This window comes from Ixodes scapularis, unplaced genomic scaffold (assembly GCF_016920785.2).
Source record: "Ixodes scapularis isolate PalLabHiFi unplaced genomic scaffold, ASM1692078v2 PGA_scaffold4__175_contigs__length_147842914, whole genome shotgun sequence".
NCBI classification, from domain to species: domain Eukaryota; kingdom Metazoa; phylum Arthropoda; class Arachnida; order Ixodida; family Ixodidae; genus Ixodes; species Ixodes scapularis.
In genome coordinates, this window is record NW_024609879.1 from 47,674,229 (window position 1) to 47,726,498 (window position 52,270).

The 52,270-nt window shown below is 47.5% G+C and overlaps 1 long non-coding RNA gene and 2 pseudogenes across 1 annotated transcript; 1 reads left to right on the forward strand and 2 right to left on the reverse strand.

The window, feature by feature from the left end:
* Positions 1–8,256: 8,256 nt before the first annotated feature.
* LOC115332650 lies at positions 8,257–9,692 on the reverse strand (annotated as a pseudogene).
* A 15,872-nt stretch (positions 9,693–25,564) lies between these two features.
* Positions 25,565–31,516, reverse strand: LOC115330133. The gene is made up of 3 exons (XR_005715611.3): positions 31,437–31,516; positions 25,789–25,938; positions 25,565–25,609 (listed from the first exon to the last, which is right to left on the reverse strand). It is a non-coding gene; the product is annotated as an uncharacterized LOC115330133 (long non-coding RNA).
* A 7,869-nt stretch (positions 31,517–39,385) lies between these two features.
* On the forward strand, positions 39,386–41,650 carry LOC115312997 (annotated as a pseudogene).
* The last annotated feature ends 10,620 nt before the right edge of the window (positions 41,651–52,270 follow it).

A 52,270-nucleotide genomic window follows, 5' to 3' on the forward strand; every position in this document is an offset into this window, starting at 1 on the left:
CAACCGAACATGATGCAGCAGAAAGCACAGATGGACGGCACGCACGGCACAGACGAACGACGCAGGGACGAGCAGAGGCCATGCAGAATTATGCAGAGGCTACGGCGTGCAGGCAGGCAGGCCATGGCAGGCGCCATTCATCACGTGGTTTTTGTGACGTATTTGATTTAAACTATTTAGTCGTTTTAAGTACTTTAACAAATTTTAAAGCACTGCCATTTAAAAAATAAATACTTTTCACAGAAAGAGTTCTAATTAATTTTAACCAAATTGCAGAAAAGCGCCACGTAGCGGAGGGTATTAAACGCACTATCTGGGCCGCGAATCAGCTTCTGTGTCCTCTCTTGACGTTTACTATATTACTCTATACTAAACTGACTCGGAGACAAAGCCAGGCGCGGGCGCGGAGAACGCCCGCTCGCAGCGCCCGCTTATAGCGGACGCGCCTGTCCCTAACACGTGACATGACTGGAGGAGGGGAGGGAAGGGTGGGTGGGTAGGGGGGGGGGGGGGGGTTCGGCGGAGAACTTTCTCGGGCTCTCGCATGTCACGTGTTAGAAATAAGCGCGTCCGCTTTAAGGGCGGTTCAAACAGACCCGGAACCCGGGAGCCGGAACCCGTACTGACGTAATCACTTCCGGCTCCCGTATACGGGAGCTGAAGTCACGGTTTGATTTAAACGGCGCGCCCGGCGCGCGGCACGGGCCCCCGTATATACGGGAGCTGACGTCACGGCGGCTCCCCAGGCAACCAATCAGCGGCTGTCGCCAAGCCGGGTCGTGGCCCGGGCGGGCGCGCGGCAAGCGCGACCGGCGCGGCACTCGCTTTGTTTCGTGATGGCGTCGTCTCGGCAGGATCCCGGCTACGAAGCTCGAATTGCCTCACTTATGAACCTTTGTGTAGTGAGGTGCGTCACAAATGCAAGAACTATCAACTGGCGTCGGCTGACTACTTTCGCGGCTGCGTGTGAGCAGTACCTACGGAACGTGAAGAAAAAGAAGAAGGGAAAGGCCGTCCGCGAGCTCCTGAAGCCTCGAAAAACGCTCGCATGCCACCATCGTGAGACATGTTCGGAGACCCCGACGGCCGGGAATTCTTCGACTGCTTCCGAATGTCACGAGCCAGGTAGGGTGTGCTGCTTGTTATTTTGGATTATTTTCATGTTATATATCAAGTGGCGTTCCACATGGGCCCGCGCGTCGCTCGCAGGAATACTCACCTGGAGCGTGCGCTCCCGCAGTGAAAGCACGTTTATATAATTTTTAACGCGGCAGGATCACGAGAGCAGCTTTCGTAAAAGTCACACGCTTGTCAAATTTTACTGCGTTTGTGCTATAAAAGAATAGCAATGGCATGCACATGTGCAGCTCCTACGACACACTCTTTCGCTCCACTAAATCTGGTCACGGTGTTGTGCTCCTTTGAGTGCATGTATGACGGAAGCCCGTTGTGCTTCTTTGTCCTTTGTGCTAGCTAGGATTTGTGCTTACAAGCTGCTTATGAGTGTATTCTGCACGAAAGCTCGCGCTGCAGAACCCAGGGATCTTGGTTTCAATCCCCACCCCTGCCCGTTTCGATCTGGATGAGCATCGTACCAGCAGACGTTCGTGTTTCACTACTACGTGACGGGTGTTAAAGACCCCAGGTTAGCGGTCGTACAGAACTGCCTAAAAACTGGTCTACAGCGCGTACCAGTGTCGTTGACCTTTTCAAGTGTCGGATGTAGCTCGCACGCACAATGGTTGCAGCTAGGCACGTAGCCAGGATTTTGTTTCGGGGGGGGGGGGGGGGGGGGGGAGATTTTGTCGGTCGCAGAGTCCCCGAGGCTGGTAAAACATTGTGTATTTATAAAAAAAAAAAGAAAATGAACAAATGAGTTGCTTCATTATAATTGTAGTGAACAAGCATGCCCTAAAAGCTGGAAGCTTAGCACATTTGCTTATTAACAACATCCCACTGCCTTTCCGGTCTCTTTGCAGCCAGCAAGCCAACCACTGCCTGCCTCTACAAACGGCCACTCATATTTGCATTGAAGATGCCGTTTCATCGGGTTGCAACCACCTCCCGTGTCTTCGAAACCGTGTCAATAAATTATTAAAAGCAGTATCGAGTTCTTTCACTTGTCCCGGTCCTTGTGGTCGCTACGATACCTGTCGTAGATCCAGGGATACCGCTGAACTAGCTGAACTAATCCATAGCCTTTCTCGGGAACGTCAAACGCAGCGGCACTCTTCTTTGCAGTTTGAGCGAGCTGCTTTCCTCGCGTCGGAGACGGGCGGGAAGTTCATCGCCGGAGCTATCCTTGCAAGCAAGCACGGAGCGACTGAGGCATTCGCACGCGGAACCACGTGAACGCCGGTGGCAAGAAGGGCGGAGGAGGGAAGCGCGCCGCGCTGATTGGCCGCGGAGAAAATACGGTAACCTACGTCACGACCCGGGCAGGAGATAGTTGAAAAAATTTCAACTTTTGAATCCGGGAGCCGGATGCCGTAAATACGTCACCACCCGTACGGAGGGAGCGCTGACGTCACTACGGGTTCCGAAGCCCGGGTTCGCCGTCCGGGTCTGTTTGAACCGGGCTTTAAGCCCAGACCGCATGGAGCGTTTTTGCTCGCGATTCAGGCGCGTCGTCGTCAAATTTACGTCATTTCCTGCGCGCGGCCGCGCGTTTTCGCGGGGGCGTTGGTTTCTAGCCGACCTAGAACAAGACGCGCGCGCCGAGGCGTCGAAGCGGCTCTTACCCAATGAGGGTCGGTCGAACTATCACGTGATCCTGCGCAGAATGCTGTTTCTTATTCAGCACATTTCAAAGTGTTCAAAAGCACTTTTTTTTCCATATAAAAATTGGAAAGGTGTTCCCTTTGACACACAAACCCGTTTTATTTACTTATTTGTTCATCTAATTCTCATTTTGTAGTATTTGCGTCAACATTTACATCGCGTGTTGAGAATGCTGTTATCTGGCAACGCCGATAACGCGCGGCCGGCGATGCTTGGCTTTGCCTGCATGCGGGCGCCCCCGCGTCAGCTTCCGCGCGAGCGTTCATAGCGCGTCGCGTTTTCGCGTGTAGAAAAACGCGCCATGCGGTCTGCGCTTTACGCGGGCGCTGTGAGCGGGCGTTCACCGCGAGCGGGCTTTGTCTCTGAGTCAGTTTATAGCATCTTCGATCACCTCGCACTGGAGCCGCCCCGAAACCAGCACGGTGCGCAGTGCCCCTCGGTGATGGAGCACGAAGTCGGTGCAACATCGAAGACAAACTGCACCGCGCCTGTGTCGGCGGTAGCGCCACCATGCGTCACCTGGATTTTGGCGCGCATTGCAATTGAGCAGACGCTTTTCTCTTTTTGACAGCTGTCAGCGGGCTTGGCCTTTCTTTTTGTTTGCGTGATCTTTTTGCTGTGGTAAAAGATGAACACGGTTGAGGTTTTTGTGAATGCTGCCAGACATCGCGTGACGTTATCCAAGGCAGACCTCGACGTTCTGATGGCCGGCGAGTTGTTTTTTAAAAAAAAAAAATAAGAGTTGGCGTGCAGTTTTGCTTGATACATTCTGAGGCTTACTAAGACAGCTGACTTATGTCCTTTTATGCATCACTGACGAGGGATCAGATTATTTCATTTAAAGTTTTGTATCAAACAGATTCGTCGAGGTTGCAAGCCTGGGCATCCTCGTTTGCCGGCGGCGCAGGACCTTCGACGGTCGGCGACGCAGGACCTTCGACGGTCGGCGACGCAGGACCTTCGACGATCGGCGGCGCAGGACCTTCGACGATCGGCGGCGCAGGACCTTCGACGATCGTCGGTGCAGGACCTTCGACGATCGGCGGCGCAGTACAACCTTCGACGGCCATCAGCGGTGCGTATTTGTCTATGATTTTTTTTTTATGTGCATACTCTAAGTTTCCAGAGCAAGGGCATACAAACCTGCCGTCCAACTTTTCACTCAGCAACAGGACAAGCGCCTTCTGTGTTGCTCCATGAACGGATACATCCCTTGTGAGCCAAATGCATCGCTGGCCTGAAGGGACCGCACGACTACGAGTTTGTACAGGGGGACGAAGGTAGTAAATTTTGTGTATAAAATTTCCAAAGAATGAGCTTACCAGTGTGTGAATTAGCTACCTATGGGGGCCGTCTTCAAGTGAAAGACAGGTGATACAAGAGCCAAGAGATGGCAGCAGTCTGACATATGTTGGCAAGGTGATTGGACTTCATATCTTATTTTCACGCTGGTGATTTAATTAGTTATTTTAAATTTCGATGCACTAAATGCACTATTTTTGGCCACCTCTGTACAAAATATTAGCGTGATGCATTAAGAAACCAATTTATGCAGTTCCTTCAAAGGGACAAATATTTAGTTGACTCGCACGGTAGGTTCAATTGAGATTTTCAGAGGATGTTGTAGTGTGCTATTAACAATCTCAAGAAGTTCATGGTGTGTGCTGCTGCGACGAGATGGCACCACTTGTCCGGCAGTGGCATATCTGCCCGTGTGAACGGCAGTGCTGGTCCCCGTGGATCTGAATGTCTGTATGCTGGTCACGAGGAAAGAAGTCTTCATCGAAACTCCGAGCTGGCTTGACGTCTTTCCGTTCACCGGGATTCGCACATGGATCCCGGGACACCGGCATCTCGCGTCCCACAATGTAAGCCTTTCAGCATTTTTACAAGCCTTTTGAGGCACTCTTTATCGTCGCTTTTCCTGTCTTTTTCTACGCATTCATAGTGGCCATCCACGACCCTTACAGATGTCATCCTCAAAAGCTCCAAACAATTTTTCAGGTCAACCTGATTTATGTGGGCAGCTGCACCTTTAGTCATATTTCGAATGGTCAACGGCTACGGTTCTTCACTGATCAAGCCGTTCACATTTTTCAACCACGAAGCAAGGACAAGTTACATTGGAAATTCGCTACACCCCAAATCCAGCAACCTACAAGTTTCCGGACGGTCAAACGTGCAATGCCTCCAAGTTAACAATGACATCCACTCTTTCAGAACAACACAATACAAATTCCTACTGGGATGACGATGGTGATCCTCTGGGAATCCTGTTCAATGTGGTCATGTGTACCTGCTTATTTCACAAGTTACCCAGTTCCAGCTGGGCACCTGCTGTGCCAAGTCCATTTCAGGTGACAGTGCTTGCCTGAGCTCCTGATCCAAACTTCTGCTGTCCGAGGGTCCCAACGTTCATGATCCTGTCCAGCCTTTTTCACCGGTGACTACGAGTGCCCTCATTGTGTCTTGTCCAGGCATGCCTTCGTCAGTGCCTCCTCTTCCAGGCAGCACAGGTGTGAGTGATGGTGATAATAATGTGCATGTCAATCAGCAACTTCTGAGCCGACCACATTGCAAGGCCGGCCAGTTCATCAAAAAAGAAACTTCCGACACCTCTCAAGAACTATGTACTCTCCTGCCACAAGACATCACCTTTTATTTATGAGTCTATTGATCATATTTAATTTTAGCTGAATGTTTTTGATTTCCAGTACCGGAGTGTTCAGTGTTTTCTTTTTCTTCTCCAAGCCAAATGCTTATACGACATGACATGTGCATTTCCTATATGGATATCAACTCACTCTTTCGTTAGGATGGACAAGGGTGTGTGCTTTGCCTGGTGTGGTGACATCATTCCATTTTTGTTGCAATGAATTTGTTAATTTTTTGCTCTGAAGCATGTGAAAGTGTGTTCCAGATAAGCTTTTAGTATTGACTGTGCTATGGCAGCATTTTATTCCCATCTATTTCTTTGCACTTTCCTGACGATGCAGCTGTTGGCATCAGGTACTACACAGAGTGGTATCACCCTTCGTAAAATGCACGTGAAAGCGTTCTAAGATGAACTGATGTGGCAGTGCAACTAGCACCATATCATAATCTGCACACAGTACATAGTGCATAGGATGGTGAAGAAAGCGAAACAACTCAGGCAAGCTGATGAACGACATCCATAGCAAAACCGAGACAAGCTGTGTTTAGCACTTTGTTTTTCTGTCTTTTTTTTATTATTCCTGTCTCAGGTTTACTATGGAGGCCATCAAAGGGTACAGCAGTTGCTGCAATTCCCTTGACTGCTCAACCTGTTTGGAGCCTCCTGGGCTGGGTTATATCCATAACAAACACCTACAACTTGGGTTGTGAATTTACACAGTGTATTTTTTATATGCTTACACTTTCTCTGGTGACCTGGTAGTTTCGTTTTGTTATTGAAGGGGGAAAAGTTATATTGTGTCTTGAATTGCTTCCCAAAAGGCAATTGAAAAGGATTTCAATTGCCTTTTGGGAAGCAATGACTTTGTGCTGGAGATTAAAGGAATAGTGCTGCTACTTAACCACTTGCAGTGATTTTCAAGATTTGTGTATAGTGAGATTTTAACCTGCCACATTCTTCCTTCTAGCTGTTATTGTATAAGGGAGGGACACTGTTGTATTTGTAAATAATAATTTTATTCACTAATATCATTACTTCGATTATGCCATTTGTATGTGTATGTTCCGTGTTTGTTTCATTTCACGCTTGGCATCACAATTGAACTGGTACATATTAAACTTTCTAAGGCAACCACCTTAGACCCATTGTTCATCAGTACCAGTGAGTCTTGTCTCATTCTTCACAATGGGTTCCACCTCGGAGCTGCCAAACCTTCATCGGCATCAAAGAAGCACCGTCTCTTCTGTCGGGGCTAGTCTAGGTCCTACTCCTGCTCCAGACTAGGGTCACAGCACGCTCGTTCGATTTACTTGCACCTCCTGCGCCGGTGCCGAAAGTCTAGGGTAGCGTACTTCCGGGTGTAGCTTAATACACATACCGGAAGTACACTGCCCTACACTTTTCTGTACCGGTGCAGGAGGTGCAAGTAAATTGAACGAGCCTTGTGATGACCGTCCTTCATAAGAGACAAGGGATTGTACTGCTTCGGGACGCATGAAGTGTATCAGTCAACACAAGCATATACATTAGCACAGCCCTATAATTTGTAGTGCAATGCGGGTTGTCGAGAGTCCTTGGGATTTGCCAGGATGTTCTATATTCTATTTCAGCATGAGCTGACAAATGGAGAAAGTTAGAACCTCATGAGCCAGTTGGGGCAACAAAGCAAAGTATGTCAAGAGCTCGGTTAACACTGTCGGTATACATTGTCATGTGCTTCCCTCAAACACTCCAATGGGCTCACTGGGACCCTACTGTTTGCCAAGTTATGCTGAAACAGCAGCCCCCAGACTCCCTACTCCCTTTTTAAAATTAAAATACACCATGGACAACTTAAATAATGCAAACGGCTTTTCTGTTGCAATAAATTTTAAACTTATTTTATATTAAATAAGATTTAGCTACTATTATTAGTTCTAAATATTTCAGTGTGTTGATCTAAGCTTATTGTTTGCTTCCAGAGTGTGAAGAGACAACAGGTAACCGGTTTTCTCAAGGAAAGGACTGCATCCTGCCTGATGGTGCTCCAACCCAGAGTGAATGGAGTGAAGGAGAAACCAGGCTGCTTCTTGATAAATATCAAAGTTATCTGAGCCGAGTGGGGCCCATGAAAACCTTTAAAAACAAAAAAAGCCATGTGGGGAGCCATCTCGGAGGATATTGCTAATGACCTCGGCTCCCACAAAACAGCAGATCAATGTCAGAACCGCTTTAAAACTATAAAGAAACGCCGGACGGAACGGAAACAACACAACGCCTCATCAGGTGCAAATCCCGTTTCTGTTCCCTAAGATGAGGAATTTCAAAAAATCAAGTCCATTGACGACAGCGTAGAACCGGAGCTTCTTAGAGGACCTGGGCGAGTCGAGTTTAAGTCCTCGGCCACTCCACGCAGTTTGGATAGCTCTAAGCCAGAATATGCCAAAGAAACACCGCCCATGAAGAAGCAGAAGGTGAACTCTGTGTGCGAAATGATGTGGAAGATACACATGCACAGAGAAGAGCAGCGAGAACGTCGCCACAAAGAGAAGTTGGAGGTTTTGCGCAGTCTTCTCGCGCCTGAAAAGGATCTTGAAGCCTAATGGTAGACGTGTAGATGTAAGGATTATCAGCCAAGACGTGCTTTTATATGGACAGACTTCCATTACGTTTTTTTTGTATTTATAAATATTAAATTTAATGGAGTTATTTTTCTAGTTGGTTTCTGAGGCTGTAGAAACTATGTATGCTATTGCTTTGCAGAACACAGGATCAGGTCAAATGCATAATTACTTTATTATGTTATTTCCTTACAACAGAGTGCACAAAAAGGTTGGCAGGTGCCGCACACTTTCCTACAACATAGTGGTGCACAGGAACGTTGACAAGTTACTGGACTGTGCGAAGGTAGCATGCAATTTTTTTTCTCTTTTCTTCACCCAGTTGTTTTAGTAGCTTCTCCCTTTTGAGGTTTTCTTTAGCCCAAGCGTCGCCCGGGCCTGGCTTGCGACCCTTGCTTGCATTTTTTACTTCTTCCTCATCTATATCTGTGTCTCCTGCGTCGATACACAAATTGTGCAAGACGCAACACGCAAGAATAAACTGTGTGGCCTTGTTGACACTCCAGAACTCAAGATATAAAAGCTGCCTGAAGCGTCCCTTCAGTAGCCCAAAGGCATTTTCTATACGGACACGTGTCTGGCTCAGCTTTAAGTTGTAGTTCACCTCGTCCGGCACGAGTTTGCCGTAGTTCCTAAATGGAGTTAGGAGGTACTCTCTTATGGGGTACGCTGCATCTCCTAGTATATGATACTTGTCACCCTCACAGAGTTGTGGCAAGTCATCCAAGACAAAGGACCGCCTGAATGCTTGTGCGTCGTGTGTTTTCCCCGTGTGCCCGAGAAAGACATCTAGGAACTTTCGATCAGAATCGCAAATTGCTTGCATGCTGTAGGACTTCTTATCGTGTCTGTTCGTATACGTGGATGGAATTTTATGTGCAGGGCATCTGGTGTCCACATAGGTGCCATCCACAGAGCCCAAAACACGAGGGAAGCCTGAAATCTGAAGTTAATTTGTGACCAGTACTTTTTCAAACAGGTGCAAAACTAACTTTACCTTTTCGAATTTCGCACTAGCCGCAACCTTAGCTTGTGCAGATATGGGAAAATGAATGACGTCGGTACTGATGCTTTCCAAGAAGCTTGCCACCCGCTCGACGATGTCATGAAGAGTGCTTTCTGCCATGCCAAATATCACTGCGACGGCTCCCTCACTTAGTTTGTTTCCAGCAAACCTGAAAAAAAAAACTACTTTTCCTGTCATATTCAAAGCTCAGATTGAGAGTAATCTTCCGACCTAACTTACTCACCAAAGGAAGGAAAGTACATGTTCTTCAGCAGTCTTCCGGGGGTAGGGTCCATGGCCACGAGGATAGAACTCCGACTTCTCATAGTCAGCTATCACTTTGTAGCACACGTCTCGGGCTACCCGGAAATGCTTTCGGAACTGAAAACAACAACAACAACAAAATATATCTTGCCCATTATCACTGGTTTAAGAAAGAGTACCACCAGATAATAGCCGTACCTCGGTGTTATCGAAGCGCCTCACAACGCTCTCCACCAAGTTCATGACTTTCGGGCGCTCTTTGCCACCGCAGCAATCACCGGTAATCGCGGCGATGGTAAAAAAACTCGTCGTCCTCGCTGTCCGAAGAGCTAAGGAACTCATCGAGTGCCGCTGCGAGGAGTGCTCGTTTTCGTAAGGTCGCCATCTCGACAAACTGCACGTCTGCTACTCCCGCCACCTTCTCGATTCCCGCTCCAGGCCGCAATGCCTGATGGGACTGCACCCCGGCGCACCGTCGATTTTTTTGGTGCACGTTGGGGCAACGAAAAGCCGCACCGGGAGGGTGCGCACCGTTGATCGAGGACGTCCGATGTGCACCGGTGCACTTGGTCCAAGACGACGGGGCGCTACTCAGTGCACCGGTGCGCACCGGTGCGGATGATCGAGGATGCTATTAGTTTCTTCGCTCTCGCCGGGCGGTCAGTCGGTGCTTGACCCATTGCACTTTGGCTCGGTATCTGGATGCGCTTGGACAACTCGGATACCGCTTGCCCGCCGGAACTTCCGGATGCACTCCAACACTGGATACTGTGCTTGTGCGTGCTATGTGTGTGTGTTCTGTGCACCGTGTTTGGTGACGACGCGCACCTTGCATTCATTGTCTGTGCAGTCAGCGGCAGCGCGCAGCGCTTCGAGAGTTTCGGTTCTTCTCCGCTCCCGTCGGACTGCCGGCCGGTGGCGATGTTCGCGCTGCGGGCGCACGGATACTGACGCGCCCATCGTTGCCCTGGATGGATACCCACTGACCTCGGCTTTGAATCTTTATATAGTGTGAAGCTGCCGACCCATTGCAGTTTGGCTCGGCATTGGGATGCGCTGGTGTGCTTGGTGACAATACTTGGACAACTCAGATATCGCTTGCCCGCCGGAACTTCCCGATGCACTCAACACTGGTTACTGTGCTTGTGCATGCTGTGTTCCGTGCACTGTGTTCAATGACGACGCCTGGAAGACCGTTTGTGCTGCCATAATTACCGCTGCGCTCACCACTCGACTCTACAAAAGTCTTTCGTGCGATGTCCTTAGCCGTTACAAGCGGGAGATCGTTGCGATTTCAGACCCAGTCCGCCTGGGTCTGAAATCGCGACGATCTCTCGGTTGCAACCGCTAAGGGCATAACACGAAATTCTTTTGTAGAGTCCAGTGGTGAGCGCAGCGGGAATTCCGGTGGTGCGACGGTCCTGAGTTTAAAACTGGGGATGGAACTGCGCGGTTCCAGGCTGGATACAAACTGGTACCCCAATTTTGGGTCTAGGCGGAACCGGCATTTTTCATTGCGACCTGAATCTGACATTTTCGTACGGGACCTCAACTGCCTGAATGGTGCGGCGAAGAGGCGAAGGAAAAAAGAGACTATATATGTCACAAGCTTTGTTCAATCATGCTCATAATTTCCAAAAATACAGCCATCCGTAAAAGATACCGTCATATGAGTTACGTTCTAGGGTTTGCAGCATCCCACCTAGTGCTCCTACCTCGTTTCGTGCTCTCCAAATCTCAGCTCGGCATCCCTTTGGTACTAGAAAGGTTGTTTGTCCGCCTTGTTGATTTTACTTTCTTGCGACCTTGTTCGGGAATTTCGTCACAACTGGCCTCGGAGTAGCGCTGCTGAATCCTACGAACAACCGTTCTAGTACAGCAAACGTGTTTGCTGCCCTTGTTGAATAATTTATGTTAAATAGCCAATAAGCTGCCATGATGGCAGCAATGCCCTCCTCTGCATTTTTCACCGACAGTAACCGCTGCCGATCTACGGTGAGGTACAAGAAGACGGCCCCCTCGGCGTCATTTCCGGAGTAAACGATGCACGGCGTTGCCGGGATGTCTTGCTTCTGTGTTGGCAAACAAAATCAGTGCAATGTAATGCAGGAACCATGTGTGATAGTCTGCTCTAAATCATCACAGTTAACATATCACTATCTACCAGCGAGCTGGTCCAGTGTTATTTGCTATAGTTACTTGACCTATGTGAAATATGTAATGCACCCCCCCCCCCCCCCCCTGCAGGCCTGAGTATACTTGTACAGAATGCAACTTAAACAAGTGGCAGTAAATCATGCTTTCTCAGCACTGAAAAATATACCAAGATCATCAGTGCAACAGGGGCACTTGCATTATCTCTGCAATCAGTGAAGTTTCGACAATGCTAGCCAGAAGTCTGGTTCCACATGGAGACGTAAACGTTGCTTTGGCTTGCTCATTGCAAAAGAAGCCAGAATCAGTCAACAGGAGCCCAGATTTTCTTTGTGTGATCTACTGGGCCCGTTTGCTCGAAGCGCTAACCGCGGCCAAAGTTAGCCGCAGTACCTAGGAGAGGGATTTTAAAATTATGTGACTGGCTCGGTAGGGATGCGAGGAAACATGGCGGTGCCCCGGCGAGTGAGCGCCGTTTGTTTTGGAAGAAATATGTCGTGGTAGCTGCAATATCGGGCGCGTTAGTCAGCAACGAAGGGTACAGGAGGCGTTCGATTTACCTTACCTCACTTATAGTGCAAAGCATGAGCAATGAATGACCTCGCCAAATTTTTCAGAATCTTTCGATTCTCGCCATTCTTAAGCCTAAATGAACGCGATAATTGTCGGCATGGCAACGTCTTTGGAAAGTGGATTGCCTTGACTCAATCGGTCGGGTATTGATAGCCCACAAAAGCAGACAGCGTCCCAATATACCTTTTTCTAAATTTCCCAAGCACCGAGGTGCATACTATGAGTGTAGCTACACGCGCTGCACGTGCTGGTGTCTGCAGTAGTAACTGTTCTAAAGCAAAAAGTCTAAAACAAATTTTGCCTTGCACGCGGGTTATGATTATTTACTTCACATCTTTTATAAAAGGAAGGCCAGAAAGTGCGGACCGTAGAATTACACTTCCAGCGTTCTCCTCGATGCTTGGGTAATTTATGGTGAATTCCGCTTGCAGATCTCGAGCTCTCCAAAAGCGCTCCATTTGGAGCGCGCATATTCCGCTCGCAGATCTGGCTCGAGTTGGTTATCTTCAGGCAGACTTGTACGTAACGCGTTACAAGTAATTGAGTACTTGTAATCAATTACAGTTAAGTGTAATTTTGTAACGCTTCAATTACATTTGTCAAGCTGTAACGCTCGGAGTAATTCAATTACTTTTTTTCTGTAATCAATTACAAAATCAATTACACAATTACCAATTACATTTTTCATTCCACAATTTTTTTTCTCACAAAAATCAACATAGTCACTCAGCCATGGAGCAAAAATGATTGACATTTTTTTAACATCTAAAAAAAAAAAAAACTAGGATTAGTCGGCAAATCCTTTTCTCTTTTGCGCCACGCTCTTCTACAAGCGCGCCACCAGCCTTGGCTGGGGAGTTCTGGATCTCGTTGCAGAGTGCTGATAAAGTCGACGGGAAGCGGGAACTCGCTATTGTCTTTTTAGTGGGCTTTGTTCCTTAGGTCGACGCGTCAGCTACACGACAAGGTCCGGGTCTGAAAACAAAAAAGGGAACAATAACCAAACAAAATTGTGTACGCAATATTTTACTGTGTATTTCTGTCATGGCAATAAGAAGTAACGTGAAAGTAACTTGAAAAGTAATCAATTACTTTGCAGTAATTGTTCAATTACTTCTGGGAGGTAGTAATCAGTAACGGTAATCGGTTACTTTTTTGACTGTAGTAATTGTAATTGTAATCAGTTACTTTTTTTCAGTAACGTGTACAAGTCTGTCTTCAGCTCGTAGATCTCTGGCAGCGCCCGCTCCACGCAGTGCCCCAAACCCCGCCGAACTTGCTCTGCGGGATTTCACAGATCTCTCCGGAAGTTGACAGGGCTGCTCACGTGACTTCCATCTAAATCAGCATTGCGCATGCGCGGCGCGGTTAGAGAGGTCGGCGGGCCGGTCGGGTCACAGTCGGATCGTCGAGTTGGATCTGTTCGGGCGCGTCGACGTCGGTTGTTTACGCGGGATTGTGACGGCTCGAACGCTTCTACCTCGCGTACATCAGGGATACAAAGCCGGGACTGTGGAGCGTGGTAAATCCTAAGCGCTGACATCTGTGATCGTGAGAGGAAGAACAAGAAAAAGAACGACAGAAAAGCCGGAGGCAGACGCAAGGTTAAGCCTGTTCAGTCTGCAGCCAATGATTGTTTACCTTTTTACACTGCATTCCGCCGGCGTTTTTTCGAGAAACAATGCAAGAAGTGATTAGGCGATGACCGTGTGAGTGATGGTTGGTTACCTCTGTGTTTATTAAAGTCGTACCAGAAATCTGAACTCCACCCCTGGCAATCGCTGTCCGTGCCCGCCGCTTCGAGGCGGCCCAAAGGTATGTGACGGTGCCAAATGCGGACGTCTTCGTTATTTGTGATATGGGAGCCATGGCACGTATCATTTTGCCCGGCGTGTGTCGCGTGTTATTTCTGCAGCCAAGCAGTGGCAGTCGCGACAGGTCGTCGGAAAGAGCAGTCGGCTGAGGCGTTGGTGTGCTTGTCAAGTTCGAGCAGCGGCCATTTTGAACGGCGGAGGGGGAAGCGATGGGGAGGGGTGTGGGGGAGGTCGCTCCAAAAATGCAAGTTTATCTTCCCCTCGTCGATTCGGAGCGGGCCCCACGGAGCGGAATTTTGCCTCCCTCGCGGATTTTGGAAAGCGCTCCGGATCTACGAGTGGAATTCACTATTAGAAAAAGTTCTACTGGGACGCTGTCTGCTTTTGTGTGCTATCAATACCCGGCCGATTGAGTCAAGGCAATCCGCTTTCCAAAGACGTTGCCATGCCGACGTTTATTGCGTTCATTTAGGCTTAGGAATGGCCAGAATCAAAAGACTATGTAAAAAGTGCGGCGAGGTCATTGCTCATGCTTTACGATTTAAGTGAGGTAAGGCAAAGGGAAAGCCTCCTGCACAATTCGTTGCTGACTAACGCATCCGATATTGCAGCTAGAACGACATATTAGTTCCAAAGCGAGCGGCGTTCACTCACCGAGGCACCGCCCCCATGTTTCCCCGCATCCCTACCGAGCCAGTCACTTGATTTCAAAATCCCTCTCCTAGGTACTGCGGCTAACGCTTACAGCAAATGGGCCCTGATCTGCCATTAATTCGCCTCCCACGCACAGCTGGGCAAAAATATTTTGCTAGAAATCGTTAGAAAACTTGTGGAAACTACTTTTGTCCACGATGTTCCCAACCATCAGTGCGTCAGAAAAGTCAGCCACTGGATCTTTTGTACCTCTCTAGAAAAGTGTGCCGCACAACGAATAGAAAGCTTGCTTGTCGAAGTTGTAGTCAAACATGTGAAGTAGTGCTGTCGGCACCTTATTGGCTCCCCCGAGACCATGCGACTCCTAAACATCACCCCCAACTGCATAGCTTTGCTCAACTCTGATCTAGATGAAGGCTAAAGTAGGTACAAGCATGGAACATGGCACTATCTCTGTTGTGCAAGAAAGATGCTAGTTTGTAATGTACCACACGCTTGCTGCCATTAAAAAAAAAAAAGAAAATGAAAAACTTTAATAAGATGGATACATTCACAATTGCATATGTGCACCAATGTTGCCTAAACATTTGCTTAGAAAGATTGTGCACAAGGGAATTCCTCAAAGTGCTAAGTTACATTCTGCAATCTATGCTAGGAAAGAGAGTTGAGAGCCCACCTCCTCTCCAACAAACAGGTACGACAGTGCCATGGTTTCCTTGACATTGTGACCCACAATCGTTGTAGCCGCTACTGCCAAGATGTCTGAAAAATAGTAGCACCGTTCCAGCATAAGGTTAGTAAAAATAGTTTTCATGCACTTGGCGCCGTGGAGGGCGAGCTCTCCACGGCGCTTGCCCACATGATTTTGCAAGGTCCATCGAAGTTGGAGCTTCGGATACTAAAAGGAGTGTGGAGCTGGGTGTAGTTCTGTACAAGGATACTTCTTGTAAGCGTCTAAAGTGCACTGGCGAAGCCTCTTGGCTCCAGCCAGTATCAGGGGCAGCAGAAGACGACCACGCTAGTGTTCCGAGCACGCCTACTTACAGCGGCATGTCAACGAGTCAAAGGCACAGGTTGGCGAGTGTTTGTTGCAGTTAGTCCCATAACCACCTGTGGCACAAAATTAAGGAGCTTGGTTCGAAGCAACGTTTCCTGCAATCACACAGGTTTAATTTCAGCCACTGCACAGCTGTGACAACTGCTCAACATTGCTTTTACTGCCGAGAGCTACTGCCACCAGCCGTGCACTGGTGCGCCACCTGTTCCACCGCTTCATGGTGGGTGTGTCGATGATGTGATATTTTCGTTGCTTATTGATTCCACACTTTACAAATTTCAAATGTTCCTTGTTTATCTGCGATGCTAAATAAAAACTACTTTTATAAATAACTGGTGCAGCTCCCCGATTATCATATTAATTTTGCTTTGAAAAAGATTTAACAGATCTGACCCATCGCAGTTTTTTTATGAGGCATCACCAATGCGTCGCAAGTCATGCGCATTCGGCATCATGCGACGCCACTGCAGCACAAGCTGTTCCTGCCTTGTTCAATTAAAACATAAAGCACTAGTAATATAATTCTCTCATTGCCTAGATTTTTGGTTTCTAAGGGCTCCTTTTATGTGAAGAAGCTGAAATGGAAGGTCATAAAATGAAACAAAAAAATTGCTCCTTCATCATGTTTTGCCCAGTACAAACTGACATGTCTAGCTATTTGCTTCAGGGAGCTCAAAGATGTCACAATGCACAAAATGAAGGCAACTGCATGGCAACTCCATGGGTAGTGGATTATCCCGTCCGTCCTGTTTTTCCTGTATTGTTCTGTCGTGTGTGCATTCAATTTCGTTATCCTCTCCCTGCATTCCTCCAGCAGAGTTTCTCGGCCACTAATATATATTATAGCTTTTTGGATCTAATTAATTTGAAGTATATGAACCTCAGCTTTCCCAGTGGCATAGGGGCATTGCCAGAGCCTGTCCTACTCAAAAGATAACGAAAGTCCATGCAGGATTTATGTTGCAGGGACCATCCTGTACTATGTTTAACTTATTGTTCTTACGACGTGTTCGAAGCCTGTGTTGGTCCATGCAGGCAGCTTTGCGGAGTGACTCCATTACTTGTTTGGGACAGCTGATCGACATTCTTGTGGCAAGCATCACAATTACGTCTACGCCCTCGGCTACCTTCTTCATGACGTTCGTCTTGGTCAGCCTTTCAAAGTCTTTGATGAGCTTCACAAAGAGGAACAGAGATGCTTTTATAAATGCAAACAGCCTAACACCAATGTATTTTCGATATCTAAATTAAAACTTAACTGTAAACACGGTTTTCAGCAACTTATTCAGTTAACAAGACTGAGCCCATAAACTGGAATGACGATAAAGTCTGTTTTATACCCTAGTTACACGGGTTCTTCGAACTGTCGAGTGAATTGCAGTTCACTCAATCGGGACCGAACGGAGTTACAAGCTAACTGCGATTGAGCCACTAATGACTTCAGTTCAACTGAGCTCCCCTACCTCAGTTCAAACTGAATGGGCTTCGCCAATGCAGTTCAAAATGGCGGCGTGCACGGCATCGCCGCCACCAGCCGGCGTTCGTGAAAAACTTACTACTTCGGAATGAAGGGGGGCACATCTAGAAGGAATCGTAGCAGCACATATTCCGGTAAAGATTGTGTTTAAAGGCATCTGAGGTGCCGCTAAAAAGATCATAAGCAACCTTTATTCTCGTTGAAGTCGCTTCAAGGTAGAGGTAGGGACGATCGAACAATTCAGAGTGTTCTATCTCATATTGAGGACAACAGTACATGGTCACAGTAGACGGACCTAGCATGCTCAATAATGAAAACGTGCGGCACTGACCGAATTTCTGCACATCCACACAAACAAGAGAATTTGGAAAATTTCTGTTTTTGTAGCTCTAGTAGCTCTAGAACTCCCTGCACGCCATGAAATTAAATCTACAGGCGACCAAGGCAGAATCACCTATTACTTGCAACCAGGTCAACAAGTCATTATGGTTTATAATATACTTGCTCTGGGCTGATATTCCACTGATATTGACACCTACTTTAGTGGTTCCATGAAATAAGTTTGCAATAAAAAAATAGATACGTTGTGAAGCTCTGGGTCATATAAGAAGATTTTAACAGAATGCTTGTTGAAAAGGTGATGCCCTGGAGTCAGTGTCACTACCAAGATTGATAAATTGGACGGCACTGTTCTTATAAGCAAACACGGTCTGAAAATATGTTTTGTACTCATACAGAAAACTGTATAGGGCAGAGAAATGGCAGTACCCTTATTATGTGCCACAGCTTTTGTCATTATAGGATAGAAAAATGAAGCAGAATTTTATGGTAACTGTTGTGTTTGTGCCGACAACAGCTACACCACCGAATAATAACTGGTTTTATTCGATGACGGCCATCAGCGACCGCTTGTCCTGCTGCCACTCGAAAGTCCCTGCACGCGCTCTCTGCTCTTGCACGCACGTCGTGCTCGTCGTCGTCGTCGGTGCACTAGTTCAATTGCGATCGATTATGACACTTCTCCCCCCTTTAGAGACATTCACCATATCGGTCAGGGAGCCTTCTCAGGCGTACCGGTCTGGATGATGCTCCGTCGGGTTGCGTGCTAGAGACTGGTACTGGCGTATTGTGCTCGACGTTTTCTTTTGGTGGTTGACCGTTGATTGGAATAGTCCACTGGGGCGCTGGGCCCTGAGCTGACTGTCTACTCGTGTCCTCTAGACACGTTTCCGCTACCGGCTGGTTTGGTTGTTGGTTAGCTCGGTTGCTGATGTGGTCCTCATGGCGCCGAACAGCCCCTCGCTTTGTAGCGACTAGCCAGGATCGAGATCCCATCTTTTTTGTGACAGTGCCCGGCATCCAGTGTCCCGGCTGGGTGAAATCTTTCACAAATACGTTTCGGCCGATAGAAATGTTCCTGGGGGAACAAGACTGCTTAGTATTTTCTTCGGTTTTCCTCCCTTGGTCGGTTTGGATACGACTCAGCCGAGTGATTGCAGTTGACAATTGTCGTCCAAACATCAGCATGGCTGGCGTCTCCCCTGTTGTCGCACTTGTGGTTGTATGCTGCTTAAAAAGAAACCGAGCAAGTCTGCAGGCAACACCACCTGTGTTGTCTTTGGCCAGTGCTTGTTTGGTTTCTTGCACCATTCGTTCGGCTTGTCCGTTTGTGGCCGGATGGTACGGAGCGCTGGTGATGTGCTTGATTCCGTTGTTCTTAAAGAACGCTTCCGTTTCTTGTGACACGAACGATGTTCAGTTATCCGTAACTACCTTTTCTGGTAGTCCAAATGTTGCGAACAAGCTCCTAAACTCCTCTATGACTGAGCTGGATTGAATATTTCTCATTTGTCGCACCTCCAGCCACTTGCTGTAAGCATCCACAACAATCAGAAACATTTTTCCTTCCAGTGGACCAGCAAAATCGGCATGAATTGTTTCCCATGGTTGCGATGCTCGGTGCCAATCTGGAGCGGTTACTTGTGGTGGAGAGCGCTGGTGCTCCTGACATGTAAGGCACGATCTTGCCTTTCGCTCAATGTCCCTATCTATGCCGGGCCACCACACATATCCACGCGCGGCGCTCTTCATGGTCACCACGCCTCTGTGACCAGCGTGCAGCAAATCCAATACTTGGGCTCTGCATGCTGTAGGAGCTATAATTCTTGAACCGCGAGTGAGAGAGCGGTTGACGGTCGACAGCTCATTCGCGATACTCTTGTATGGACGATAATCTTCGCCCTTCAAACTTTGTAGGCGCCCTTCTTGAACAGCCTTGTACACGTGGGTCAAAATCTTGTCTTGTCCTGTCATTTCTGCAATCTTCTCAGGTGAAAGTTGAGGAATTGGAGAAAGTGCCAACATTAGCACGTCTCCCGGCAGGCAGGGTTCGTCTACATTGCCTGGTAGAGGCAGTCTGCTAAGTGCATCCGCGTTCTGGTGACACGAACCTCGCCTGTATACCAGAGTGTAATCGTAGACACTCAGTTTGACGCACCATCTGGTCATACGTGGAGATAGTACCTGTGGAATGGGTTTTGTCGACCCGAGAATTCCTAGAAGCGGTTGGTGATCTGTATAAATTGTGACGTGCCGCCCAGCAATGTACTCGTGAAAGTGTTGCACGGCGTACACAATGGCCAACCCTTCTTTGTCGAGCTGGGAATAATTCTTTTCTGCAGCACCCAATGTTCTTGACGCGAAGGCAACTGGGGCTTCACGTTTCAAGTCATCTTCTTGTGCAAGTACTGCTCCCACACCATACGGCGATGCGTCACACGAGAGCAGCAACGGCTTGTTTTCATCGTAGTGCGCCAAAACTGTGGACTCCTTGACCAGCCGCTTTAGTTTCCGGAAAGCCTCCTGGTGTTTGCCTTTCCATTCCCAAGAAACATTTTTCTGTAGAAGTTCATAAATATCAACTGCAGTTGTGGCTCTGTTCTTAAGAAAACGATCGTAGAAAGCCAGTAAGCCCAGAAACGCTTGCAGTTCCGTTTTTCCAGTCGGCTCTGGTGCGTCCAAGATGGCCTGCACTTTTTCATCCGTAGTATGTACTCCCGCGGCGTCAATCTTGTGCCCAAGGAACTTGGCTTCGCTCATTGCGAAGGGACATTTTTCTCTCTTGAGCCGCAGACCTGCGTTTTCCAGTTGCGACAGTACTTGGTCTAGACGTGCTGCATGTTCTTCGCTGTTTTGTCCACTCACGATAATATCGTCCAGGTAGACGCTTATTCCCGGTATGCCAGCTAACGTCGTTTCCATTGTACGCTGGAAGATAGCTGGTGCTGCTGATATTCCAAAAGGCAAGCGTTTTACTTTGTACAATCCTTTTATGGTATTGATGGTCAGAACCGCCGCGGCGGCTTCGGACACTTTCAACTGCTGGTAGGCTTGGCACATGTCCAACGTCGAGAATACGGTCCCTCCTCTTAGGTTCGCTAGGACTTCTCCTGTAGTTGGTAGCGGGTAGGACGCCTTTTTTGAAGCGGCATTGACTGTACTTCTGTAATCGCCACAGAGTCTGATTTCACCGCTCTTTTTGCGGACAAGGACAAGAGGAGTGGCCCAGTCTGAATGCTGTACTGGTTCGATTATTCCTTGTCCTTCCAGTCGGGAGAGCTCCTGGGTGACTGCTGGTCGCAGTGCAAGGGGCACTGGGCGAGCCTTGCAGAACTTGGGGGTCGCTCCTTCCTCCAATTCCAACTGCACCAGGGGTCCAGCGTATCCCGAAATGTCCTCCTGGAATACTGCGGAATGGCTTTGCAAAACCGCCTGTACTTGTGGTGGCGTGTTCCGCTGTTGCAATTGGTTTATTCCCCGTACTCTGATGTGGAGAGCTTGGAACCAATCGCGCCCTAAGAGGTTGCAGCCGGATCCCTTCATTACCAGAAGTGGTAGCACAAAGTCCTTAGACTTGAATCTGACGGCAGCTTAGAAACGTCCAAGGAGTTTTAGTCCTTCTCCGCTCCAAGTGTGCAATTCTGTGTCGTCGTGCGTAAGCTTCGGCGGATTCCGGGGCCATGTGTTGCGGAAGGTTTCCTCGCTGATCAATGAGCAGGCAGCACCCGAATCCACTTCGAATACGAGCGACTTGCCATCAATTCGAAGTGTAACCTGGAACTTGGGGACGTCTGCAGTCGTCGCCAGCTTGTTAAGCTCATAAAATGAGCATCCAGGGCTGGTTGCTGCCCCGCTCGTTTCCTCTGACGCTGCCATCATGTGGTTGGCTTTCTTGAGTGTTTTGCTTCCTTGTTGCTTTTTCTTAGCGATGCAAGCCTTTTCAATATGTCCGCGCTTGTTGCAGTACCTGCAGTCCGTGTTTTCGAAACGGCACTCCTGCGGATCATGCTGTCCTGTACAGCGGTAGCAACGGCGTCCCTGCTGTGTCGAGGAATCCTTGTTTTTCTTTTCGGTTTTGTTGACTTGAGGCTCAACTTTGCTTTTGATTTCTTTCTGTTGCTTAGACGCGCTCTCAGCTCTTACTGCAATGTCCAAAGCTGCAGAGAATGTCAGATGTTGTTCTGCGAACAGGCGTTGCTGCAGTAGCTCGTCGCGTATGCCGCAGACAAATCTGTCGCGCAGCATGATGTCCAAGGCCAGTCTGGTGTCCTGCCGTGGCGTTGCTGGTGTCCCAGTAGTAGCCTCGGCAGCATAGGTCAGAGCTGCCGGTGGATGCTGCGATGACGTCGTTGCAACAGCTGTTGTTGAGGTAGTCGGTAGACTGAAGTTGCAATCTACTGCCAATTGCTTCAGGGCCGCGACATAGTCATTTATCGACTCGTCGGCTAGCTGGTCCCTGCGCTGGAACTTGAACCGGCTGTAGAGCTCCGAGGCCTGAGGGTCAAAATGTGCTCCAAGAATGGACACAAGTTCCTCGAAACTGACAGTGGCAGGTGTTCTAGGAGCTACCAAAGGTCGGACGATGTCGTAAGTCTCCGGGCCACAAAGCGTAAGCAGCAGTGCTCTCTTCTTTTCTACGTTGGTGATTGAATTTGCCACGAAGTAGAAACCTAAGCGCTCGATCCATGACGACCAGGACTTGCCTGTGAAGGCTTCAATGGTTCCTTGCGTCGGCATGGCTTGCGGTGGCTGTCCCAGGCTTCGTTGGCTCGTAGTCCCTCGTCGCCAGTGTTGTGTTTGTGCCGACAACAGCTACACCACCGAATAATAACTGGTTTTATTCGGTGACGGCCATCAGCGACCGCTTGTCCTGCTGCCACTCGAAAGTCCCTGCACGCGCTCTCTGCTCTTGCACGCACGTCGTGCTCGTCGTCGTCGTCGGTGCACTAGTTCAATTGCGATCGATTATGACAGTAACAAAAACCCAAGACTGAGGCACACAAAAGGGGACTCTAGTTTTTATTACCATGAATCACAACGGCTAGCTTGTTTTTCAAGTATTGTTATGGTTACACAAAACTTGTTGCGAAAAAATATCTGTACAAATGCTATATACAAGAGAATGTGACAAGGGGCCAGTAAACGTTGATAGACGAGATGAGCATAAAAAAGTAAAGTTCAGATCGTATGACATGCTTGCAAACCGCATTTCTAGATTAACCCATTTTCCCGTGACTACACTAAAAAAGAAAAAGAAACGGAAGTGGCGACTTACTCGGTCAAAGTCCATTAGGTAGGATACTTTTCTTTCACGTCGTCCATTCTGAAAGTGGTTAACTCCACCAGTTGCTGTCAGATTTATCCTTTCTTTGATCTGGTTTTCATCGGGATGAGACTTTTTCACTTCGTTTCTGAGCCACTTCCCATGGGCTGCCAGGCTTGTCTCGTCCTCACCAGCAGCCGAAGCAGGAACGGTGATGTCCTAAATTGGATGTGGTTGAAATAGAGTATAACAAATAATGGTGCGCTCCATTACATAAGCTACCAACAAAACCTTTTATTCATTTATTTAAAATGATATTGATCCTCCACGGCAGTGGCTCTCAAATGGAGGTCCGCAAAGGCGTTCTAGGGGTCTGCGAAGCCCTGCCTCATTAGTCAAGCCTGGCAGTAAAATTTGTACTTTTTTCTAGATTGAGAAGGAACTTTCCAACCTTCGAGTGTGTTTTTTCGTGTGTATGTCAATGACAGAAGTCTAGCACTTACTTATATTGATTTATTGAATCATTATCATAATTAATCTAGACCTTTCTCTTCCCGTCACTACGAACGGGGTCACCCATCATCTTCGGCGATCCACAAGGGATCCGCGAAACATGAATGGTTGAGAACCACTGCTTGATGGGAACAAGGGAGAACCTACACCTGTATTCCTTTCCACTTTTCAATGGAAAGTATAGCTTCCAACAGCCTTTCTTCACCTTTTATTGTCCATGATGCACAGGAGTATCTTGTATTTTAAATTGTCTCGAGCCAACACCATCCCAAAATATTATAGCTATACAGATACGAGTCAGCGAGGAAAAAGAACACAAGCAGTGTGGAAAGAATTGAATTAGTGGTCGTCAGGGCACAGCTACCGGTCAGGAAAGCGTGACTTTCGTCCTGGTTTTGTTTTCATGGATACCAAAATGGCGACCGCGCTGTAGCCAATCAAGCGCCAGCCGGCGCCGTCCGCTCCCAAAAGCGAATCCAGAACTCAGTTTTTGTGGGGTTTTTTTTCAGGGGGGGGGGATTTGTAAGGATACGATTCTCCCATTCTTTCCGTGTACCGGGGGGTCCACCCATGACAAATTACCCTCCAAGAAAACCCCCCCCCCCCCCCTCTCGGATTCGTCCCTGTCCGCGCCGCGATTGGAAGATGGCGGCGGCCGCGTTGAAAAGGTATATATTATATATCCACACTTTGTGCAAGTAGCTAGTATTCCCTCAGGCAACCCTTACCAGCTTCAGCTTCTTGTTTCGGTGCAGGACTGCAGCTGTCGCTGAGCTCTGATCATTTTTTCTTTGTGCCCCAAATTTCTTTTTGTTTTGAGCCACTCTTGCATTATCCGATAGTCCCTGTCTTAGATTCTTGACCTTGACCTTGAGCCAAGGAGCTTCCTTGGCTCAAGCTCAAGGAAGCTCTCCAGGAATCCTAAAAATTGTAGAGAAAACAAAGAATGTAATGCTAATACACATCTAAGCTAGATACTTGTTTGTATACCCCCCCCCCCCCCTGGTTACAGCGGATTTGGCTGCAACTGGCTTTCAAATACTATCACCGACAACAATTCATTATTTTTATTTATTTAAATGAGAGAAATGCAAATCTTCAATCTCTTTCTTTAGTGGTGCTAGTTGAAAGTAAGTAGCTGGCCTCACTGCGTCCTGAAAGACGTGCCATTTGGGGAAGCAGGGTTAATTTTCTGATCAGTTATACCTAGGGATCTGCGTTTTCGGCTTTTATTTTTCTAAAACTCTGCACACTTTTTTAGGTTTTTATTTTGAAATTATATTTTCGGTTTTTATCGGTGAATATAAATAAAAATACAAGTTAACCGGTTTTTATTGGTGAATATGTATTGACGAAATATGCACTTTATTTATGCCTGCTTGTCCAAAATGTAGTACATTAGGTATATAATTGTTTTGTTTTATCTGTTGCTGTCTTTTTAATTTTACTTAAACAAATTAAGACAGTTTACAGTTTTCATTTTGATGTGGCGAGCAACTCTAAACAAGGATAATTCTTGGTATGCCGTCTCTTCCTTCACACTTTGAGGACTGTCAAAGCTGGTTAGTTTTTGCTGGAAACACGCTCGTACAACAACAAACTGTATTTCCTCTAAACATACTGGAAGCTTGATGGAATGTGCTAAAAAAGAAGCTTTTTTTATGTCTTTTACAGTATAAGGCACCTAAAACAGATCAGGCAAGACGACCCACCCTTTTCGTCCCTTGAGGAAAAAAATTAAAGGATTTAAGTGCAATGCCAACAGTTGAAACCCTATCTTGAAAGGACAACAACAAACTTGATGCAGAAAGAGTGGATCACGAACAACACAAATTTCATCCAGAAGACATGCCCAAACTCCCCCTCAAACATTGTCACCCGGTTAAGCCACCACACCACTTGGCGCACAATACTACTCTCAAATACTCAACTTTTCTGGTTAAACCCGAATTTCCGAAAATGAATTCAGCATACTTTTATCGGTCTTTATCGATTTAAACCGAAAACGCCGAACCCTAATTATACCGTATAACGACTATTCTAAAGCCTTTTATTAATAGTAAGTCATAAAACATTTCTCAGAACGCAAATGGTCTCATTTCAGTTTTTCCCATTATACATTCCTCAGATCTACAGAAAAAAAACCTTAAATTTGCAGATTTGTATGGCCATCTGTTGACTGTATCACAACATCAATAACTATAGGTAATTAGGCCCATTGACTGCGTGATACTCAGAAGTATTGTGACTTTCTTCCCACTGAACACTCATAGTTGCAACAACACTACAATAACACGAAAATATAATTGTAGGACTAATTATGTAATATAAGGGCAGAACAGTATACATATGAAAAAGAAATATCCTTACATATCCATTTCCAATGACATCTGCGAGCTCTGGGTACTTCTTGATCAACTGAGCACAAACCTTGGTGTAAAACTTTGAAGTTGGAACTCTGTAACAATGTCACAGTATTATGTGTGAATATCTTACCTCCATATGACAAGGAGTAAAACAATTTGTGTAAAAGTGATGCATATGTAGGAAACTGCATAAGATCAGTCAAAACATTAGCTCCACGCAATGAAGTTTAACAGTTACATGCCCTGGACAATAACTGCTAGTACCACTTACACCGATATTTTGACCATTGCAGCGAACAATGTGTCCACAATTCCTCGGTACACCTGTGATTCCAGCCTTTTGCCAGCCACGATCACATCGTGTAGTGACCCGAAGCCTGGCATGGTGAAGCTGTTGCCACCATCATCTGAGTAGGCAGGGCTAAAAGAAGTATTTCAAACAGCATTTCCCTCAAAATATATCAGGTGGGCATTTATAGCCATGATGTTTTATCTCTGCTAAGCCCACGAAAATTGATGAGCTTTTATTCAGTATCTATTCATAATGAAAACTGGCTCTGTCGATGGTTTCAGCATAATTTATCAAAATGTTAAAGGCCGATCCAAGCTGAACAATAGTAAGACAAAGCTGGGGAAGAGGTTGAATGTTTATATAAGTTCATAATGAAGGCACAGTGCAAACGCATAAAAACGGAACAGAAAAGAATGGGCCCGGTGATAACCTTGAACTTTGTTACTGCATAGGGACTATAGCCAGTGCAGTCCTGTTTCTTCACAGTTATTTCAGCACATCGATACTTCAGACCCAGATCACGGATTACAAAGCGGGGCATGGAATGGCCAAAAAACGAGCTTTTCGTGTAATACTCGCTAAAATATGAGGCGCCAGAGAAAACCAGCTTTTTGCGTTAAGTCCTTATTCCGAACTCTTTTCGTTCACGTTTCAACCATTGAAGAGCGCTGGGAAAAGGCCGAAGCACGCACCGCATACCACTAAACCGCTGTGTGCTTCCGCAGCGTAAAATCCGTCTGCTTCCATCGCCGTCTCCGTGGCAACGAGCATTGGATGGATGGAAGGACGCACGGTATAAACCCGTGAAGTCTTCAACAGCTGGCGCCCTTCCCCAAGCGGCGTCTGCTCACCCAAGGTCGTCGTGCCTCCTCAGAGTATTTCCGGAAAGGTTCGACTGTCATGGGCACAGCCTATACTTCGTTTCATGCTTCACCTAGGATGCCTTAATGTGCGTACTGCTTAGGGTTGGCCCAGGACCCCTCCCCTTAGGTAAAAGCACGTATTAAGGCACCCCGGTGAAATGAAGATCTACCCATGATAGTCGAACCCCCTCCGGAAATACTCATCTTCGCGCCTCACGCTGCTACGCGGGACCGCACCGTTAGCGCTGTATTCGTCGGCCGCCGCCGTACGTGCGTGAGTACTTGTCGCCAGGCCTAAATCTTGCCTTCGCGGGCGAGTTGCGACCTCTCGGATTTGCATGCCTTTGAGGTAGATGGGTTGGAAACCCGTAGGTTTACGTGAATGTAGAGCTGCAAACTACCCGAGAGTCGTTTGCGTGGGTGACAGGAACACCGAATTCGACTTTGACTGAGCAGAAGCCGTTCGGGGAATGGCATCAGCTCTTGCTGGCTTCACGGGTTTATATGCTCCGTGCGGGAACTATAGGGGGCGCTTTGAAAAACGCGTGTAGCGCCGCTAGCGAAGGAGCTGGCGTTCGACAGTGAGGCGCGCTCAGCAACCTGCGGCACCTTTTCGCATGCGAAGCTGTGGCGGCGGAAGCGTGCACAGACGAAACTTTTGCTTTTTGAGCCGATACGTTGAGGGTGACGTTGCATGAGTGTTAGGGCAGACCTAAGAAGGGCATCTAGCTGTTCTCCACTTATATATTGAGTTTAAGTCGTTATTAGGGGTAATTTCTCAAGTTCCGGCCGAAAAAAGGGGTTGGAGCAATTTTCCAAAAAGCAAGACGGCCGCCACCATAATTGCTTTGAGTGGGAAATTTGTTTCGCCCGTCTCTGTAAACGGGGCTGCTGGAACGATGATAATTAGAGGCGAGCGAGATGTTCATTAAGTTTGTGCACGAAGTGTGCCAAGCTTCATTAATACAGCAAGTGTAAAAGTTACGTTTCTAAGAATAAGAATAAAGAAATGAAGCTGTACGGGATATCCAATATTGGACCCAAAATGTTGTGTTATAACCGGGCTGTGCGAAGTGCAGTTTTGGGTACACAGGTGCTTGAACTTGACAGTAACATGATACAGCACTTATTATACCAAAAAGAGGTGGCATAGGAAAACCAGGTGGAAATTTTGTTTTGGGCGGCGTAACTCAATGGTAAGCGGTTTTGACCATGAAAGGGTTGTCAAGAGAATACCACTCGTTGTGGGAGGTGGAGACTTTACAGGTAGGAAGGGACTAGTGGACTGTACTCTTAATTGAAACAACTTTACGAAAGGTGGTTCTAAAGCCGAGAAAACAAAGTTGTCGGTCAATACACGGTTTGGCCGTCAAAGGCTTTTGTGGTCAGCTGTTATGTAGTAACCTGTTGCGCGAGGTGCTGATTTTTGACACACAGGTACTTGACATGACCGTAACTTGACACACTTATTATACCAAAAAGAGGTGGCATGGTGAAACCAAGTGGAAATTTAGTTTGGGCGGCGTAACTAAATGGGAACCAGTTTTGACCGTCAAAGGCTGTCAAGATAATACCACTCATCATGGGAGGTGCACATTTGCAGGTAGGAAGGGACCAATGGACGGTACTTCCAGTTCGAACAACTTTGTGAAAGGTGGCTCTAAAGCCGAGAAAAAAAATGATGTCCACAGAACTCAGGGTGTCAGCGTTTCCACATCCAAAAGGAGGCTGATCAAAAAAGAAAGCACACCACATAAACTTGCATACTCAATCGTCCATTCTCCAGTGATTCCAAGTTTCATTGTAGTTTTCCTTCGATTCATATTTGTCACATCTTTTTTTTACCGTTCGAATTTTCTACATGAAGTACAGATTGCATGCCATACTTGTCCGGAAATATCATCGACAAGTACGATGGGCACGAAACTTCTTTGGAGGGCATTTCTCCAACGAAATTGGTACTGCATATCCGCGAGTGTAAAATGGCATTTCAGTTCGTCCCATCGGCGCTAATGCATGTAGGCGTCACTGGTACGAAAACAAACGCAGAGCGCAAAGCGGCAGTGTAGAATATTTCAGCCGTGCCGACACAGTGGCAGATATGATCGGGAGACTAAAGTTATAATTATAATGCAATTAAATGCAAAAGTGCAAGCGAGCTGGACAAGAATGACGAAAGTAATCCCTGGAGAAGGGGAACAAGAGGGACAAAGGACAAACATAAATATCCAAACACAGTTAGGTGACTGGTGAGCGACCGAAAAAATGCGCCTGGACCGGGTATCGAACCCAGGACCCCTCCATTACAAGTGGAGCGCTCTAACAACTGAGCTAACCAGGGGTTAGACGTCAGTAGAGCAAACGGGTTTTATCAGCTGCCACCAGTCTAACACCAACAAGGGTGAAGCTTGCAATTCAAGGTTGTAATTATAATGCAAATAAATGCAAAGGTGCAAGCGAGCTGGACAAGACAAAATCCGCCTGGTTCGATACCCGGACCAGGCGGATTTTTTCCGTCGCTCACCAGTCACCTAGCTGTGTTTGGAGATTTATGTTTGTCCTTTGTCCCTCTTGTTCCCCTTCTCCAGGGATTACAAAACCGTACATCCGGCCAATATTGAAGCCGGTTTTCGGCTGAAATTGCTTCGACACTGGCCAAGAAGCAGCGTGCTGCTGTGGCGACTTGTTTGCGTAATTTATTTGTTCTGTCATTTTATTGGGTCCCGGGCAACTGTGTACACCCCAAAAAAGAAAGGTACTGTGGTAATTAAACCTTGACGAGAGGCAGGCACGTAGCCAGGATTTTGTTTCGGGGGGGTCCATGACAAAGTGCTTTATGAGGGAGAGGGGGGAGAGGAGGCCTCAGCAAATGAAAGATTTCGGAGGGCCCTACGCCCCCCCCCCCCCCCTCCCCCATAGCTACGGGCCTGACAAGAAGGGGTATTGTAGTTTTACATCTTTATAAAAAGGTGTAGTGCATTATCACACGTTTTAAGAAACGTGTTTAAAAAATCACACATTTTTAAAGGTGTGAGGTTTACATTTCTTTTATAAGGTCTATTGCTACACTTATTAGGGTGTTAGTTATGGGACACCCCACTTACATGTATAAAGGTGTGGAAATGTTTAATGTGTATATACCTCTAACGGAAGAAAATCTCTTTCATGTGATTACATCGCGTGCCAATGAAACGATCTGTCGACCTCGACCCTACCCAAGAATTACCCCGGTTCTTTTTTGTTTTCAAACATTCTGAATTGTACCAGCTTATTAGTACCTCTTCGGATATTGCAGAATAAAGCGATGGTAGCCGCAAAAACTCTGACAGCCCGGCTTACAGTCATGTGGGAGACTGACAGGTGCTCGTCAGTCGACACCATGCCTTGAAAGCTACCGGTTCCGAAGAACCGGAGCGCACAGAGAACTTGTGGTTCCACGGTCATGGTAGACGCAATTGTCCGCCGCCTCGAAGTCCAGGCGTCGAACGAAGCTCCTCGCAGAGTCAACACCCAACGGCTTTCGATAGCCGGTACTGTCGCCAAAAGTCGTCGTCGGGGAGTTGAAAGGCGTCCCCGGTGGTCTCAGTAGCGACGCCAACGATGGCGGAAGATAAGCACGGCCGCAGTGTACGGCACCGCCATGTTCACAAAGTTTAACTTCGCCTCGATCCGAAGCGAAGATCTCGAGCTCCAACCACGGCTCTCGCAAAGTTCGGAAACGTCACTATGACGTCAGCGACAACTTCGACAAACGAGGTTTCTTTTTAACAGAAACTTTGGAGGGATTTGGAGCGTCAGCCGGTCGCCTAGGGACAATCTGCAAAGCATTAATTTTAGCTTGGCGTAGGGATGTAGGGACAAACGGGCGCTACGTCATCGGCGAAGCCGTTCAATCAGCGGGCTCCTCGCGCCCCTCACGCGCACCTCGATGAATTTTGCTACATTCTGCCTCTCTCAAAAAAATGAGCGTTCGAATGATTGACACCTCGCTCGGCGCGACGTCAGCGTCGCGAGAGTTCAATTAGCGCGTTCCGCAAACTTTGGGCACAAAGTTGTGCTTGACGAGTTTAGCGGCCCTGGTTTTCTCCAGCGCCTCATATTTTGGTGAGTATTACACGAAAAGCATGTTTTTTTAATAATCCCGTTCTGTTTGTTTTAACCCGTAACATGGGTATAAAGTATCGAAGTGCCGTTACTTCTTTTATCTCCTCACAGTTATAGGGGTAACTGTAAAAAAAAAAAAAAAGTGTATTTTTAAACAGCCTAATTGGGACAAGCATATTACAAAACATTTTTTTTAACAATAACAAAATTTTTTTACAGCTATAATTATTGCACGGGACTGATTTTAGTTTGTGGCTATTTCGTTCGTTTTAAATCGCGCGCCACAAAGTTGGTATTATACGTCACGGAGTAACGTATAGCAGCCACTATGCGGACGTCGAAGGAGCGGGAGTGTCAAATGTGGAGAAGTTGTGAGTCCGACTAAATTACCTCCTGTGGCGTAAATATTGCCAAAAAAATTTGTTTTTTCGCGGAAGATTTGTTTTGGGACATGCTTGTCCCAATTAGGCTGTTAAAAAAAAAAATCTTTTTTTTTTGCACTTATCGTTTAACCTTAAATTTCACTTCAAAAAGTTTACTTTGTGCGCCAAATGACTGTTGTTCCCATTAAAATTCACTGAAACCAATATAGTCATAGTGAAGACTCTAAATAAAAAAGAAAACTTATAATATTTGGTCAAACAACCGAAATGCACTTACAGTTCGATTGCGCTGACATTAGAGCAAACTCCTGTAGCATCTGGTGGTACCTCGCCTGTAGCATCTGGTGGTACCTCGCCTGTGGCGTGTGATGGCATCTCCTAAGCCCAGGAAAAGCTTTCGATGATTCCTTGGGTTATGCAACACACTAGAGATTTAGTAAGTGCCTACTAAGCAATTTAGAGCTATAGTTAATCACTTGAAAACGTTACATTTCATCTGAAACAGTTATAGCATAAACACCTGAGATTGAGATGAACAGGGTTGTTCTTCTGACGCGGCTGGAACTTGATGCACAAAAACTTTCACCATGTCTGCCAGCTCATCTCCAGGGGCAAGGTCTACATACTCGCCAAAAGCTGCATCTAGTACCTGCAATCGATGCATACGATAGCTAGACACACCTGCCTGTAACAGCACACTTGCGTTGTAACTGATTGGAAAAAAAAATATTCGACCCGGCGTTAACTTGAAAATGCCAAGCACGCAAGAGTTGTGAAAATCGAACGCTTGTAAGATGGTAGCAGTGCACTAGTTGCTGTTGTAACACAGCAATAATTTGGAAAGCGCAAGTTTCACGACACTAGTACTACAGCTATACGACAGAAGCCTGTGTTGTAGCGCGAGCGCAACGGCACGTGGATTAAGCAAAACGTTTTCACCTAAGCTCGAAGTCGGTCGCACCATCCCTTCCGTTCTCGACATCGAACGCGCTACAAATCGGTGACCGTGACGTGATGTCACTGCCGAGACTGTCGCCTCCGCGCTTCTGTCCACCTGGAGCTCCCGCTTTGGAGTTCCCGCAGAAATCGTGAACGATCGCGGACGCCAATTCGAGTCGGCCCATTTCCGAAGCTTGACAACTCTTCTTGGCATCGCTCACCTGAAGAACACACACAACCTACCAACCGCAGACAAATGGTTTGGTCGAGCGTTTCCATCGCTTCTGGCAAAATTTGCACTCCCGGACACCCGCTTTGCCAGCATCCACGTGGACCTTGTCGGACCCCTACCGTCATCGCAGGGCTACCGGTACCTCCTGACCGTTATCGACAGGTTCACGCGCTGGCCGGAGGCTTGTCCCATCAAAAACATCACGCCCGGGTCACCAATTTGTAGCGCGTTCGATGTTGAGGACGGAAGAGATGGTGCGACCGACTCCGAATTTAGGTGAAAACGTTCTGTTCAATCCACGTGCCGTTGGGTTCGCGCTACAACACAAAGGCTTCCGCCGTATGGCGCTACTACTCGTGTCGTGAAACTTGCGCTTTCCAAACTTTGCAGCAGAACTAAGTGGAGCGTCCAGCAGCAGCCTATCGATTCTTCTTTTACACAGTACATTGCGCAGAAAATGCCACATTAAACGACCGCTTACCTGAAACCTACTGCGAGACAGTTGGACCTGGCTTCCAAGCACGGGACACGTTGCGATTGCTTGCTTTAGGCATTCGATTGAGCCTCTCTGAAGGGTCAATGCTCTTTTCGTTTGGGAAATGCCGGTGGCGACGGTGACGAGGCAACGCAGCGGAGGCATTATTGTTACGACGAGCCCGCGCGTTGTAGAACGAAACATCCGCCAATGCGACGCACAACGTAAAACCGGTAAAACGTAGGCCTAATGTAGGCGCCAACGCGGCCAAAGCATCAAAAACAAGTCTCGTAGTCAAATCTAGCGCGATTGAGTGGAATGAGCAACGGTAATGAGCAAACACCACCTAGATTGTATGAGCACGAAAGTAGACGAATGGCTGTACTGTACCGTAGCAGAGCCTGTACCGTAGCCTCTACCCGTTGTAACGGGCGGTAGCTCACGCCATCTAGCCAAAGGGGTTTTGTGGTGGTGGTGGTGGTACTGGCCAGACAGAGCAGGTGCTGGCCAGTTGCCAAGCGGCGGCGATGATTAGAAAGTTTGGGGGAACCGGTTCGAGACCGCTGCGAGCTGCATCATCTCCTCATCTCCGGTCGATCGCCCGATACGGTCCGAGACCGCTGCGAGCTGCATCCCGGTGTCGTGAAACGAGTTTCTCTAACCGCATGCTTCCGGGTAACACGCTTATGACTGGCAGTGGGCTCCAGTGACTCACGGCAAGACTGGATTCCCGCGCTTTTGTGAGTGGCGCCATGTAATACATCTACCTATGCCTCTACTACAAGTGCCTACTGCAGACGGACGCTGCGTGACTGGCGCGATGTGACAGATAGCAGCGGCAGCAAGACCGAGGCTACAGAGGCCGCAGTCGAGAATGTGAGGTGTTCCCTGCACTCGTGGCTAGTCAACGAACCCCTGTAAACGAAAAACGGCTGAAATCTACCGGGCGGCCCTCCTGCAAACGTGAAAAGGTAAGATGTAAGGCAAACGTGTTATGTGCGCGCGCCTTCTCTCTTGCAGCCTGCAGTCACACGAAATATTATCAATTTAGATTATGCTCAAAGGTTACTAAGTATAAAGTCCAAGTTTCAAATATTTTAGAGCTCTAGGAATTAAAATAATTAATTTTAAATAATGATTATCTGCCCCTGCCGACAAGGCACTAGTCGATCGCAGTAGGCACAGTTGGCACGTAGGCATATATCATTGTGTCCGCGCGGATAGACAAAATAACAATAACGTGTGTAAACACTGTGGGCAGCGAGTTCTTACCGCCAGTGATCTGTTTTGAAGCATAAATGGGACTTCTTTGGCAATTCATACGAGTCGGGCCACTCTGGGAATAACAATAACGTGTGTAAACACTGTGGGCAGCGAGTTCTTACTGCCAGTGATCTGTTTTGAAGCATAAATAAGGCTTCTTTGGCCATTCACGCGACTGAGGCCACTCTGGAAATAATAATAACGTGCATAAGCACTGTAGGCAGTGAGTTGTCACTGTTAGCGATCTGTTTCGAAGCACAAATGGGACGTCTTTGGCCATTCAAGCAACTGAGGACACTCTGGAAATAATAATAATGTGCATAAACACTGTGGGCAGCGAATTCTCACTGCCAGTGATCTGTTTCGAAGCATAAATGGGACGTCTTTGGCCATTGACATGACCCGGGCCACTCTGGGAATAACAATAACGTGTGTAAACACTGTGGGCAGCGAGTTCTTACTGTGCCAGTGATCTGTTTCGAAGCATAAATGGGATGTCTTTGGCCATTTGTACGAGTCGGGCCACTCTGGGAATAACAATAACGTGTTATTCGCGGAGAAACTAGAAGCAGAAGCTGAAAACAAGGAGCTGGAAACATACGAGGAACTCATGCAATGGTGGACTCACCACCTGGAAAAAGCGAAGAGACCCACACGTCACAAGGGTAGGAAAAGAAAGCTATGGTGGGACGTTGAGGTGAGGAAGGCAATAACGAAAAGACAACTGGCGTGCAGAGCTCTTCGAGGAGAGATCAGGAGGAGAGTAGAGGAAAAAATCCCTCTCAGGAAGGATTCTATGGAATGGAGGGAGTACCAGCATAGGAAAGTAGAAGTGACGACCCTGATCCAGACCAAGGTGGCCAAGGCGGATAAGAGGTTCCTGGAGGACCTGAAGGAGGCGGGAAGGGAAGCACCTCGCAAGTTCTGGCGACATGTTCGGGACCAGACGGGTAAACCCAGAGAGGATTCAACGCTCAAAGACGACACCACAGGAAGACACCTGGGGCCGAAAGAGACCATCCGATACATCGAAGAGAGGGTCAGATCGATGTTTGCGGGAAGCAGCACGGACGCAGTGGACGAAAATGGAGGGCCGGAGGGACTGGTGGAGCGAGAGGTACAGCCGAGCATGGACAACATCACGAGGGGAGAACTGAAGAAAGCGATAGGGAGGATTGGAGCGACGACAGCCACAGGACTAGACAATCTACTGATGAGGCTGGTGAAGCAGCTGTGGCCAGAGACAAGAGAACTCCTACAGCAAACCCTGAGCCAGATCATGAAAAGGGGACGAATTCCAGCCGAATGGCGAAAATCAAGGCTCCGACTTATATACAAGGCCCAAGGACCCAAGTCCTCGTTTGGCAGCTACCGTCCTATCGCAATCACACCGGTGCTGTACCGACTGTTCATGCAGGTGGTGCGGAACAGACTGCAGGCATGGGCCGAGAAAGAGGCGATCCTGGGAGAGCTGCAGAATGGCTTTCGATGGGGAAGACGCCTGGAGGACAATCTTTTTGTGCTGACTCAGGCCATCGAGATCGCCCAGAAGGAGAACCGCTCCCTGTACCTCTGTTTTCTCGATGTCAGCAAGGCGTACGACACGGTCGAACATTGAAAACTGTGGACGCAGCTGGCAGAGCGGGGACTCTGCAGTGAGTTGATAGACCTCTTGCGAGAAGTGTACAGAGGGACGGCGGTGGTGGCACAGTGGCAGCAGGAGACAACACATCCAGTGACCTGCTCCAAAGGCTTGAGACAGGGCTGCCCGCTGTCGCCGCTGCTGTTTATGCTGTACATAGCAGGAATCGAAAGGCGGCTGCAGGAGAGTGGGGAGGGTTTCTCACTGGAATATTTGGAAGGTGGGGAAAGGAAGGGAGGAAAACTCCCGGGACTCTTCTACGCCGACGATATGGTGCTGATGGCGGACTCACTGCAGGGCCTGCAGGGGCTCATGAACGAGTGTTGTGCAATGGGGGAGGCCCTGGGACTTAGCTTCAGTTCGCACAAATCTGGGCTGATGGCTTTTGGAGCAGCAGAGGAAAACGGGACCGCCAACCTGTCCATTCAGGGCAACCCTGTACCTTGGGTGGACCACTACAAATATCTTGGTGTAAACCTACAGAAGGACACCACTACCTCCTAGAGCACGAGATGAAGGTCAAGGCGAAGGGCAGGAGGAACAAGGGCATAGCAACGGCCAGGGCCCTCTGGGAATATAACCAATACGAGGTAACCCGAGCGGTCTGGAAGATGGTGGCGGTGCCGGGGCTCACTTTCGGCAACACAGTGTTGTGCCTGTCATCAGGTACCAGGCAATACCTCGAGGTCCGTCAGAGGGAGGTGGGAAGGTCGGCACTAGGAGCAAGCCGAACAGCACCGAACGAGGCCGTCCAAGGAGACATGGGCTGGTCCGGTTTTGAGGCCAGGGAGGCCCGAGCCAAGCTGGACTTCGAGTGACGCCTCAGCCGGATGAGCGAAGAGCGCTGGGCCAGACAAGTTTTCAAGTATGTGCATCTTCGGTCCGTCCCAACCCGGTGGGTGCGACGGACGCGCCAGCTGGCACAGCGGTACGAGGTCAGCAGCCCACTCCTATACCCAGCGGCGGAGCAGCCGGAACTACAGCAGAGCATCCGCACGAGGGTGATCGAGAGCGAGACGTGGCGGTGGGCGGAAGCGGCACGTCTGAAACCAGCGCTGGCCCTGTATACCAGAGAGAAACAGGAGGTGAAGCGGATACCTTTCATGGACAACAGCAAGGGCAGTGCACTGCTTTCGGACGTCCGAGGCGGCATGCTGCGGACCCGCGTTTTCCGCGCGAGGTACATGGACATCGAAGTGAAGTGCGTCATGTGCGCGCAGGGAGCAGACGAGACGGCGGAACACGTCGTACTGGAATGCACGGGCATAAAGCCGGACGTGACGTACGAACCAGACATAGCGGTGGCGCTGGGCTTCCGGCGCGTTAACGAACAGTACGCCGCCGATAGTTCGCAGCGTTCGCAGCCAGTGGAGGTGACAAAGAGGAGACTGGAGTGTTGGTGGAGGAGAGCAAGGGAACACAACTACGACATTGGCTAGTGTAGCTACTAGCCAGGCTAGATCCAGCGCTGCTGAGATCCCCCGGTACAAAGGGGTTAGCCCGAAATCCAATCCAATCCAATCCAAGTGTGTAAACGCTGTGGGCAGGGAGTTCTTACTGCCAGTGATCTGTTTTGAAGCATAAATGGGACTTCTTTGGCCATTCACGCGACTGAGGCCACTCTGGAAATAATAATAACGTGCATAAGCGCTGTAGGCAGTGAGTTCTCACTGTTAGTGATCTGGTTCGAAGCACAAATGGGACGTCTTTGGCCATTCACATGACTCTGGCCACTCTGGGAATAACAATAACGTGTGTAAACACTGTGGGCAGCGAGTTCTTACTGTGCCAGTGATCTGTTTCGAAGCATAAATGGGGCGTCATTGGCCATTCGTACGAGTCGGGCCACTCTGGGAATAACAATAACGTGTGTAAACACTGTGGGCAGCGAGGTCTTACTGCCAGTGATCTGTTTTGAAGCATAAATGGGATGTCTTTGGCCATTCACACGACTCGGGCCACTCTGGGAATAACAATAACGTGTGTAAATACTCTGCGCAGCAAACTCTCACTGCTAGTGATCTGTTTCGAAGCAAAAATGAGACCTCTTTGGCCATTCACGCGACTCGGGCCACTCTGGGAATAACAATAACGTGTGTAAACACTGTGGGCAGCAAACTCTCACTGTTAGTGATCTGTTTCAAAGCATAAATGGGACGTCTTTGGCCATTCACACGACTGAGGCCCCTCTGGGAATAACAATAGCATGTGTAAACACTGTGGGCAGCGAGTTCTTACTGTCAGTGATCTGTTTTGAAGCATAAATGGGATGTCTTTGGCCATTCGTACGAGTCGGGCCACTCTGGAAATAACAATAACGTGTGTAAACACTGTGGGCAGCGAGTTCTTACTGTGCCAGTGATCAGTTTCGAAGCATAAATGGGACGTCTTTGTCCATTCGTACGAGTCGGGCCACTGTGGGAATAACAATAACGTGTGTATAAACACCGTAGGCAGCGAGTTCTTACTGCCAGTGATCTGTTTTGAAGCATAAATGGGATGTCTTTGGCCATTCACACGACTCGGGCCACTCTGGGAATAACAATAACGTGTGTAAACACTGTGGGCAGTGAGTTCTCACTGCTAGTGATCTGTTTCGAAGCATAAATGGGACCTCTTTGGCCATTCACGCGACTCGGGCCACTCTGGGAATAACAATAATGTGCATAAGCACTGTAGGCAGCGAGTTCTCACTGTTAGTGATCTGTTTCAAAACACAAATGGGACGTCTTTGGCCATTCACGCGACGCGGGCCACTCTGGGAATAACTATAACGTGCGTAAGCACTGAGGGTTGCGGATTCTCACTGCCAGTGATCTGTTTCGAAGCATAAATGGGACGTCTTTGGCCATTCACGCGACTGAGGCCACTTTGGGAATAACAATAACGTGTGTAGCACTGTGAACAGCGAGTTCTCGTTGCCAGTGATCTGTTTCGAAAAATAAATGGGACGTCTTTGGCCATTAACGCGACTGAGGCCACTCTGGGAATAACAATAACGTGCCACCAGGAAAGTAAACAGAGGGGAAAGGCAGATGCTCGAAGAGCTTTGCTTGGGCCCTTTAAGGCGCAGGCGAGCTGGTGAGCAATCATGATAAAACTAACCCCGAGACAAGGGGAAAAAGACGGGACAGATACAGCCACACTCTTTTGTGTCTGTCCTGTTTGTTTTTCTTGTCTTGTCTTTGGGTTACTTTATCATGCTTGTGATTACTTCAGGCCATATGTTACTCCCTTTTTATTTGCTGGCCTTGTATTCTCCAAATAGTAGTCATATTATTCTTTGTAAGCATGAATTATTTTGAATAGAAATGCCAAGAAGGAAGAAAGTCAGTACACTGTGCATGATCGTAGTTATGATATGAGGAAGTGCTTGTGATAGGGCTGTTCCCTTGAGTTGGTGCTATTCTTAATGTATGGTGTGTTCTGCATTTGTTTCTGTATAAATGAACATCACAAGGGATATAAAATTACTGATATGGTCCTTTTTCTTTTTTTTTTTCTTTCAGATGCCAGGTGTCCGCTACTATCGTTGCCCGAGATGCAGCAAGCGTGTGTTTTCTTTAAGATCGCTCTTCAGACACCTCCACTCTGTTCATGGACATGAAAGCAATTGGATGTGTGGCCTCAGTGGATGCATGAAAACATTTCAACTGTTCACGTCATACAAGAAGCATGTGTATTGACATCACACTAAACTATTTGAAAAGAAGACAACCCACACCGAGGAAGTGCTTCTTCGTGAAGCCCAAAGTGCACAGGCAGAGTGACGGTGGTGCTCCAAGTGATGTGGATGCTGCGGAGACTGACTTCGACCGAATGGAGCTACTGGGGCTACAAGAAAGGATGGCTGAAGAAGGAGATGATCCCAACCCCAAATCAAGCGACTATGTTAAGCGATTGGCGCTTTTGATCCTTAAGTGGAAAGAGCAGAGGCGTCTTCCAGAGTCAACCTTAAACGAAATAGCCAACGTAGTAATTTTTTACATACAGGCTATTTTCGAAGATGTACGATTGCAATCTATCGACAAGGATGCTGGCAAAGTGAATGAGCTACTGTCCGAGCTACAACTGGACCAGCTACTCACGAGAGGTAGGCGGATGACATACTGGAAAGCACATTTTCCATATATTGAGCCGTGCACTGTCACTCTAGGAATTAACTCAAATGGAAAGGCCGACACCATGACATATGTGCCTCTGTGCAGTGTTTTAAAGCTCATTCTAGAACATCCAACTTGGTCAGGCGACTTCAATTCCTACATGAAACTAGACGACCACATGTGCTCTGTATTTGACGGAAGTGCATTTAGTGAACACGCCTAGTTTGCCGGTGATAGCAGTAAAATGTGTTTGCTGCTGTATAGCGATGAATTCGAAGTGTGCAATCCGTTGGGCAGCAAACGTGGGAAACAAAAGTTGACTGCAGTGTACTCCTCTGTCTTGAATTTTGGCGCAAAATTCCGCTCAGCATATGCAGGAATACCCTTGGCACTTCTAGTCAAAGACAAGCATGTAGCCACTTATGGTTTACCCAAGATTCTTGCACCGCTGCTAGAAGATGTAAGCACCCTAGAAAATGAAGGCATAGTTGCAAATGGTGAAGTGGCAAAGGGTTCAGTCTTCATCATGACCAGTGACAACCTGTCTAGTCATAGGATGGGCGGCTTTCAGTGCAGCTTTAGTCATGGCAGAATATGCAGGTTCTGCATGGCACTACGTCATGAAATTAAGCACAAGCATGATGAGACTGACTTTGCATTGCGCACACCAGCTGGACTCAAGCACCATATGAGTATGTTGAATGCTGGGCTGCCGACAGGGCCACTGTATGGAGTTCAGAAAGCCTGTGCTATCACATTCCAGGGATTTGATCCAACACAGCACTTGCCCCCAGATGTGATGCACGATGTTCTAGAAGGTGTTATACCTTTTGCACTGAAGCACATTATTGCTTATTTAATTGCACAGGGCTTCTTTTCACTTCGTCAGCTGAACGAGTGCATCCTTAGGTGGGACTATGACCATTGTGACGTTCGGAACAAACCAGAACCTCTTCCTAACCAGTTCCTGCGTGGAGAGGCAGGTATGAAACTGTCAGCCACACAGGTTTTCTGCCTTTTCCGTCATCTGACCTTCTATGTTGGTGACTGCATTCCTTCAGGAAACCAAACCTGGCAACTTTACCTGCTGCTTCAAGAAATCTGCGAAATCATCATGAGCCGAAAAATTCCATTCTCACACATTGCGCTCCTTCAGCGAAAGATTCAGTTCTTTATCATGGACTTCATTTCAATGTTTCCAGCTGTCAAAATTCCCTGCAAAATGCATTACCTCATTCACTACCCGTCATGCATTCTGAAGTTTGGGCCCTTAGTTGAACTCTGGGCAATGCGCTTTGAGGCAAAACACCAGTACTTCAAAGACATCTCTCGTAGGATCCGAAATTTCAAGAACCTTTCCAAAAGCCTAGCAATGAGACATCAGTTCTACCAGTGTTTTTCCCTCGTTGGCGGTGATGACAAAAGTGTCCCCACAACAACTGGCTGTCACCGTGTACTGTATGAACACCTACCTGACAGCATCAAGCAGTTCATTTTTGAGCAGAATCTTGACAGGAGTAATTCATTCGCTGTCAAATCTGTAAGTGTAGATGGATGGCTGTACAAGGCAGGCTGTGCCCTTGTTGTAAGTGTACCTGAAGATACTCTGCCAAAATTTGTGCAGGTACGTGAAATATTTTATGTCAACAAGTTTGTTCTACTTCTTGCAAACATACTGGACACAATTTGTTTTGATGAGCACTTTCATGCGTATGTTGTGTGTGCCACTCAAGAAGACAGAGTCTTCACCTCATTCTCTGACTGGTCAGCGGAGCCATTGTACGTAAGAGAACACAATGGACGCACCATATTAACTATGCGTCACTCGTTGTTCTAACTTTTGTCACTGCTAAACCAAATAAACGTGACAGTTACTTAGGGTCTTGATGGGATTACATGCTTTGGACAGCCGCCTGCTCCAAGTTTAGGAGGCAGCATCTGCTCCCCACATATAAAGCCATTTTCTCGAATGCAGCCCCTAAAAGTTTATTCTGAATCCTGCTGGTGGCCATCTATGTGTGTGTGTGTGTGTGTGTGCATGGCCGCTTGATGTGCTTTGCTTCCACCATTTTCGCAAGGTCAGCTCATATATCAACAGTTGAGCTAAAAGCAGTCCAGAACCAAGAGACCATTTTCCGAAATATGGGTTTGAGAGTGCATGGTTTTAAGATGAGATCCCCCTGTCCGCAGGGATGCGCACTGTCTTTGGTTGGCTTATTGTGCTGCAGTGATAGCTCCCCCAAAACCACTTTTGTCCCTCTTGAGATCTATCTTTTGCCCCAAGATAAATACAAAGAAGCCATCTTCGCTCTCCGCCCTGCCAGGAAAGAGAGAGAAAGGGAAGTGGTACAATTTATTCTCTCACCCATATTTTGGAAGAAGGTGGATTAGGGGCATCATCGCCACCCTGGAGGCTGGGTTACGGTAGCGCAATTATGCTTTGTGGATCGAAAAAACTAAGCTGATCAATTATTAAAGACATATGAGTGCTAAATATAGTTTATATCAAACTGAAACATTAATTGCCTAAGTACATGTTTAGGGGTATTTAGCTCATTGAAATAACTAGTTTGTATTTACTCGTTATTTCTCTCCTTCTGCAGCCTCCGAAACCTTCAGTTCACGTCTTCAGCCACTGAAAGCATGTTGTAGTTGCTGCGAGCTCTTGCCTTTTGTGCAATCTTTTTACAAAACTAAGTGAGAAAAGATAAATACTTTTTAAGAGATTAACGCCATTCAGGGAGGCTGAAAAGCTGATAGCATGTACTGCATCAAAAAGACTGATTGAGGAGAAATGATAAATATGATACGACGTGTCCACGTGATTTAAACGATGGTAATTCCGAACAACCCTCTGAAAGGCTTAAGTCACCGATGTGGCCAAAATAGAAGTGTGTAAGATATGCGATTCTAATGGCCACCACAAAAAAAAAGGTGTTGCAGTTACTTTTTTTTAGGTAACTTGGATGACTGAGTAGCCTAAAAGCAAATACACCCGTGTGACGTCACAATTAACCTGAAAATATGTCATTTCCTTTGCTTATTTTTAAAAGCGTCACTTCCTACATGTATGTAAGCATCGCTAACGACAATGCCCCACGGCTCAGAGAGGGCGCTGCTCCCCATGAGTGGCCATTTTTGAAATATGGGCTTTTACGGAAGATTTGCTACCATGGGGCAACCCATAGGAGGGGGGAAAGGAGAGGGGGGGGGGGGCGTGCTCCTCCGCGCATATCTTCAAAAATAATGCCCAGAAGAAACAAGCTCCAAACAGTGCGCTTTTCACTTTCACATTAAGCAGTATTCAGTGCAGGAATGTAAATGTGCCTGTCAGATAAATCTGAGTGCGCGGTAAAGGCGATATGAGCAATTTTCCTGTTTTAGAGCTAATATTTCAGAGACTACAAGTTGTGCGGCTTCAAGTACACATACTAAACCACTAAGCATTTTTAGTGCAGCTATAATCTGCTTATATACAGGGTGTTCTTTTTAACCTTACCAAAATATAAAAAAAGAAAAGGAGGTGGAAGATACGTGTCGGGTGCTGATAATGGTGAGTTGAGAGAGACATAGCCGTTTCAATCAACCCGTCACTATCTCAACAGCGTCTCCTTGGTGGATGCGCCGGCATCAGACTTCCAAGGTAATGATGGTGAGACAAACGACTACGTCACATATATCAGCACAACATCAGACGCTCCAGTTCTCGAATTGTGATGTAAAGGCCGATGACTATCTCAAAACTTATTGCATTTTTATGCATTGTTTCAAATAAGTTTGACTTTAAAGGGCTTCATTTGAAGCGCAATTGCAATATGCCCCATTCATCTACTTAAAAAACAGATTTTGGTTAATTAGTCAACATATACTGTGACGTTTATCAATTCATCTAATGTACGCTGAGCCCACTTATATACACTGAAAAGGGCATCCACATATCGCCTCCTTTTTACTAAATTATGCTAATATTAGAAATAAAGAACACCCTTGCACGAATAATTGAGCATCCTTCCCACACCCTTCCAGCACTTAGCACCCGTCGCGATGTATCCGAAGGGTGCTCGCGCCCAAGCACCCTCGCGCTCGTCAAGAGGGGTGCTAACCCTGCAAAAAAAAGGGTGCTAGACGGCTAAGCGAGGGGTGCAAACCTCCTGCAGCACCCCTAAAGGGTGCTGTAGCACCCTTAAAGGGTGTAAAAAAGCTAAGTCTGTATGGGCTGAAGACGGGCCACCGCTGATGGGTAGAGATTGGGTTTTCGAACTTAAGATTGATTTGGGCGCACTGAACCCGGTCAGCGTTGACGTAGGAGCGTCGCTGAAAGGCATCGTCGCAAGCTACCGGGACGTGTAAAAGGACGAGCTTGGATGCATACAGGAAGACGAGGCTCAGCTAAGCATAAAAGAAGATACGACTCCAAAGTTTTTGAAAGCGCGAAGCATGCCGTTTGCATGTAAGCCAGTGATGAGGAAGACTCGAAGCTGCAGGCGTCATTTAAGTGGTAGCACATCGTCCCTACGCCACACCAGTTGTTCCAGTTCGAAAGAAATACGGGTCTGTCCAACCTGTGTGGAGATTATAAAACGACTGTCAACACCTGCCTGGACGTGGAGCAGTACCCACTGCCGAAACTAGAAGACATTTTGGCAACTGTGGCTGGAGAAACGTTTTTTTCTAAGACATAAATCGGAAGTATTATAGTAGGTTCAAGCGCATAATGAATTGCAGCCGTATTTCACGACCAACACGTACCAAACCCTATTCCGGATGAAAGGGTTTTCGTTCGACATCGCGTCTGCGCCGGCACAGTTTCAGAAGAGGATGGACAACTTGCTCGCGGGCCTCGAAGGGTCCGCGAGCCTGCTGTCTCGACAATAGGGAGTTTTAGTAGATCGTTTTCAAAGGCCCGCTAGCGCTACGAGCGCGCACTTTAGAGCATGCATCAAAGTGGCAGCGCGAGCTCCCGCTACGATTAGCGTGGCCTGAAAACACGATCTACTAAAACTCTCTATTAACCTGATAAGGGGGAAACGGCCGTAGACCACCTCAAGAATTTGGAGTAGGTATTGAAGAGCTTGAGTGACAAGGGCGTCCGAGTCAAGGAAAACAATGAAACCCGTTTACAACTCTCTGTAACGCCGAACTAGAGCGCAGCTCTTGGGGAGGAGGAGGGAGGGGTACTGAGGGGAGGTTATACCCTCCTTTTCCCTCCTCCTCACCTGCTCATCGTGCCTGCTACCCCTCCCTCCGAGCGGCGTCGCCGTCGCCGTTGACGTAACTGTGAGTCACGTGACCCTCGTGACCTCACGGGGGCCACGTGACGTTACTAAGGTCACGTGGTGTCATGGTTACGCCGACGGCGACGGCGACGCCGCTCAAGCCGGAAGCGGGAGCCTACTAGAGCTGCGCTCTAAAAGTTCGAGTTTTTGAAGTCAAGTTTCAAGCTCATGGGGCATCAAGTAAAGGGCCAAGAAATAGCCGTATCACAAGAAAAGGAGCAAGCAATCCTAAGTGGGCCTCAGTCACAAGACTGCAAACCGTCAGGGTTGTTCCTGAGAATGGTGAGGTTCTACGGGAAGTTCCTTCCCGACCTGTACAGCAGGCTATTTCCTTTGAACGATTTACTGAGGAAGGACGTCGCCTGGTCCTGAATCAAACACTGTGATGACTCTTTTGACACGGTAAAGAAACTTCTTGTTGACACACCTGTCCTGGCTCACTATTACCCCAAGGCGGAGCTCCAAGTCACATGTGACACATCCCCCGCAGGAGGCACCTGTGAGAGCAGGTGTTTGGAGAGTGGCGCCTCCACGGACCCCGAGCCATGCGGGTCGGGGTCCGCGGGCCCACGTCTGGCTGTGCGTGGCTTTCCCGTATCCGGGGAAAAGGGCATCTTGGTGGTTGAGCCGACCCCGGGGTAGGTTTGGACCCTTCGGGACCCCCCGGGTGAAACAATACATCACTTCGGCCCCTGCTTCTCGTAGACGGGAGTCCTGGTAAGGCCCGGCCAGGATGATTCAGTCTAGTCGCCACTTCTACTATCCCCTCTCTACTTTTACCTTCGTCTTCTCCTCCTTTTCACTCTTCTCATTTCTCTTCTTTCCTTTTCAACTTCTTTGGCGGCAAGGGCTAACCTTGGGTGGCGACAGACACCTTGTCCAGAACCACTCTTAGTTATAGAGACTGGGCAGCACTAATAGAGTAACGTCTTCAGCCAAGCAATCCTTGTTATGGAGCGTTACCTATTCCCTTGTTGGGCTCGGTGGTGGGCGGTTCACCACAGTTTCCGAAAACCCTCCCCCTTCATATGGGTTCTCAAGCAAAAAGCCTTTTGATCGGGCCCCGAAAAGGGTCCGCACCGAAGCTCTACATATAGAAAAACCAACATACACATTTTCAAAGTTCCTTAAGTTTCTTGTCATGCACTCTGAGGATGAAAAACCGCTTGGCAAGTTGTCCCCTTTCCTCATTTCAAAAGTTCTTGAAGGAGTGATTGGGAAGAATTACAATGCAAAAAAGATGGCATCTGGTGATCTCCTAGTAGAGATACACAGTAAGCAACAAAGTGATTCACTATTAGCACTAAACTGCGTGACTGATTACAAAGTCGCTGTCAAACCTCATAGAACACCTAATACAATTCAAGGGGTGATCTCGGAAGACAACCTGCTCGAGTGTACAGAAACCGAAGTAGTTGAGGGCCTTTCTACACAGGGAGTAATCGCTGCTCGGCGTATTACCCTTCGCCGCGATGGTGTTGAACGCAAGACCAAACACATCATCCTCACATTTGAGTCAACTACACTTCCTGAAGTTGTGAAGGCAGGATATCTCCAGTGCCGCGTCCGCCCCTATGTGCCAAACGCTCAGTGGTGTTTTAAATGCCAGCGGTTTGGCCATGGGTCACGGAACTGTCGAGGAAGTGACACTTGTGCCAAGTGTTCTAGCAAGGAACACGTCGCTGATGTGTGCGTGAATGAGCCCCACTGTGCTAACTGTAGCGGTAAGCACCCAGCGTACTCCCGATCTTGCCCATTCTGGAAACAGGAAAAAGAAATCCTTTCCTTGAAGGTTACCGAAAATATTTCATACGCTGATGCAAAGAAGCGCTTCGCCTTTGTATCCAAAGGCTCTTATGCCGAGGCCGTACGCCGGGGACCGGTACGGCCAATGGTTTCGACGGGAACGCAGACGTCTACAGACAGTCTGCGCCTCCCGTCGAGGTCTCCTTCGTCCTCGCGAGCGGTGCCAGTGACACCACTTTCGAACCGTAAGGTGGATGCTGCCTCTTCTGCATCCACCTCGGGGCACGGGCTGACCCCCCCTGCTCCACCTGGCCCTTTGGCCCCTAAGGGCCGAGGACTACCCCCTCGCTCCTCTGCTCCCCAGAGGAAGCCCGGGGAGCCGCCGAAGCAGTCGACCTCCAAGGGTCAGCTGCCGGCGGCAACAGACGAGCCCATGGACGAAAGTGGGCTTAGGTCCGAGGAGGATGCTTCCCCCTCAGGATCAGAGTCCTCCCTTTCTGTCGCCAGTGAGCCCACTTGGAGGCAGAAAGACCCTCCTAAAAACAGAACACGCCACGTGTTAAGATAGATTTTAAACCTTAAAATCTACTTTTAAATCTCTTTTTGTATATATACATTTTTTCTCTCTAGATGCCAAAGTATAGTATCATGCAGTGGAATTGTCGCGGCCTTTTTTCTAATATTGATGACATAAATTTTTTTCTCAATGAGCTTCGACCTGTGGCCATATATATGCAGGAGACTCATCTTAGGGACACGCATTCCAAAGTTTTACGGCGCCATCAAGTTTTCAGAAAGGACCGTGCATCATCTAGCAACTCGTGTGGTGGAGTGGGTGTTGTTGTCCAGAGCGGTCTAGCCTGTGCTCCAGTTCCTCTCACGACCTCACTGGAGGTAGTTGCAGTCCGTGTGCTTCTTGACCGCTTTATTACACTGGTCTCAATCTACCTACCACCAAATATTTCACTGCATCTAGAGGACCTTCAAGGACTCATTAGCCCGCTTCTCCAACCTTTTTTTTAATTTTAGGACATTTTAATGCGCACCACCGTGGGGCAGTGCCCGCCAAGACTCCCGTGGTGGGGTCATTGAACGTTTTTTGTTATCATCTGGCCTTTGCCTTTTAAATGGAAGTGATCCAACTTTTTTTAGTGCATCTCATAATACTTTCACCTCTATAGATTTGTCTCTTTCATCACCATCCTTACTTCCATGCTTTTCATGGAAGGACAATCCCTTTGGAAGTGACCATTTTCCTGTGATTTTAGAAAGTATTGCATCACTCCCTTCTCTTCGAACCAGCATCCCCAGGTGGAAGTTGGATGAGGCGGACTGGGCTCTTTTTGCGTTGGAAGCGGTATTTGACTCTACCGAATTTTTATCTATGACGCCGGAGAATGCAACCTTGCACATTATTAAGCGAATCATAAATGCAGCATATATTTCTATTCCACAAACATCGGGGAATCTTCCGAACCGGTGACAGCCTTGGTGGACCAAGGAGTGTACTGCCACACGCAGGTCTCAGAACAAGGCCTGGGACACCTTTTGTCGCTACCCAAGTACTAGGAACAAGATGGAATTTTAAAAAAAGTAAAGCAAAGGCTCGTTGGACAAGGAGGCAAGCCAAGAAGAGTTCGTGGATGAAGTATGTTTCCAAAGTAAACAGTTTTGTTACTTCCAAAGAGGTGTGGGACCGAATGAGAAAAATTCGGGGCAATTATCTTTCTTTTAGGATACCTCTTCTACCCTCATCTATGGCAACGTTAAAGGGCCAGGCAAATTGTCTTGCAAATTATTTTCAAGAAGTATCTAGTTCATCCAGTTACACTGCCAAATTTCAGAAATTCAGGGCTATGGCGGAAAGGCAGCCAATTGGTATGTCTGGATCAGATGCTCTAGAATATAACCAGTCTTTCACATTGTGTGAACTTGAGGTGGCCCTTGCAACAAAAAAGTAATCTGCACCTGGACCTGACAGAATTAAATATGAAATGTTGCGGCACTTGTCCCGTGAATCCCTGGGACATCTCTTGACTTTTTTTAACCATTTGTGGGGAGCTTCTGTTTTTCCTCAGTGCTGGAAACGTGCGCATATAATTCCCTTGCTGAAACCCGGTAAAGATTCTTCACTGCCTACGAGTTATCGTCCCATTGCGCTGACCAGTTGTCTCGGGAAAACGTACGACAGGTTGATAAATAGGCGACTAGTGGACTTTTTGGAGGCTGAAAAATTTTTAGATGCGAATCAATGTGGATTTAGAATGGGTCGCTCAACCTTAGATCATCTTGTTCGCCTGGAAACTTCCATACGTGAAGCTTTTGTACATCGACAGCACTGTGTGTCGGTATTCTTCGACCTAGAGAAGGCTTACGACACTACTTGGCGTTATGGGATTCTCAAGAACTTGCACATGTATGGCATCCGTGGCCGAATGCTGCGTTGCATACAAGATTTTCTTACTAACCGAACTTTTCAGGTTAGGTTTGGCTCCACACTCTCTGATGTTTTTCTTCAAGAAAATGGGGTCCCCCAAGGAGGTGTATTGAGCGTTACTCTGTTTGCAGTGAAGATAAACAGCCTGGCTGAAGCGATACCACCATCTGTCTCCTATTCATTATATGTAGACGATGTGCAGATTTCCTTTTCTTCCTGCAACCTCTCGAGTTGCGAGCGCCAACTGCAGGTCTCTATAAATAAAATGAGTAAATGGGCCGATGAAAATGGGTTTAGATTTTCTCCTGAAAAGACAGTATGCGTTCCCTTTTCACTACGGCGTGGCCTCTCACTTGAGCCCAGTTTACAACTCAAAAGTATATCTGTACCTGTAAAGCAAGAGCACAAATTTTTAGGAGTTGTTTTTGGCAAGAGACTTACGTTTTTGGCCCATATCAAGAAACTAAATAAGAAATGCCTGCAAGCGTCTAATATCCTCAAAGTACTTTCTCACATGTCTTGGGGGTCTGACACGCGATGTCTCATCCGATTATACAATGCCCTGGTTCGTTCCCATCTTGACTGCGGTGCAATTGTGTATGGATCAGCACGAGAATCTGTTTTAAAATGCTAGATCCAGTCCTTCATCTTGGCCTTCGACTTGCAACAGAAGCCTTTCGGACTTCGCCTATAATGAGCTTGTATGCAGATGCTTATCAAATTTCTTTAAGAAAAAGGACACAATATCTTAGCCTTTGTTATGGATACAAAGTTAAATCTGACCCTGCACATCCCGCCTTTAGCTGTGTGCAGACTTCTTGTCTCGTACTACTTTTTGAAAACAAGCCAAGCATTGTGTGACCATTAAGCTTTCGGCTTCAAAGTATTTCAATTTCCCTGCAGCTTGCAATCCCTGAGAATAGCATGATTACAAGGGTCGAGAGCATTCCTCCCTGGAGTGCCGTAAAAGTTTCATGCGACTTCACTGGCCAAATTTCAACTGTATTAATGAACAAGTCTTCACCAAGAAAGTCGTAAACGTAGAATAGAAACGTAGAATAGAACGTAGAAAACGTAGAAACATAAGAAATCAGTCAAACCTCTCGTGATTCAGCTGGAGTTTTTAGCATTGCTGGAGAAATATCAAGATTACATACAATTTTATACTGATGGTGCCAACACCTCATCCTACGTATGTTCTGCAGTGTTTTCACCACAGTACAAGAAAGCAAGACGTATCGATAGCATTGCAAGTATTTTCACTGCTGAGCTTTATGGTATAATGATGGCCGTTGAACATACATTAGAGAATCATGTGATGAAAGCTATTTTGTTTATTGACTCCCAGAGTGCCCTGCTCTCTGTTTGCTCCCTTACCGACACAAAAAAAACTGGCTTACACAACAAGTGCGTGTAGAGCTGCACCGTGCTCTCCTACTTGGACTCGATATTAAACTCTTTTGGGTACCGAGCCATGTAGGAATTATCGGTAATGAAAGGGCAGATGAGCTAGCCGCCTCTATCAAGGATAAGATTAAAATATCCCTTAAACTGCCATATGAAGATTTTAAGCCAGCTTTCAGAAGAGCAATTACTAAGGTATGGCAGTCAGAATGGGATAGGGAAATTGACAATAAACTACACGTTATCAAACCTTGTTTGGAGGTGTGGGAGAGCTCCCATCACAAGAATCGTTTCCATGAAGTTTTGATGTCCCGATTGAGGATTGGCCACTCGCGCTTGACAGATCTGCATTTGCTGTGTGGTGAAGATGCTCCACAGTGTGAGCACTGCGGCAAAGTAGTGACTGTATTACACATCTTGTGGAATTGCAGGCACTTACATGAACAGCGACGGGCATGTTTTCCAGAACTCTTTAGATGTCATCTCCCGTTTCACCCAGCCTTCCTTCTTGGCGATAAACCTCTAGTCCCTTTTCGACGCGTTTTAGAATTTCTTGAAGTAACTGGCTACATACACCGGTTGTAACTTTATTCATAAAATATATCACTCCCATTGTAGATATCTTAAAATGTTGTAGAATATGGTCAGTGTGTCATGTTAAAATTGATAGTCATAGTAATTTTTTACACCCAGAACTCATGTTTATGTGATACACGATTCATGTTCATAGTCTTATAAAATCATCAGCTACTATAGCTCTGTTTCTTCAACCCTTGTTTCTGCAATAGTTTATGCACTTGGTGCATTTTGTCCCTGGTAGCTCTCGCGCCATAAAACTCAAATCAATCAATCAATCAATCAATGTGACACATCGGCGCACATACTTGGCTCTGTCCTCGACAGGCTTCCCCCAACGGTGCAACATGACCCATCGCGTTTGCGTCAAGAACACCGACCCCGAGTGAAACGAAGTGTAGTCATGTAGAAAAAAAGGCGCTGGCCATTATGTTTGGCGTGAAACAATTTCACGTGTATGCTTTTGTGAGGTGATTTTTCGTTGATCACAGACCACGAACCGTTGCGAAGGACACTATGTCCGAAGGCAGGGATACCGAGCGCTGCCGCTGTACGCCTCCAGAGGTCGGCTACCACTCGTTCCGCTTACCTAGGCTGGTTGGTGAATCCAAACATTTTGGTACAGGACGTTTCGGTGCAGGGCTTTTTGGTGCGGACTTTTCGGCGCGTGGACATTTCGCGGCACGGACTTTTCGGTGTACGGAATTTTCGGTGGACGGACATTTCGGTTTACGGACTTTTCAGTGTACAGACATTTTGGTGCACGGTCTTTTCGGTGCACTGAGTTTTCGATGTAGGAAGCAAGCGTAACATTTGATGCCAGACACAAGATTTGAACTTTAAACATAATTTACTTGCAAAACACGTGCAATCAAGAATTTTGAAGGATACATTTTACAAGCAACGCCTCTGAGAAATCGAAGAGCGTGGTTGCGGTCATACCCTCGAGCGAGTGTCTGCAGGCGTTCGGAAGTCTTCACATATTTTGTCGCCGGCTTGAATCGCTGCCCCATCTCAA